The sequence below is a fragment of the Calidris pugnax genome, unplaced genomic scaffold (assembly GCF_001431845.1).
Source record: "Calidris pugnax isolate Ruff unplaced genomic scaffold, ASM143184v1 scaffold9, whole genome shotgun sequence".
NCBI lineage: Eukaryota > Metazoa > Chordata > Aves > Charadriiformes > Scolopacidae > Calidris > Calidris pugnax.
In genome coordinates, this window is record NW_015090778.1 from 6,525,489 (window position 1) to 6,592,022 (window position 66,534).

General features: G+C 40.1%; 1 protein-coding gene across 17 annotated transcripts; it reads right to left on the reverse strand.

Annotated features, from left to right (window-relative positions):
• Positions 1–3,238: 3,238 nt before the first annotated feature.
• On the reverse strand, positions 3,239–57,620 carry TNRC6C (trinucleotide repeat containing 6C). 17 transcript variants are annotated; one of them, XM_014951829.1, is made up of 21 exons: positions 57,294–57,620; positions 40,490–43,081; positions 32,818–33,027; positions 31,419–31,585; positions 30,655–30,759; positions 30,126–30,206; positions 29,427–29,484; positions 29,073–29,218; positions 22,951–23,124; positions 21,547–21,693; positions 20,961–21,083; positions 19,523–19,606; positions 18,854–19,085; positions 16,955–17,122; positions 15,526–15,717; positions 15,235–15,378; positions 12,268–12,384; positions 9,492–9,686; positions 7,911–7,981; positions 6,830–6,969; positions 3,239–5,163 (listed from the first exon to the last, which is right to left on the reverse strand). In XM_014951829.1, exons 2-21 carry the CDS (start codon positions 42,861–42,863, stop codon positions 4,803–4,805), a joined length of 5,289 nt encoding a protein of 1,762 aa, XP_014807315.1. In that variant the 5' UTR covers positions 42,864–43,081; positions 57,294–57,620; the 3' UTR covers positions 3,239–4,802. The 17 variants fall into 17 exon arrangements, with proteins under 17 accessions (XP_014807315.1, XP_014807248.1, XP_014807258.1 ...); XM_014951762.1 differs by lacking the exon at positions 57,294–57,620 and adding an exon at positions 48,232–48,358 and having other exon boundaries at positions 32,818–33,024; XM_014951772.1 differs by lacking the exon at positions 57,294–57,620 and adding an exon at positions 48,232–48,358 and having other exon boundaries at positions 22,951–23,100.
• Between the last annotated feature and the right edge of the window lie 8,914 nt (positions 57,621–66,534).

A 66,534-nucleotide genomic window follows, 5' to 3' on the forward strand; every position in this document is an offset into this window, starting at 1 on the left:
AGCAGAACAGCAAACCGATCTGCTCTGCCAGTGCCACCCACAAACTAGACAAGTAACTAAGAAGAAGTTTGACAGTTTCAGACCACTTTGGAGAGAGAAATTCTCTCGGCCTAAAGACAGGGAGCCATGCAGTGAGTGCTACGGAGGCACAGCAAACACGATCTACAGAAAAACACAAAACAATAAACATGTTTGCTTGTAAAGATTCTGGAGCCATAAGGAGAAGCCTCAGCATCAGGAGCCACCTTTACAATTTCAGAAACCTCAGACGGCATTAAAGCAGGAAAGAGCGTGACAGTGAAAATAAAAGAGCTACACAGACACTAAACAATTTTTTTTGGCCAAAAGCTACTTCTTTTCATATACCAGGGTGGATACTAGATTTTAAGACTGTGTCTGATTTACAAAAAGCTGCCTCTGCCAACCTCATGGAAGACAAATCTCTCATTAGCTAAAACATCAACTCTAATGGCCTTTGATGTCTGGGCTAACAAACCCCTGGAGACTGAAAGCCCTCCTTGCTAAGCAAAAAAAAAAACCCAAACAAAACATAAACCAACCAACCAAAAAAACCACCAAACAAGTAGGGAAAAGAAAAGGGAAGGCAACTCTAAGAGTTTCATTTCAAACACCTGGAAGAGAAAAAAACCCAAAACAACCAGGGAGGTGGGATGGGAAGCAGTTCACCATAAAACTCAACCACGGCAAGAGCCGTGCAACTTTGGGGTGGTATCGACAACAAAATGAGAAGAACAGGCTTCAGAGTGGACATTTTAGCTATTTAGATAACAGAAGTTACCCCCAAATCTAGATTTGATAATATTTGACTGTATCATATCCAGCAAACAGCAAACTCCAAGAGTCACTCGGGGTCCCCCCTGACCCACGGGCCTTTATTAACTGTACAGTTCATGGCAGAGCAGCCGATGACCCTCACGACAAATTAATTAGCAGAATGAGCTTTACCATACAAACTTGTAACCGCTGGAGACCCAGGGCCAGCCCGGCTGTAAGTCATCTCCGTGTCACCAAGAGGAGAAGAACTGGTTCCGTGGAGGTGGGAGGAGAAGGGACGTTCAGCTTTGGACAGGGGAGTTTGGGTCCCTCCACGAACCTTCTGCAAATATCTTAATTTGAAAACCTGAAAGGCCAAACGTGACAATATTTTGGTGTTTCCACCCTATTTCCAGGCTATTTGCCCACCTCATACAATTTAGTGGGTCAGAGATACCCAGGTCCAGAAACCGGGAGGCTGCGGGGTGATCGATGGAGGAGCCTTCAGCCTGGCAATGTTCAGCGTTAGAAATTCATCTATTACAATACTAGAGAATGAATAAATGAAGAAAAAAACCCCACAATTCTAACAACAACCAGACAAAATTGATCACTGCTGTTTAGGCAGCTCTCTCTGGGACACGACATGCACAAGGTTACACCATCACCAAAAGCAGAGACTCCAGACCCCCCAGGGGGATTTGCCCGGCTGCACGCTCAGTTCTCATCAGTATTGAAAAAGTTAAACTTCTTCCATCAAATACCATAACAAATTTAACAATATATATATATTTTTTTTTCTAGTATCCCCTGCATGAAAGAAAAATACACATTATTTGAACAGCCAAGAAAAAACTGCAATTTATTAAGTTTCAAAGAATCTTCGTACTCTTGAAAGCAACTTTCGGTGCATGTTCTTTAACAATCACATTCTATGAGGAGAATAAACATTAAAAGCCACAATTGTTTGTTTGTTTTTTTAATCTCAGAGTTACAGACATCTTGAATCCAAAAGGAAAGGCAAAAAAAAAAAAAAAAAAAAAACCCCTCGCCCCCTTAAAACAGAAATTTTCATTCCCAATTTTAAAATATCAGGAGTTTTTTCTACAACTCAATGCTAAACTTCAGCATGGAAAATTGTATGTAAACACGCACATACACACATACATATTTTATATAACTGTGTGTGTGTATATATATATATATAAAATATATATATGTCGGAGGCGTGTAATGGCAATGAGATGCAATTACTCTGAGGAAAGGTTATTCAGCTAAATACACTACTAGAACTTGAGAAAAAAAAACAAGTCTTGAACCCAGTTTGTGCATAGTTCATGATCCTCTATAAAACCAGCTTTTGTTAATTTGCAATCTTGCAGGACCCTTTAAATCTGATAAAACCATTAAAAAGCTAATCTTCCAAAAAAAAAAAAAAAAATAATGTAATGCACAAGTTTCCTGATCCAAGCAGGCAGGGAGCACAATGTTCATATAATTTTTTAAACATACGTGAAGTGTATGTTATTCCATTGTCTTTCTTCCTTTCAAAACAATCAAAAACATTGATCTTTTTTTTTTTTAAACATAAAGCGATTTTTTTAATATATAAAGCACTCTTCAAACATCTATTTCTTTTGAGTCCATTATTTGGTAAATATGTAACTGCTACACATTAGATTAGGTATTTTCTTCTTTCTTACTGTCTTTTTTTTATTTTCTTTTGTTTTTTAATAATATCTTCAGTGCTAGGAGTTGGGTTTTAAAAATACATGAAATGGTGTGGAGTTGCTCCTCGGGAAACCCGGCTTTCCTGAGACATCTTCCACCATGTGCAAGATAGTGATCACAAAGTTTTCGCCACTTTGACGAAGAGGAGGAAAACAACAACAAAAAATAGTACACAGCAATAGTTTCCTGATCCAAGCAGGCAGGGAGCACAATGTTCATATAATTTTTTAAACATACGTGAAGTGTATGTTATTCCATTGTCTTTCTTCCTTTCAAAACAATCAAAAACATTGATCTTTTTTTTTTTTAAACATAAAGCGATTTTTTTAATATATAAAGCACTCTTCAAACATCTATTTCTTTTGAGTCCATTATTTGGTAAATATGTAACTGCTACACATTAGATTAGGTATTTTCTTCTTTCTTACTGTCTTTTTTTTATTTTCTTTTGTTTTTTAATAATATCTTCAGTGCTAGGAGTTGGGTTTTAAAAATACATGAAATGGTGTGGAGTTGCTCCTCGGGAAACCCGGCTTTCCTGAGACATCTTCCACCATGTGCAAGATAGTGATCACAAAGTTTTCGCCACTTTGACGAAGAGGAGGAAAACAACAACAAAAAATAGTACACAGCAATGGCCAAAGAAAAGAATAATACAACAACACTGTTCAATCCCAGAGCTCTGAAGTAGCATATCTTCATTCTGAAAATAGTTTTCTTTACGATGGAAGTCTTTTTTTTTTTTTTTTCTTTTTAATTCCTTTTTTTATTTTAAAGTTTGAAGGAGAAAAAAAGGTCTGTAAACAGGTGGGAGCCAAAACTCCTGGCTCCTCCAAAAGCAGTCAAAACCTATGTCCAAGTGCTTGTTTCTGTTCCTGCTTGCAAGGGAACTATCCACTCTTTACAATTATCTATGGCCACAGTTCAACAAGAGTATTATTTTTTTTTTTAAACTTTATATTCCGAATGGAAAAATGGTGCAATACTCCGGTAATAATTTTCTTGCATTAGTCCACAATAAAAAGCCGCTAAAGGTAGATATACATATTATTCTCCAGAGATACACACTGTAATTTTTAAAATGCGATAAGAGTCCTTGAGTAAACATTTACACGTGAATTGTCGCCGGCCCCTTCTATCAGTTTCTTTCTTTTTTTTTTTTCTTTTTTTTTTTCTTTTTGACATTATAGGATTAGCTACAAGAAGGGCTGCGGACACTCAGTGCAAAGTTAGAAGCTAATAACAATTAAACATTTGACCAATGAGCAAATAAAAAGCATATACTGGATAAAAGGAAAAAGTTCACACTTTTAGTTAAACCACACGTGGGCACACACACACACGCGCGCACACACACACACACGAGCACACTCACACACGTACATCTGTTCCAACAAAAACATATAGTCCAAACTTTAAAAAAAAAATTTCTTAGAGCCTGTTTTTTTGTGTACTGATGCTGACCTGGAAGTGTAATAATTAGCCTTAGAAAGTGTTCACATTTTGTTATTGGCCTGCTGGATTCAAGTATTTGCATGTTGATATGTTGGTTTTTTTTTTCTTATTTTTTTGTTTGGTTTTTTTTTTTTTTTTTTTTTACACTTTTTCGATTTTTGGGATTTAAAAAAATGACATGAAAAAGTAATGAAACAAGGGTAATGTGCATAGGCAGATCCATGGGAGTAGTGGACACAGAGATACCCCAACCCCTGCCCTCCCTCCCCCCCGCTCAACCTGTACAGTCAATAGTTACCATTCGGATTCATTACTTTTCTGTACCAATGGTAAATATCACACTTCACCCTTTCTGATTATTGGGTCCGCCTCTGGTAATGTGCATAATAGTCACAGGCTCATTTTAAATAGGCTTTCATCTCCCCCCTTCCCCCCCCAAGTTGATAAAATAACCCTTTCCAGCCCAAATTCTGAAAAGTGCCCTTCATGATAGACCTATTCTAAGCAGCTTTTATACTTTGTTTTTTTGTTTTTTTTTTTTAAATCACCATACAAACATAAAAAGACAACATAAAACAAAAAGCCATGAAAAAAAAAATATATAACCTGTCATTAGCATGTGACACTGACCAAAAGGAGCCCATACTGTTTCATCAACAGTTCACAAGGACTCCTGCAGTTTCATATTCGATATTGGACAGAGGTACTAAAAAAAAGGGCTGCCAGTCTGATCTGTTAAAGCTGGATTCTTCATCAAGCCCGGGACTGGAAAGGGTTACAATTTTTATTTTTCCTTTTAGTGCTGATGATTGTTATTTCCATTTCGTTTTCCTCTTTGTTTCCTAGATGGACTCCCCGCTGAGAAGGTCACCAGGAAGAAGAGTATTCAAAGGTGTGGGGCTTCCGATAACTCTGCCGTCGTCGGCGCTGGGGGGTCCCCAAAGGCTGCTGGAGTACTGGGGCACCCCCCCCCAGAGCAGGTCGCTGCTGCCCTTGCCCCCCAGGCAGGGGGGGTTCCAATGGCCGGTGTCGGGGCGCACCAGGCCGTGGGAGCTGCTGGAGGAGCCCAGGCGGGTGGGGTTGGTTCCAGTGTTGGATTGCCAGCTGGAGGTGGGCGGCAGCGCCTGGCCCTGCGCTAAGAAACGGTTGACTTCTTCTTCGCCAGCGAACTCGGCCAGGATGGTAGTGTTTCCCAGGACACACCTGGGGAGAGAAGCAAAAAGTGAAACAGGGGTGCAAAGGGCACTCGGGGAAATAGCCAAGAGGGATACAAATCCGTTTCCTCACCCCACCCACCCCCAAGTTGAAACCAAATTAAGTGGAGGCCTCCCAGATCACTGATACCGTAAGGATATTGCCATGTACATATTAAATTAAGTACTTATTTTGAATCTCACACATTCCTTTTGCCTTTCACAGAATCACATTATCTTCTAGGTTGGAAGGGACCTTAAAGATCATCTTGTCCAACCGTCAACCTGACTTTGACAAAAATAGACACCCACACAACAAACAAGGAGCATCATCACTAAACCATCCCTCCCAGCACTACATCAACCCGGCTTTTGAACACCTCCAGGGATGGGGCCTCAACCACCTCCCTGGGCAGCCCATTCCAATGGCTGATGACCCTTGCAGTGAAAAATTTTTTCCTAATATCCAGCCTGAACCTCCCCTGGTGCAACTTGAGGCCATTTCCTCTCGTCCTGTCGCCTGTGACTTGGGAGAAGAGACCGACCCCCACCTCTCTACACCCTCCTTTCAGGGAGCTGTAGAGAGCAATAAGGTCTCCCCTCAGCCTCCTCTTCTCCAGGCTGAATAACCCCAGCTCCCTCAGCCTCTCCTCACAAGACCTGTGCTCCAGACCCCTCACCATCTTTGTCGCCCTTCTCTGGACCCGCTCCAGCACCAAAATGTCTTTTTTGTGGTAGGGGGCCCAAAACTGGACACAAAACTTTGGCATGACTTCTTTCCCCTGATGCCTACATCTAATGTGATGTAACTAAGATGGGTCTATTTTTCATCTCCGATTGCTCTGAATGCTACTTCATATATTTAATTAAGGAATGGTCAACAGTTAAGAGGGGAACAGGGTCATTAATATAATTATTATTACTACAATTTCTGATAATGGGAAAGTAGTTGTAACTTTACATCTGAAGTAACCATTACTCCTAAATCTCTAAGTACAGGGAAGCCCACCAAGCCAGCAGCACAGCTAGTTCCAAATGTTGTTTCAGCTACAATCAGTATTTTTCATTATATATAACCTGTTGATAAAGAAAATTCTTTCCAGCTCTAAGCACCCAAGTATTCTTTTGAAACACCCATCTTCATATTCTTAATTTTCTATAATGTCACTGATTTTATCACACAAATTCTCCAGCTCTTTTGTAGGATGCCAATTAGTCCTGGGGATTTTAAAACACCTAAAAAGCACATTTTCTTGTCATACATTTCTTTCCAAATTCCTTTTTTAAAAGGTGACCACCACGAACACATTCTTCATTTATCATCATTTTACACTTTCTGTCGAAGCTAAAACCTTGTCTGATGCTCTCTCTGAGCTTCCTTTGGAATTCTTATCACATCTTACAAATTCTTTGCAGTCTTACAGGTGACAAATCCTCACCGAGCACATTATTCACAGTGAATATCTATTATCAGGTTTTGTAATCACCTCTTATTCAGCAGTATATGAGTATTTACCCCCCCCATTACTTTTCCTCTCTCTCATTAGGTAATTTCCCAAATCAGATTAAACTAACTAGTGATCAGCTCCGAGTCCTAGCAAATAAATGCCTCTGAAAATTATTTCTGAGATAAAAAACTGGCTTGGTAACAAAAGAGAGAGTGAGCAGAAACGTACATATGCAGAGACTTTTGGGCCTTGGCTGCTTCTTCCTTGGAACTGTATCGGACCACAGCATTCCCTTGCGTCAGGTTCAAGTGGAATGTTATCAGAGGACCATGTTGCAAACACAGTGTCCGCAGTGTGGAACCATCAATCTGGCAACAGGGAAGGAGGGAAAAGTATTTTTGTGATTTTACTTAAATGTTTTGTAACTGAGTATGTTTTAAAAGCTAAAGGATAAGTAGAGGTGAAAGAAAAAAAGCTTTTTCTTCCATAAGAAGAATTTAATTAAAGATTTATCACCATCTTTTTAAGACATTTTAAGCACAGAATCTCCCAATTTAGGTGATACAAATTATATTCGTCATTATAAGTCCACAGAAGTTCAGGAATAAATCAACAGAAAAACACATGGTTCAAAAATACAACAAAATTTTCCCCCAGATTGGTTTGGATGTCTACATTCAAAGCTTGGTGACTTATGTTCTTCCTTGTGAATGACACTATGTGGAGGATTAGAGGATCTGACAGAATACAAATTATATTTATCATTAGAAGTCCACAGAAGTTCAGGAATAAATCAACAGAAAAACACATGGTTCAAAAATACAACAAAATTTTCCCCCAGATTGGTTTGGATGTCTACATTCAAGGCTTGGTGACTTATGTTCTTCCTTGTGAAAGACACTACGTGGAGGATTAGAGGATCTGACAGACTTAGGAGAGGAACAAACCAAACCCATAGGAAAAGCAGATTATATATCTATGTATCTGCTTTACAACCTCCTTCACCTCCAAACTTACATACACATAAAGGGTGTATACTGAAAAAACTAATTACAGTCTTAAAAGTTCATACTTGATTTGACAGCACCATACTGAATGACTAATTACACTCTTAAAAGTTCATACTTGATTTGACAGCACTTTGAAAATGTAACAAATTCCCTGTAGGAGACAGACACTTGTAATAAATGCAGAATAATTATTTTCCCTTCCAATGAACCAAATGACCAGGGTTGAGAAATGTTGTTCTTATCATCTCTTAAACATGACGAGTCTCTTCCCGTAACTAGTTCTCTTCAACTCCCTTTACCTGGGGGGTGAGGTTTCGAAGAACCAGCCAGCTGCTTGTTCTCCCTGAGCTGTCAGTACTCCACGCAGAACCTACGGGACAAATTCCACAAGAAAAGGCTTTATCACGGTGCGGAAAGTGTGTTACAATAAGAAAAGTTATCTGGAATCAGAGCGTGCTAGCAAGGGTTACTGCTACTGAAAACAAATCCTACAGCAGCTTCCTCACATCTTGATTTATTGTCGTCTTCGGAATGAAAGGCTGCTGAATGAAAACCTGCTTTTGGCACATTTAAAAGATCTGGGGCATTTTTCACATTCCCACAAGAACTATTAGGAAACTAGCGGATGCAGCTATGACACCGCAACAAACTGCATCTTCAGGTTACATTAGAATTAATCTGGAAGACATATTTTAAAAGCAATTCAGATGTCCCAGCTCAGATTGCTGCCTGCTATTAAAGATTTTTATAGCGCTGCAGCATTCTGCTATCTTGCCAATGATAAATTAATGTATATGACTTATTCAAAACAGGTATTTCCGCACCGACGATGTTCTGATTAAAGATACAAGGACACAACCAACAAAACCTGCTTTTCCAACTTCAGCCTGATGGTTTACAATGAGAAACTGTACGAGCTTGAAATTTATGAGTGGCATTTGAGAAACCACAGTTCTTCTGTAGTCACACGTGTGACCACACTCAGGCTCCAGAGAGAATCCTGGCACCAGCAATGTCTGCCCCCCAGGTGGGCTTTGGGTGAAGAAAACTCACAGAAAATAAATGGCAAGAAGAGGGAAGAACATTTAACTCCCAGTTTAGCAAACGTTGATTAATAAAATTGTCAGCTTTATAAAATAGGTGTGATACTTTCAGTTGATTAATAGTCAGCTTTATAAAATAGGTGTGATACTTTCAAAGCTGGCAATACTTCCCAAACAAACAAGATATATATATATCTATCTATATTTATGCAGCCACATCAGCCACATCCATGGTTTCCCATATTTGTATTTAAGCAAATTTCAAAGCTGGCAATACTTCCCAAACAAACAAGATATATATATATCTATCTATATTTATGCAGCCACATCAATGGTTTCCCATATTTGTATTTAAGCAAAACAATGACATCTTAAAAAAAATCTGCCTGAGAAAATCAAGACACTCCCTGAAGGCTCTGCAATGCCATCAGGTCCTAAAGGCTTCCCATCCATGCTCCAAAAATGCGTTCCATATTAACTTCCACAGGACTGATCTTGAAGCCTCACAGGCAGGTATAGATCATACCACAAAACAAGAAACATGTTTAAAACATATTTTTAGAAATTAAGGAAATAGAGCAAAAAATTCTAGTTGGAGTGAAATGATTTGGCAGTTTCTACATAAAATTACTAATAAGAGCACCTGAAAGATGACAGCTTCGTTTAAAACTTATCCTAACTAAACCAGCCATGAGCTTCATCCCTAAAACATACACACTCTACTCGTATTAAACCTCAAGTTTCTGGAGCCCAATACACAGCTGTGGGGTGTCTCACCATGGTGACACAGAGAAAAAGCAAAGAATTCTAAGAAGCAGAGAGAGAAGCCAGGAGTACCAGAGGAGTAAGAGCTGGTCCAACCCAGGGGACTGGCACCCCACGTAGATGATGGCTTGGTGTTGGTTAAGCCTGGAGGTGGTCTCGTAGGAGCAGTAGTGTTTCTGGGTACCTTCCAGAGTTCGTGGGAGAGAGAGGCTTGTGTGTGAGATATCGGGCCAGAGGACCACGTAGACTTGATGTCTGACAATTTACCTGCAACAGAAAAAAAAAAAAAAATACATTTGTATATTTTTAGTTAGCGACAGCTGTTAAACCAGGTGGGATGGGTAACCATCTGCATTGACTACATTCTTCCAACGTTTCAGGAGAAAAAGAAATGCCTTCTGTATAATCCAGTGATATAAATCCTGTATTACTTGAACCTACTTACACATTTTCGAAGGATTTTCTATTTAATGAATCTCACATCACCTGTTACATACACAGTTCCCTTTAAAAAATCTCCTACTATTTCACTTTTTCGTAATAGATGATACATGAAAAAAAGACCAGAAAATAGACTTAAGTATTTGAAACATAATTTCATCAAAATTATAATGAAACACCTCAAGATTGTCTCTCTCAAAGGTTTAATAGAACTTAACCATTTTTTCTCACACAACTCATTTTATCTAATAACCCATATCTAGTAACCCGTATATCCATATGTTCTTCTGATATATTATTGAAATTCCAAAGATCAAAGACCAACAAAAAATGTATTTCTCAATATTCAAAGTAACAGATACCTTTTTCCAAGTGTCTTTGAGAAAAATGAAGTCTTCAGAAGATTAGAACATGGCACAACCTGTCACGCTTTGTAACTTTTTACAGTTGTTTGTTATTTCCCTAATCAATTTTTAAACTATCTTACTAGTGTTCCTGCCAAATCAGAGTTTTATGAAATAATACAAGAAAATACAAGAAAAAAGAATAACAAATGCAGTTTAGCATTCACAGTGGCAGAGAAAATTGTTTCAAATTGTGAACGTCAAAACAAAACCCTTCATTTTATATTACAACCCTTTATTTTATATTATAACCTTTGAGACTCACACATCCCTTCCTTGTACCAACCTAAGTTGTGAAATTAAGGGTCCAATTTCCCACTGTTACTAACGTTACCAGCACGTGTGTGACTGGAAGGGACTGGAATGGTCACATCACTGCATCTTCTGCCAGAGCAAATGATATTGTGATTACGCCGCCTTAATGCTGATTGCAGACAGGAAGAAAATAGTTGGTCTGGCAAAGCCCAAGACGCAAAAAACTGCCTTAAAGCTTCAATGTTGATTGCAGACAGGAAGAAAGTAAGTTGGTCTGGCAAAGCCCAAGACGCAAAAATCTTGTGCATTTTTTAAAAACCAGATTTGAACTGGCAGATGAAGCTTAAACTCAATCAATGCTTTGTATCAGGCAGCCATTGAGGGTTTTCTGTTAGTCTTAAAGCCAAATTTACCAGTTAGCAAATCACAGCCTCAGTTATATACATACACTCCCCAAATTACCTCAATTTATTTGTATCATTAACTAAATTATTTTATACTGAATCATAGCAATTTAAGTGAAAGAGCAAGCGCTCTCTCATCTTCTTGCAAACTTTAGCAACAAAAATAATTTGATGACGATGAAGACATTAACAAGGGAAAATGGTGGGGGGAAAGGCAGAAAAATGGGAGTTTTAGAACCGAGAGCAGCTCAGGCTGCAATGTAGCACATGATACATGCACATCACCAAATGAAGACATTAACAAGAAATGGTGGGGGGAAAGGCAGAAAAATGGGAGTTTTAGAACCGAGAGCAGCTCAGGCTGCAATGTAGCACATGATACATGCACATCACCACAGATCAGATGTTACTACGTCACTACTACTCATGGGGTTAACACAAAGATTAGATGACACTGCAAAAAAAAATATAAAAAGCAAATAAAGCAGAAATGCATGGCAGATAAAAAGAAAAGCAAGCCATTCCTTTCTTCTCCTTTCATTGGAGTAAAGCATTTAAATCCACCCTTTTTGTTTTGAGTTCTGCAGTATGACCTGGAGGCTTCACCTTCATATATTCATAGAAGTAGAGGGGTTTCATTGATTAGATCTGAACATGCTAATACAATCCATACAACAGCCCCAACACATTTTCATAATGGGACAAACTGGATATTTGGTTGCCAATTTGCAAGCAAAGTTTCCATTATTTGCAGAGAGAGATGCTCCAGAATTTATAGCTCATTAAAAAGAATGAGGTAATTATTTAGACCATCTACAAGCTCAGCGATAAAGGGGAGCATCAGGCTTTGGATTGACTATTAAGAGACATTTAAGAGCCTCAAACCCAAGCCCTCCACAGCCCTGCAGAGTACCTCCCTGAGGTACTACTAAACATTTTCTTGATCTGAAGATGGTTCACTTTTAACAGTGAATTTATTAACAAAAATTTCATATCGGCTCTTAATGGAAGGGTCTAGTAGGGGTGTTTCTACTGAGGTCCTAGACAACAGAATTTTGCTCCTCAAAGTGCAATGGAAATAGTGAATAAGAGACCTCGATGCCAATACAGAGTGATGGCACGTGGCACCGAGAGGAATAAATACATTTTTCCTTAGCGCAATTCCAGGCATCCCATCCAACGCTCCCCACTGAGGAGCTGCCAGGAGAGCTGCCCACCTAGCGCAGCGCTAAAAAACATGCTTCTGTCTCCAGTAGGGCTACTGTAACAACTGGGAAAGCACTTTATGGGACCTCCCTCTCGGAATGCAGAAGGATGTGAAAGTAGAAATGCCATTTTTCGTACCTGCAATGCTAGGTGCGGATGCAATGCTGCTGAAAGAGCTACTGTAGCCGGAGGCACTAAGCGGCCAGGCACTCGATGAAGGCAGCGTGGCATTCTGAGATGATGTTGGGGATGACCCTGCAGAACCAGCAGAGAAGCAACTAAGAAAGATGGGCATAATGAGGTTTGGTGTGACATAAGCAAATCTATTACGTGCAAATACAAACCATGCAAGGCATTTTCCTTTAGTCAGCCTGGTCTCTCAAGTCTAGGAATGAAATGTTACAGAAAGCATGACAAAGTGAAGCAAAAGTCTTTAGTAGAAGAGCAAAGCAAGCTGGCACAGCAGCAAACGTACTAGCGCCTGTGCAGAAGACAAATTCTGCATTTCCTTTAAGATTTGTGACTCTTTCAAAAAATCAGTGTTAAACTGTTTAGTCTCAAGGAACAGGCTTCATTTATAAAGGTGCTCTGCCAGCTGACTTCAGCAATGGCAACTGTAGATGAGCATAGATGTATATGATAAACTAACCTCTTACCATGGGTGATTTCTCCTAAATTACTGGAGGTAAGCACTTCTACATCCTAATGCCCACAAACATCTTTAGATTTTTGCAGACTTTCAGTAACGCAAAGATGTATCTTAGCAATCTCTTCTCAAACTGATAACATTAAACAAAATAGCCTGAAACCATCTTGGCAAATCATTTACAGTCTGAGGAGCTATCTAAGCACACATACAATTTCCTTACTGGCAGCAAATGAAAGAAACTGAACATAAAATAAAATATCTTCATTATAAAGACCAGAAGAGCTGGAAGTATTCTCTCTAGCCACCAACAAAATTAGATGTGTATCCTGGGTGACTGACCATTCCTGACATACATAGGTGGACTGTGACACTGAAACATCTTTAACTGGCTAATAAAAATAGGTGACTTCTTTGGAAAACAGCCCTGTACTGAGGAGTAGAGGGAAGAAAGTAAAAAGACAATCTCATCCCTCTCAGCTCAATAAAAAACACAGGCTACTGGAACAGCAACCAACCAAACTTCACCTTATCAAGGCTCACTGCCCTCCACAGGACACACTAACAGAGACATCAGTCCTAAGCAAAGTAACTCTATATCAAGGCTTTTTCTGGAAATAATCTATTCCCCAGGCAGGAGGGAGGGAATTATATCAAATTGAAAGGCCCATATGCCCACAAAGCTGAAACCGTTCCCGATTCCACATGGCTAAGACTTTCAGCTGATAGTAGCTGATCCTGCAAAGCTTCATTAGCAAACAATGTGAAACAAAAATCAACCCAAAAGCTTAAGTTTTGTGTGTTTCTAAGTGCACGGTGCAAGAACGGTACAGGCCGCAGCCCAGCCCTCTAAAAGGATTCCAGCTCTGGTAATAAATCCATATACTTCCAGTTGCAGGATTCAAAGAGAGTCTCTTCCAAGCCCCAATCTCACATGGAGAGGGGTACTGAGAGTAACAGGTTAATTTACCTAAAACCCACCTAGTTACATGAGCATAAAGAAAAAGATTCAGCAACTAGATTTCTTATCATATTAATAACAAGCTAAAAAGCTAATGAGACAAGGAAGCATAGATGGATCCCAACAGTCACTGCTTTTCAGAGGGTTTTGGCTCTTGAGGGCCTGTTGACTCTGCAAAGATCATCTGCACTGACTCTCTCTATGTGTTATTATTTCTTCATTCCACAGACAGATTATACACCAACAGAGCTAAAGTACACTTTCCTTCTACAAGGAAGGAAATACCTACCAAAAATACTTAGAAATATCTACTACCTGTAGGAAGTGTCTAACTGACAGGTATAGCTCTGTAGGGCTTGGCTTTTGGCCTAAAGGTGGTATTTCTCGGGTGCACCGAAATCTGACTGAATTTTATACTTTCCTTTTTATAACTTGAACCCATCTGGGTTGCCATCCCCTTGAAGTACATTTGGGTCATTAAAAGCTAGTTCATCATTACTCATGCACACAAATACTTCATGTTTCAGCTCAAATAAAGATTGCTTTCTGGGAAGAGACAGCTAAAACCACCCACGGCAACGAAACCTCTGCCTCCTTTCCCTCACCATTCACATCCCTTCGCCTGAGTTAACAAGCCCAGAGCTGGAAACTTATTTCAAGCACAGATTTACAATTTAAAAACTTGTTTACAATCTACGCAGATATCACAGATGTAACTACTAAAACAAAATCCACATTTTTAACCCTGGCAGGTCCTGATTGTACTATTCCTGTGTATATTGGAGTGCTCTAATAGAGTACAGATGACTTGCCTATTTCAGCACGCTGATCACAATTAAACCCAGCCACCTTTCCCTCCATCCACATTCAGTACATCTAGTTAACAAGCAGCACAGTCCCAATGGCTTACTGTTTGAGAGAACAACTTTTTAGTTCTGGAGTAAACACTACAAGGACAAAAGGAATGGAAACGCCATTGGGAAATGCTTGTTTACTAGTCAGTTCTCTTTTTTTTCTTTTTTTTTTTTACTGTTTTGGGGATAAACAAGCTCTAATTTATTTTGCTGATTGGTCTTCTAACAAAGCTACAACTAGTTAGCAAGACAGAAGCCCACTGCCTCAGCAACAAGTGTGGAACTTTGGGATTGTCTCTTCTGAGCGTTTCAGCAAGTGTAAGGGGTTGGTCAGTACAGAGAGGGAAATCTTGTTCAAAACAAAGTGTTAGATGTTACAAAAACTTCCAGTGACCACAGAAGTTTCTGTTACATCTCACAGACTTTTCCACCATAAAAATATTTACATTCCCTTGGAAAACCAGAAACTTCTTAGTTCCGTATTTAAATCAAGTCTTTCTGGATTTTCAGTGAAAGTTCAGAGCAGAACCATTATTCGACTAGGATTACATGTGAAAATATACTACTTCCATACTATATGAAGTCAACTTTTTGGGAAAGAAAATGAAAGCATCAACAGATGTGACAGTAATTTGTGTGTTTACCTCCACTCTTGAGAAGATAGCGATTAACATCCTGTATCGTGGTGTTTATGGTAGGCCCAGTTGGAACACTTCCAGGAGTAACATCGGGGTCATTTTCAGGATCAATATTCTGCAGTCCTTTCCATGGCACTCCTGGATGAAACTCTGTTTCAAAGAGAGTAAAAATAAGAGTATATAAAAGCGTTATTCTCCAACGTTCCTGTGTATAAAACCGGATGAGGATTCAATAAATAACACCAACAACGGAGTTTAAGGACATCACTTTAACACAAACGCTTTGTGTGTTGTTACCTGGTGGCCAGTTTATGCTGGAGCCATTGGAAATTTTATCACTATCGGTTTTGGCACGTGACCAGCTGTGAGGAACAGCTACGGGTGGGCTGGCGGGAGATTCACTGTTTTGAATCAGATCATACCGGCCATAAGAGTCATCAATGGAGGACTTTCCCGGAGGACCAATACTTAAACCTCCAGGTATAGCACCTGTAACGAAGGAAATGGAAAGGCTTTGTTTAGGAGTGGGACCAATTTTGGGTATGGAATTTCATCAGTCCCTGTATTTTGTTTCTTTTTTCTTTTCTTTCTGTATTACAAATCTAAAAAAGAAAATGAAAATAATAACGAAGTAAGCAAGGCTTAAGAGCCTCTGCAGCCTTACTAGGAATTAAAGCTGTGAGATATACCACTGGTTCGATCTAGACACTGAAGTTAAAAAAATTCAGATCACATTACTGTCAAAAAGACACTAAGCAATTCATATCATTCAACTGATGGTAAACAGGAATTTGCTGAGACAGCATACTAAGGAATATCACTGTAGGCAAGCCCCCTTCTCATCCATCTCTAGACAGTGCACGATTTGAAATTTGGCCTTTCTCATGTTCCTACAAACTCTCAAACAACACTTTTGGCATAAGCAGTACAGCTACTCGAAGAATGAAAAACTATTGTAAAAGAAATAATTCATGCTGCTCAAAATAAAATCCCGGATACAATAAAGTTAATGGAGCACCATGTTCTAACAGAATAAACTTGGTACAGGAAATAAAGGGAGAAACGGCTCAGGATACTGGAGGCATTAGGGATAAAGGTGTTCAAACAGATTAGCAATCACTTCTGGAAAAATATGAAGTTTGTGCTCCGAACTCCCAGGGTGGGTAATTAGGTAATCCATCACGTCTTTGTACGGGACTGGCTGCGAAAGGTTGATGATATCGGGAAAATTGTGGGAGAAAGTCAATGTAAAGTTTTTTTGGATTGAAGGAATGCAGATGTGGAGCAAGGGGAAGCTTTGTGGGACTTGTTTTGCCAACACTAACGACTTGCTTTACCTGAACTCCATGTTCTGAGCAACAAAATTCAGAAAATGAAAAAAACATTCCTACGTTGCATGTAGGAAGCGGGAGAACTTCAATGCATTGCTGAAAGTGACTACAGAAATCATCTTACTTGCTTTACCTGAACTCCATGTTCTGAGCAACAAAATTCAGAAAATGAAAAAAACATTCCTATGTTGCATGTAGGAAGCAGAAAAACTTCAATACATTGCTGAAAGTGACTACAGAAATCATCTTTAAAATGCCAGAGTCTCAAGGGCACTCGGTACCACCCATTCCTGAGCACTCACCAAAAATAGTAACACAAGGGAAAAAAAATTACAATTGCAATATGACTCCAGTGCCAAAAAGCCGGCCTGACACAGAGATTAAAGGCAACATACCGTGCTTGCTGGAGTTCTGGTCAAGTGAAGAAGCAGCACTAGACAGATTATCCATTGAGTTGGGGTGTGTCCACTGAGGAAGGCGAGACTGGGACTGAGAAGTGTCCTTCACTGACAAACCACCAGTAATGTCCATGTTATTTACATTCATGTTCGGGTTCAGTCCAGCTAAGGGGAAACAGGCCATTAGAGATCTGCAATGTACTGGAGGATAGAAAGATGTGTTTAAAAAATTCCAGCTAAAGCAATTATTAAACATTGATTTTCAGACATCTGTACGTATGTAGTAATTTACTGTGCACATTTTCAGTCTGCTGTCAAGAACTTTCGCTTTTACAGGAACATCAATATAACTCCCAAGAATTCAGAAAATGTTAAAACTTTGCTAAAAGGAAAAAAGGAAAAATATGTGTGGGTAATATTTTAAAGCTGTCAGTATTTCTACTTGCAGTCTCTTCCCTTGGCTTGGAAAAGGTATTCTGGAAGAAAGCGCTGGAATGCTACGTTTAAACCAGTGAAGAATTTCTGGCATTCCATTGCTAAGCCAAAAATATTCTTTATATCTCTTCAGCACACCTCCCCATGATGTCTGCCATTTTATTTTGCTAACAATATTTTTTAAATCTCACACAAAGCAACTAATTAAAAGGTCATACAAACAGCTGCTACCCATCAGAGCAGGTACTGAACTGTTTGGGCACATATTTAGTACACACAGAACAAAATCACTCAGACTACATTTAGGGAATAATTTTGACATGCCTCTGTGACACGAATCTGGGTCCTTTTGATATATGATCCTGAATGTTCGCAGATCACAGGAAGCTGAGATATGATAAGAACCTCTTAAGACTTTTAATTCATAAATTCTTTTGCCTTCTGATGCTCCCTGCTCTAACAGCTCAGCACAGCAGTCAGAATTCCCGTCTTAACTGCTGCATGGCAGATAAAGCTGGCAATTCTATCGTACACAGTATAAGGAGAGTCACAAAGAGATTAAATTAATTCCTTTGTGTCATAAATGAAGTCTGTAGCATACATCAATCACACAGAAAACAGGTCTGAAAGGTTGTTCTGTTCACCCTGTCTCAAGGCCAAATCGATGATTTTGACATCAATCATATTTGACAGATCTATGTCTAACCTCCCACAAAATGACCAGTGAAGAAGATTTCAGAAACTTCCTGCATAATTTATTCCACTACTCTACTCTGCTTAAAGCAAGTACGTGATCTTGAAAGTTTATAGATCTCCTTCTGTGCAGCTAAAGTTTATTACCTCTCGCATTAGCCATATGCAAGAAAACTTTTCATTGTGATCTTTTACATTTTTTGAAGATTCCTGCATGTCTCTCAAGTCTTCTCTTTAGACTGAAGTGAGCAGAGAGATTTCATTTTTTCCTTAGCAGTCATGTTTTTGAAACTTCTAATTGTCTGCACAACACTCTTCTCTGCAGTCCTTCAAACTGATCCAGACCTTTCCTTAAATACACTGATCAAAGCTGATACCTTACCAGTTCTGGTCAGAGTGGAAAGATGACTTGGCATGACTTCCAGATGATATTCCTGTTTATCAACATGACGTTTGTGTGTTTTGCAGAATGGCGCTGTTAGTTTATATTTCGTTTATAAATAGTGCCATACGCAGAGAGTTAATTTAGTGCATCTTCTGGTTTAGTATTTGTAGGCAGAGCACAGGTGAGGAAATACAGCCCACCCGAGCAGCTACCCGACAGGCATGCAGTACCATGATTTTGTTTTGGCAATTCAACATTATTTAATAAACACAGCTTTTCTATTTCTGTATTATAGTGCAGAGCAAAATATTTCGATGCTGAATTAATGAACTATACTCCCTCTGTCTGTTTCCTATGGAACTGCTTTAATAGAGGGCACTCACCAAGAGGGTAAGGAGCAAAGGTGTTCGGTGAAGACTGTTGCTCTTTGGTCTGCAGGTCAGGAAGGCCGGGAGCCTGGGGATGGGGTGAAAAGCTATCCATGGCTGATTTGCCTGCAGAGGGGTGCAAAGAGAGATGCGGAGGGGGAGGCTGCTGCTTCATAAGCAGGGCCTGGGCCAGCTGGCGCTGGTGCTGCTGGATCTGCTGCTGCATGTTATTGATTGTACGTGCAACCTGGCAAGGAAGAGAATCAATAAATGCTCAATTGAACCAAAAGACACCAGACTTCTTATGCCTTTCTCTACAGCGAAATAACACAATAGGTCTCTTTACAAATAACAACTGACTGTATTAAGGGTTGAAGAGCTTTCCTCCAGTAACAGAATGCTGTGAAATAGCAGTTTTACTCCAGCACTCTTTCCTTTTCAATACTCAAGCTATGCGCTATATTATTGTTTCTAAGGATGCTTTAGCTGCTTTGCTATAACGTAGTACAACCCCTTTAAGCTATTAATATCAAACTCTAATTGGAGAGATTGAACTGCTCAAGCTATGCACTCTATTATTGTTTCTACGGATGCTTTAGCTGCTTTGCTATAACGTAGTACAGCCCCTTTAAGCTATTAATATCAAACTCTAATTGGAGAGATTGAACTGGCAGGAAAACCTACTTGCTGCTCCTGTTGTCTCATGGGTCCGGAAACATTACGCTGAGCCTGTAACATCTGCTGCTGGATTTGTAAACGTTGGTACGCCTACGGGACAGAAAGGAGAGGTCAGAGGTCCTCACACACACAATAAGCCCAACGAGCCTGCTTGAACTGCTCTGGTAATTATAAAATCAAAGACAGAAACATTGGAGTTTTCTGAAAACAGTCAATGAAGCAAAAGTAACAATCTTGTTACACGAGTGTTTTATAATACCTTTGTTTAAAACCAGTGTTGGTTGTTTTTTTTTAAACCAAACACATCAATAAAAAAATCTGATGAGTAAGTTTGTGAGCAGTAAGTGGTCATTAAAGATAGGAACCTTCAGGTTTTAATCTGAAAAAACTGTAACACAAAGCAAAAATTAAAATAGAAGTTTATAATACTATACAAATAGGACAAATACCAATAGTTATTTTTGCTTTGGCCCCTCTGAATTTTGACAACACTGGATTTAATCAGTTGTGCTGTTTTATTCCAGAAAAATCCCACGATTTTCATGTGGTTAACTGGTCAGATTTGGGTTTTTTCCCAAGGTGTTTCTCTGAAACACGTGAATTTAAAATGTATAGGATTTCTGTACAGATATGTTTCAAGTAGCTGGGTACTGCTCAAGTATTACCACGACATGTGATCAATGCTGCGCTCCTCAAAGCTAGGAAACATATCCAGAAATAAGTAATAGTATCAAATACTGTTACTAATAGAAGAGTTTGACCATCACATTGAGATCAGCAATTAAGCTTATTTGTCATCCTCCATTTCACGTTTAACCCTAGCAAATACTGACTTACTGTTAGCATGTTTTAAAAATACTCTTAAAATCCAATGAAATCTCTTCACACACACACATACATAAATGTAAAATTTCCAAATATAGCAAAAGTACACAACTTTTAAAAGACAAGCAGCTCTTATCACATGATGTGCTTAATATACATTCAATTAACTGAAGGAAATTTACTGTACACTTTATTGTTTAGTGAGGCAACTGAAGGAAGTTGTCCAGGTAACTCAGGTAACCAGCTCTGCCAAGATTTCTCCCTTGTTCTTTGTGACACAAATCTCCCAGTTGGTCAATGAGTTCCATACGTTGCCATGTAATACCCAGATTACTGTTCTTTGAGAATATACTGTTACTCATACCAGTACAAGACAACTGACTTTTTACTTCTACTGATCAGCTGTAAAGAATAATTATTCCACAAATGACTATTTATAAAGCCTGAGGCAAAAAACATGATTTTGTTTCTTTGAAAAGAAACTCTACTAAAGAAATCAGCATCTGATTGTTTTAAAGATCTGTCATGTTCATTTAAAAATTTAGTTAGCCATTCTCTTATTTTATCTCCATGCCTTCAATTCTGATTAAGAGCTTATTTGCCATGTCTTTTAACTTACCAGCTGCAGCTGATAGAGCTGGTTCAACATCGTCATATGCTGAGGATTATTAATTGGCGAGGTTAACTGTGCAGGGCTGAGACCAATGTTTTTTGCTGCAAACTGCAAAAGCTGTGCTTGAACCTAAGAAAGAGCAGTGTATTAAACATTGTACATTTACTTTTACCGCTGGCAACCGTGTAAGCCATTAATAAGAGTCATAAGGCATCAGCTGGAAAATATTATTATTACCAGAAGTAGTACCATGAACTATAACTATCAAAAAATTAACAAGAGGCTATAATACAAGTCTTAATAAGCATACCCAAACCTCCATTTATAGAAAAAGAGCTGAGAACAAACTTCTCAGCTCTCTAGAAACGCTACATTTTGCAAAAAGGAACAAGAGAATGTGCTCACACAGATAACAGAGAATATACACGTGAGAACAACTTACCCATGTAACAAGCTTAGTGGCTAGTAAATACATCAACACAGAGCCAAGCAACAGAAGCTGCTAAGCCTCAGGAGCATGACAGAACGCATACGGAGAGGAGAGTGAATATGGAAGAGGTCCAGGGAAAGAGAAAACTCAAGGCTGTCTAACCTGAGGGGATAGAAACTGAGGCACTTGAGCACGAAGACTAGGCTGGGATGAATTAAGAGGTTGCACTGGCGGTTGCTGCGGCTGTTGCATGGTCCTGGCTTGTGCTGCTCCGCTATTGCCAAACATACCCAGATTGCCACTCGGTATCTGCAGCAGGGCAAGACAGACATGGGCATTTCAAGGCATCACTCAACACAAAACCTGGAAGTTACTTATCTGTGCAGTCCTTTCCTTATACCCAGTGATGATGACAGGCAGGGATAAAGTCACCAGTACACACAGACTGCACTGACAGCCAGGTTTACCATGGGGCATGGCAAAGATCGCCATGTACCCAATATCCCAAACTTCCAAAACTTTATACAGATGTCTGAAGAAAAGTTGAAGATCACTTTTATAAGGATGCATTACCCCAGAGGGTCACAAGATGAACAATGAAAAGTACTCGCCAAAAATGTTTGTATTTGGGTAGCAAGGAACAGGAGAACGGAGTCATTAAACTCACAGCATCCCAATCCTTAAATCACCTAGGCAGTTTTTATACTTAGACATTTTACAAAGCTCCTGATAATGGACATGCTATTAGTGCAGCCTCTGCTTCTGAAAGATATGCTTAATGGACAAGTACTGCCTATTGAAAACTAACTTTAAAAGAGTATCTGTAATAAAAGCCACCATAGAATGATACATAGAGTTTTTCTGCGTTGTTATTTCTTATCTTTGCTGGAACTTCAATTCATATGGCAAAAATAACCTCTTCATAATCAACAGTAGCTTATGAGCTCTCACTCTTGTGGTGTTCATGAATCTTCCCCTCCCTCTCCCTTCTTTGCTTTTCTTTCCCTTTCAGCATGTTCTACCCAGGGGCCACAGCATCCCTCTGCCACAGAGCTCAATCTGACCAGAGGTGCAAGAAGCGCAGTTTCTTTCTTGCCAGCTGTCAAAGCCATGAGCTGTCTTGACACTTCCAGCAAGAATAAAAAAGCCCCCATCACTTCTCACCCATCTCATCACTGAATAATTACGCCAGCCAGGAAAGACGAATTAGAACAATGTCTCTGCTTTAGAGTCTGTGACAATTAGCAACGCCTCAAAAAAAAGAAACCGCACATCAATCACGGCGGAGCTATACCAGGGTTCAGCGGTATAAATCCATAACACTAGTCTCTTCTCAATGGATGCGTGTAATTAGCAGGCTAATTACAACTAAGCAGTTGTTTTATGTCCTATAAAGTGAAACGTTTACACAGCAGGTAGTTTCTCCACTGGTATTTCACGTGAACAAAGACGTTGCACGTGCTTTCTGTTTAAAGCACCGTTTTCCCCAGGGGAAGCGATGGGCACGAGCAGCGAGTCCAAGCGAGCTGAAATTCAACTGGGGATCTCCCCCTCCTCCAGCCTTACCTGTCTAGAAGAATTCAAGTTTTGCATGCCCAGCCCTGAGGCAATCCCGCCCAGGGTCTGATTAGGGAGTGCACTGTTTGAAAGGGGGAGCTTCAGGCTTGGTGAAGGCAAAAATGGTGAAGTAGTGGGTTCTTCCACTAGGCCGCCATCCTGATTGGAGAAAGAAAGGGTGAGCTGCGTGCGGTGCCCAGGAGCAGACAGCGCACAAAACAGTGGCCCATGGAAATATTAAAGGGCATGGATGGATAAAAATATTTAAAAAAAAAAAAAAAAAAAAAAAAATTTGTAAGGCAGATGAGGAAAGTGAGGAGATCCCCATGCTATTGCCTCTGCAGCTCTCACCTCAGCCAGCAGCAGATAAGATCATGCCAACAACAATGAAAAAAAAAATTAAAAAAAAAAAAAAAAAAAAAGCAAGCATGAATAACAGGGAATGAAAAGTATGGAGTGAAGGGAGAAGAAAGAGAGAAATAGGATTAAGGTACTGTTTTTCTTTACTTTGTCGCACTTAATCCACAAATGCCCCATCACCCTCACCCGCCTCTCCAGCAGGAAAGCAGGGATTCCAGCAGCTGATGGCAGAGCTATCATGCGGCCAGTGCCACCCACCCCCTTAGATTTTCTCCTTTTTTCTCCAGCAGACTGAAATGTGGAAAGGGAGGAGACCCCAGCACATTTCAGGGAAGTCTTCTGTGAGTTTGCTGAACTCTCAGCAGCGGAGCACAGACGTACACACACCGCTTGTGTCAACCCAGAAGTTGGGAAAGGCCAGATCAGTTTATTTGGCATCAATCTGCGTTTAGTTCCACATCACAGCTCTGCTCTTAAACAAACATTTTTGCATTGATCCCCCTTCCTGACTGAGACACACGAGCCTCTTTAAATATTCACATAGCACTGAGTTATTATTATCCACTATGAAACATTGCACTCTTAACACACCCAATGAACATAAAAATACTTAAAACCAATAATGATAATGCTGTCTGAGCAGCCTGCCTGGGAAAGTGATTAAGGCACTGCCTGCACGTCCCCCAGGAGGAGGCAGGTTTTAGCAAGACATAAGGAGCCCCCTCTTACGGGGCTGTAAGGAACCGTGGTTGAACACGGATACGATGCACAGAAGGCAGCCCCCACGGGGGGCAAACAGCAAGTCAGAAAATAAAATAAATCATATAATCCCCAATCAAACAGGTAGATATCTAGCTGGTATTACAGTGGGGTACCGAGTTCTATCTCAAACTGTGCTTTGATGTCTGGGAAGCCTGCGGCAAGCATGATCAAATAACACTGTGTACAAAGTAGAGCTCCAAAAACAGGCAGAGTGAAAAATCTTTAATTTGCAATGTGCTGGACTGGTGTTTTTCAGGCAATATATTCATTGCAAAGAAAGGCTTTTAAAGAGGTGAGGAGCTGGGTTATTTCAACCAATAAATTCAATGCCCCAAAAGATTGTGAGATACTGACAGACCTCCTTTGTTAAAAAAGCAGCCCAGTTCCCTAACCAGATACCCAAACAAATGACCTAATGCTGCAAGCACGCTCCGTAAATTTTATGTTCTAAGTTAATCCTGAAAAATGCATTTTCAACAGCTCTCCTTTGATGCAAAGCAAAAGTTTCTTTACTATCAGGCAGAGTGACACTTGACATGCTATCTGACTATCCTGAGGGGGACACTGACATTTTCTAATGATATCCCCAAGGCCTTTCAGCTCAAGATATTTTACATTCTGCTGGACATCAGTCACACTCCACAAACAACTGCAGCTTGCATGACAGTAACAGGTTCAAGGATTTCTCCTTAGATCACAGACATATGTTTACAATTCTACCCTTCCCCCTTTAAAGTGAAAATAATTTCAAGCCTGGTGCCTGCTCTCTCCTTCAGATGCCATTGTTTCCTACACGAACAGACCTACTGACCATGAAAGACCAACGCAATCCCTCCCTGCTCCCAAAATTTATTCAAGTCTTGTCTCATCCACGTTACTTGTCCTCATTTTGGAAGCAGGCAGTGCCAGGGCCGGTGGAGGACAAGCCACACAGGAGATTCAGGCATCTCATTTCCAGGACAGGCAGGCCCTTGCTGCAAGGCCACCTTCCCAAGAGCATTCCTTGGCTGGACTGCACCAAACGTCTTTGTGGCGAGTTTATAACACACGGTTCACTTTCACTTTGTCCTTTTTTTTTTTTATTTGAACTTATCCTAAGGTGCAAATGTGCTGGGCAAACCTGTGCTTTTTAAGTGAAGCTGAAATCAATTCATTTCACATAAAGCATTTGAGTCGGTCAACATAAAGTCAGTCATTCTCGACCTAGACTGGGGGACACCTTTACCGCTGACGATGGTTTGTGGCCCATTATTTTTCAGGCTCCTTTATGTAATAATTGCATCCCGCCTCACTTTCTGCCTGACCTTTCCTCTTCAGTGATTTTCTTACAATTTTATGTTATGTTTCTCCCTCAGGGTAATCAGTTAAACAAATCCCCTACATCTGAATCGTCAAAATATGCTCCATCCAGCACTGGATTGAACTTTTTTGAAGGGACTTGAGACAACTGTAAAATCCTGCTGGCAGCAGTATGTCCTTCTGCAGTTATCCAACACAAAGCCACACACTGGTGCTCGACAATACATTACTTTTAGGACTTTGGAAAGTCTCTCACAAGAGTCTCACGTACCCAATATGACAAAATTCAAGTGGCATTACTTAAAGATTTTTTAGCCCTGTGAGATATGGACAATTTAGCAGAGGATTCTTGGAATCTTTGGCAGTCACCTGCCAACAACTGCCACTTCATGAATCAAAGTGTCCCAGCAGACAGATGCGAGACTGATGAATTTGCCAGAGGTCTTTATACCAAGTCAGTAACAGAAGTAGTTAGCAGAAAAAAGACATTAATAACTTCTTAGAACAGAAAAAAACCTTTACCAAAAAACAAGGTTAACGTAATAGAAACTCGCCTCAAAATAAGTTTTCTTCAAATCTGACAGGAGCTAGTACAGGCAAAAGCAACTTGCCAAAAATGCAATACCCAAAAAAGTTCTCATCACTGGTATTTTTAATTTTGAAAATATGGGAATATGAAAGAGGTTTCCATATTTAAAAGTTCAAAAAAGAAACAATCACTGGGATCGTAGGAAGCAGAGATGGATGAAAGAAGAATTTAAGTCAACCTTAAAATTCTAGTGATCTAGATTCTTTTGTAGACAAGGGCCTACAAGAGTGTTTGTGCATAATGATAAAATATCCCATTCATTATGCCGAAGACAAAGCGCAATCACACTCACCAGAGACCAACGGGATCAGAATGTGAAGGACAAGGTTGAAAAAACCCAACAAACACTATGCTCGAATTAGAAGAAGGAAAAAGCCTAGTCAGGGTATTACTGGAAGAACATGATTGCAGTCAACAGGCATCAAGACTTGGAGACCTGGATTTCTCAACAGCAGAGAAGAGCAGCTGATCAGTGAATAAGACAGTAGTGGAAAGGAGACCTAATTTGTAAGGTGAGAGTTTCAGTGTCTCCTCTATGCTCAAGAACTTGGGAGAAAGTCTGGAAGCTGCATCAGGGAAAAGGAAGAGAGAACTCTGCCATCAGTATGGGAGAAAGCATAAAAAAACCAAAGACAGAGAAAAGCAGCAGAGAAAACGAGTCTGCCATGGAACCAAAAGAAGCCTCCCAGAAGGCAATCTTGAGCTGCTGCCAAAGCAGGGCGGTGGTACTTCTCCTCAGAGACTTCACCTGACTTTTGATCACACATGTCTAATACAATGGTCCAGAGTTCAACCCTCACATCTGATTGTGTTAAACAATTATGTGACATCTCTGTATGGTTCAAGATTTTCAGTGATGGGGTGGTCAGCACAGATCAGCAAACCAGCACATTTTTCTTCTGTGCTTAGAAGAACACTCGACAGGTGGAGCGAGAAGACACACCTGAGAAGACAGGATGACCTGAGCAGGAAGTGAGACAGCTCCAGGCTCATCCTCCAAAATCCTACCTTAAAGGGGAAAAAGGTTTTGGAGAAGAGGAGTTGCTCTAGTGGCACGAGCTGTAAATCTGGAAATAATTTCTTTGGAAAGAATATCTATTCTTGTAAGAATAGAGTAGAAACTATATTTGTTTAAATCACTTAGCAAGTTGCCCAACACTCTGATAGCTAACAAATATAGCTTGGGATTATTTCCTTTGTTATAGTAAAGTCACTGTGACAGATTATGCCTAGACTGACAGATTTTACTTGCATATGAATATTAATGATTTTAGTACTCCCTTCTCAATAGTTGTGTTTAACATATGTTTCCATAATTATGCATCATGCTGCACATAATGCACCTCTCTCTCTGGCAATAATTTTACTGCTCAATATTGTTACTCTAGCAAAGGAAAGGTTAACTGGCATGCATGCATGCATTTTGTGAGCTTCATCAGGAGAGAGATCTTTCAATTAACATATTCATTAAAGTTTGCCATCAGCAAGTAGATTTGCCATAGTTAAGAATGAACTTTTCATGGCAGGAAGAGGAAAAGAAGGAAGAGGAGCCAGGTTGAGCCTTACATTATAGGAAACACACAATTGGTTTAGTCTGGTTTGGGGAACAACAACGCAATGGACACCACACCATTCTGACAGAATTGGAGAGCCCAGAAAAAAACAAATGTTATTATTCCCTAAAAGCAGAAAAGCAGCTTTCTAATATATATAATCTTTATAAACTGCCATGAACTACATTACACAGCACCATGGCAGCATTTGAATTACCACAAAACCTTTTGGTATGTAAGGACCCTTCAAAGCAAATTAGATAGAGATGCTAATTTTTCCTTATTAATATAAATAACTCATAATTACGCAGGACGCATTTGTGTTTAATCAAACTAACTTGTTTACAGTTTGCAGCGTCCCAGCACTAAAACAGCATACTGTTTAGACTGTGGTGACAGCAGCAATAGTACTAGTTGTCATTGAAAGGTCAGTATTTATCAGATGTCCCAGCATAGCACCACACTTAATTCTCTTAGCGCAACACCTGGGAACCTGTCACAACACAAACCAGAACTTTAAGGATTGTGCTACAGTTAAGACTACAAGAAAACACAGGGTGAAGGACCGGAAAGACAATTGTTATTCAGGGTCAGTGAAGTTTTTAATACAGTCTGTGTTAACAAGACCAGATATCGTTACTGTCTCACAGCCTGTAAACAGCTTATGTAAAATGAATTGGTTTCAGCACAGTTTGTGAAATGCACAGATTTCTGCATTCAGAAACCACTACCACTTATCTTTATGAACATTTCAAATAACCTGTCAAATACAGAATGGCACCCACCAGACATTGTTCTTTCCTTATTAATAATTTTCAGGGTGACCCTGATGTGTTTTGGTGGGTCTCTCTGTAGGACTTTCTGTCAGGTTGTAAATCTCATTTCCTACTGAAGATCTGGCTGCACTTTTTCCTACATCCTTTCCTTTAGGCACTTTGAATCTTGGACACCAGGAACTTCTGGAGCCTTCTCCTCAGTCATTAAATGGTCCAGGAAAATTTGTCATACATGATCAGAGAAAAGGGAGCTCATCCGAGAGGCTATTTATGACTGTGTGTGTCTGCTCTTTGACTTAACAGAAATACCTCAGCTCCCCATTCCTATTTAAGTACTGAACTTTTACTGAAATCTATCAGGAGCGCAAAATTAAAACAGGAATTAGAAGCTCAATTTTTGAAGATTTTGGCCTTGGTCCTGCCTGATCACTAATTTGGGAAGGGTTACTGATTCTCTGGACTCCTACAGAGCAAAAGGGCTTTCTCTGCTCCATTCCTTTGTTTTTCCTGTTTCTAGTTCCATTGCACTACTGATTCCTTAGCAAGTTTTCTTTTCAAGTGTAACACTGGGGATGACCATTGTTTATTTCTATGTGGGAATCAAATCGTTGGTCCTCTCCACAAGGACTAAATTCCCCACAAGATTACAAAAGAGAAGAAAAAGAATAAAGCAATATGTAATTATCTATCACATTTCTCTCTACAGCTTTCTAAACAAAAAGCGGAAATCATCAATATTTCTATACTGTTTAAGTTTTGACTTGTAAATCCCATTCGTATTTCTGAATTTACCTTGTCAAGGAAGGTGGGGCGGTCCATGGAAGACTCTTTGGAGATTGGTGGTGGGCGGCAGCCAAGGGGTTTGGTGACCATTCCATTATAGTCGGTCACTCCCATTCCACGCTTGTCCATTTCCACCTTCTTTTCCAGCAGAGCACCTTCACAGAAAAGGGGAAACACACTGAAAAAGGTGATGCAAAGACTGCAGATTTGCCAACAGTAGTTCAGAGAAGTAGGCATTACTTACAAAAGCAAAACAAGAAAATAAATATTATCAAATATATTTGGATGAGATCAAACTCTCAGAATCATGAATGGCTTCTGTGTTGTTTCAAAGAAAAATAAATTAGTTACACAGATACTTACTCATGGCCTGATCGAGATTCATATTGTTGCTCTTCAAGGCCTCTTCCGCTGGCTCTCTCTGTCAAAAACACAGATCATGTTAAGAGAAAAGGTGATCTTGCTTATATGGTTTCAAAGCAAGCTGAGAAAACAGATATGTCTCAAACACTGGGTTTAATATTTACTCAACAGCACAAATAATATCTGCGCACATTTTTTTTTCCTGCTTTTACCAATTCCCACAACAATTCAGTTTGTTGCAGTTTGTCAAGTAAGTACTGGTTCTACAAGGTCAAATCATACTGTTCTATTTGAACTTCTTCCTGTTTTCTATGAACAACTTAAATATCACTATGATACGCCTTTCTCTAAAAAAACCAGCTATACTTTAATCTCACCTGTTTGATAAGAAAAGGGGAACAGGAGTGGAATTCTTGCTGAAATTAGAGTAACACCTATTGTTATAAACGCTGAACTTCAAAAGGCCTATAAATGTCATCACACAAAGTATATCACCAAGTAACCTCAGAAAGCACTCTAATAGCTCATGGTAGATTTCTGAAATTAGAGTAAATGTCTAAATGCAGGTAACAGAACTACTTCCCAGCCTGAAGAAGAGACTGGAGACCTTTGTTGTAGCTCCAGTCTGAAACATCCAGAGTCAGAACCAGAAGCTACACAAGCTGAGCCCCAGGGGTGGCAGCTGTGAACACTACTCACAGGGAAGCCCATGTCTGTGAGCTGTTTTATCAGACGGTTCATGATCCAGGCCTCATCTTGCTTGCTAGATGTCTTCATGCCCTTGGTAAATAAATGGGAGATTCCATTAACGGTCTGGTTGCCACATTCATACTTGTGAGATGTACATAAAAGACGTGGTAAGTTTTTCTTATTAATAACACATGCTACTGAAAGATGTATTAGTACATTAATTTAGAAAGGATTGAAGAACCCTCCGAACAACGAAACTACGATTTTCTTCCCCCAGAAAGTGTAAAAATTTTATCTCAGCTGAATAGGTGTTCAGTGTACTATTTAGTATTTGATTTGCCGACCACTGAATTAAAGCCACCTTTGAATTAAAGTATTTCATTTTAATCCTTGGCAGGAAAACATAATGAAATCAAAGATTCTGAAATAGTACAACACTTCCTGAAAAACATTCCCAAAAATGAGTTTGCAACCTTGAAGTTAAGAATGTTACTCAGTGTATTTTCTTAAAAACAAACAAGAGCGTCTAGATAAACACCTTTAAAAGATCTCTGTGCAGCTTTTCTATCACAAAATCCTTAAGAAGTCTCTTCCTTTCAGTTCTCCAGAAAGTACCAAGGGACAAGCGTGGATTTGTTTTGGGCTGCGGACAGTACAAGAAACAACCATACTTGATCAAATCACCGGCCTAACTGTTGGCTAATGGAATAACAAACAAAGCGGCTAAATGCATTCCCAATTCCTTTAAGTAACAGCCTGGCCTTGTCCTGAAACAAAGACTGTGCAATGGAAAACTTCATAACATAATTAATTGCCTGTATTATCGGTTGAGTGAGGCATTAATACAAATTTGCTTTGTTCTCATACCAGTACAGACCTTAACATTATCTATTTGTTCCTCACAAATAGGAAATAGGTATTTTTTGCTGAACCGCTTCATCACAAACTACTGATTGCTTTTCTACCATGACAGAAAGTGTACAAAAGCCCCCTTAATACTTTTTCTGTTTCTGTTAATAAATTATCATTTCTTCAGAATACATGGAAGCTTACAAAACTCAGAGAAAACAAAAGCAACAACAACAAAACCTCCCGAAGCATCTGAAATGCTTAAAATCAAGGATCTCCCACTTTCCCCTGTGAGCAGGTAGGCTGTACTTGCACCACTGTAGTGGCAACCTGTGTTTGTGTTCAGGCATCAGAGGTTCAGGCATAATGCAACACAAATCTTGTGACAACTTATTCTAGAAATGTTACACTAATTCCACTCTTTTCTAGAGAGTACCTTTATTTTTGTCTTACCTTTTGAAGTCCTTTCTTCGGGGCGTTCCCCCAGGAATTACAGGAGGAGCTGCTCTCTTGTGAAGCAGTATTATTCCACATATCTCCTTCTTCATCTTCCCACTGACTAGTACTGAGATTCACTTCATCCCCACCACTGCCCCAGCCTTCTTGCATAGATTTTGAAGCTGGAGGGAAAGGCAAGAGGGAAAATTAAAATCAGATTCAATTTCCTTTTAAGCCAGTAGGCTAACATTTGAGTGTTTTCAACCAATACAGAAGTTCAACAACGAGCTTAAATGCCATTAAATGATAAGGAGTCCTCCTTTGAAGCTAGCAAAAAAGAAGAGTTCTCTAAATACTTTCCAGAAGAAAAAGTCCAGCAACAGCAAGTCTTGCTTTTTCCTAACAAGTAAGATCTGTGGTCATGGTCATTCCAGTCTCCTAGGAACAAGGAACCAAAAGTGTGACCACACACTTGTTAAGTGCTATTTTGCTTTCAATGAATCTCACCATTTTAGCTGCCACATTCTTCCGCTGAAGAAAACCAAAAACAAACTAATGGTCAGAAACTCATTCCCATCTCAGAAGAACGGGATCTAAAAGGAGCACATGGGATGCAGGGAACACTTTGCATGAAGTGATGAGGTTGTGTCACCTCGTTCCTTTTTTTCTTGTTTACTCTGTTGAAAGCCAAGATGACTCATTTTAAGATCTCTCACTCCCGTGGTTTAGGTTTTCTGGGCTTTCTATGTAGCTCTCAGTAGGGCATTTTGTGGGAGTGAAGCTTAAAGACTACAACAGCCAAAGCAGAAGTCTAACACAAGCCCTGTAGGCATCACAGCATTTAGAGATGGAGGATTTTTATCAAATAACATTAGTTAGGAATTGTGAAACAGTGAATAGCTGAGGATGTTCTGAACCTGTGAACAGTCTGAATAGCTAAAGAAGGTGTGCACTCCCTCAGTTTAACAGAATAGAGAAGTTATGACAGTTAATCTCAAGTGTTTCTGTTACCAAAATCAATCCTATCCTGACTGAGCTCAGTTGCTTTTCATCCCAATACAGGTTTCCTTTCGGCAGTGAGGGATAAGTACTGTTTCACTTTCTTCTGCAGTTTTATAGTTTCCTGCATCTCTACATCTACAGATCTCTATCTATATGATATCAAAGTAAACAAAAATGCTCTAAGGAATACCTTTAAATTTACTGGATCAATGCACTACATTCATATTTTTGTATTAATTTTGTACCTGGAATATCAGTGTTTGGAGAGAGCTAATGGGGTTTTACAAAGGAAATTATTAAGATTTAAATGCCCAGAAACCCAGACAACGTGCTTTTAAAAATACCAGCAGGAGCAAACACACTTTGCCTTTTTCCCCTCAACCTTTTACGACAGGGACACCCCCACACGTACCTGGTTTGCACAGTGCTGGGGCAGCAGCTGGAGCGTTTGTTCTTCCATATGTCCCTGCCGCCTCGGCAGGATTCTCTCCCCACCCTGTACCACTGCTGGGGGGCTTCCCCCACGCCGAAGTGCCATTATCAACTGCAGCAGAAGGGGACGACGGCTCTCCCCAAGAAGCTTCGGTCTTTGTGTGGACAGTAGGCATTTCTCCCCAGCCTGCTGGAGCGAGGGGAAGGAGAGAGGAAGCGATGAGAGAAAAGCTTACTTTTGTTGATAATTAAGTAGACACAGTGACCCTAATAAAGCATATTTTTAAAATCCCTTTGATTTTTTTCTCAAAAGTCTTTTTCTTAATTGAATACTACTGCCAAGTTGTCAAGACAGAAAGAGTATTGCCCCGAGAGCACCAGTCCTGGTCCCACAGGAGCAGTTCCTTCCGATGCCACCTCTCAGAGCAGAGCAAACAGGGGAGCACCTGCAGCAGTGTGGTGTGAGCATCCAGGGGACCGCGACCCAAATCTGAGCCGAGCCTTGCTTCACCCACACATTTCCAGCTATTTTAATTCCTTTGAACCATTTACAAATTATCAAATCTCTTTTCTCATGCCCTATGGGTAAGACAGCATTTGTTTGTTCCCACTTTGAACATAGATTATATATGTTGTTGTGTGCATTCCTTAAAGCTCTTATTACAGCTCATGGTTGACTGTGCTCTCTATGTACCCCTTCATCACCAAGTCTCTACATTAGTCTACGTACCCCTTCATCACCAAGTCTCTACATTAGAATAAATGTGATTTTTAAAGAGAACTAAACAAGGCTACAATTAGAATCTATAGTCAAAACATAAGGAACTGTAGGCAGAAGTCACTGTTTTCCTTCAGAGCATGTTTTTAACTCAAGGTAAAACATGAGCTACTATGAAGATACTGACTTAGTCTGGCTTGGCTTGAATGTAATGCGCTTAAATCCATTTGACACTGATTTTAGCACTGAAGTCAAATGCACCAGGAACAGCCATAGAGCTTCTAAGTCCAAAGGAGCAACACTGACCAACACGGCAAAAGCCTTGATGGAATTTAAAATTACCATACCCTCCTAAATTATTTTTTTTTTTGGATCATAGATGAAGTTCAAAGTACTTTTTAAAAGTATACAAAAGAGCCAGGCACACAACAGGCAAGAAAACAGTTTTTACACATACCTGGTATTAACAGTTTTTCTACAATTATCACAAAAAACGTTATATTACACGACAACCGAGATCTCAGAAAGTATTGCCGAATTCAGTGTGCTTATAGCTTCCACTGTTCATTAGGATGCTAATTCAAGAACCTGCCCTCTTTTCATTGGAGATTAATAATATTAAGCATAGGTATTTTACTCTCATCAACCATTGCACTGACAAATCTGTAACCTCTATCAGCTCACAACATGGAAACAGATCTGGTAAGAAAGAAACCTGGGTTTGCTACTACCCAAAAAAGTCTATCATTACTGTTTCTAACAGATGTTCATGATTTAAAGACTAGATGCCTACTTTACAGCTGCACTATTCCGGTTTTTTTTGTTCTCCTGTGCTATCTGTAAAAATACTCTGGAAAGGTTTCAAAAGGCATAAACATAATGTTTTCTGCACAAACGGACACCTACAGAAGGTAGAAAAGGCAAGGGAGTTGCCACAAAATAACTTTATTTAAGAGTATCCTGAAATACATTAAATTAAGTAGGCAATAGTGTTAACACTGAACAAATCTAGCAGACTTCTTGCTAGACATCTCTGCAGAACTTACTGATTTCAACAGAATTTTGGTTACTAGAGACTGCAGGCAACAGACACGGCTGATAGTGACTCCAACACTGGCTACCAGTGAAAAAAATTCCTTTCAAATACACGGGCTCCTATCTGTCCCCCACTCCAGTGTTACTGTATTACATATTTATTTTAGGCTCTATTTCTTAAAGCAACTGCAGTTCTCTCAGATACTGATTAAAGAGTATATAAACATTTTAGACGTAAAACATAACCAAACAAAGCCTACATGGTTCAGGAACTCGTAACTTAATAAAGCTCCTTCACTACCAGCAAAATTCATTGTGTTTTAAAATGTACAGCTGAAACAACCACAAATTTCTGTTTTATTAAACTGACTTCCATTTTAAACAAAAGTACTGTGTTTTAAGCTCAATCAATTAATCTTAAATTTCTGGGTATTTATATTCTATACAGAATATATACACAGAAGACAAACTCACACATGTATGTAAAGAAACAAACCTCTACTCAACATGAAAACTTCCTTGGTGTTGGACCTAAAATATTTATTCAAGCTTTCTGCTTGGATCTTTAAGCCAACTTTACTGAAGGAATTGCTTTACTTGAATTTCTGCCTCACTACTAAGGAGGAACCTCGTAAGCCAACTGCATGTATTTAATCACATCGGCATCTGAAAAAGATTAACTGCAGGCAAATGAAAAAGAAAACAAAAATTCTCTAAAGCACCAACTAGAATACAAATACAGCTTGAGAGAGTGTGGAATACTAATATTGCCCTGAGCTCATGCGACCTATACTGAAGACTAAATAATTTCATTTATGAAATCAACCTTAAAACACAATTCATATATCGAAGAGGCAAAGTGTGGTAGGTTGTAGAAGAAAAACTCCAAAGAGCTGGTCCTTCTGTTTCTCTTTGCTATAAATTCAACATTGATTAAAGACCACAGATGTGTCCAAAGTTATTTTGAGTTAAGTGCTTTAAATGCGCTGAGCAGTAAATAATACGGGATTACAAATAATGAGGGAGCCGGCCTTTACTAGAAGATAATACTTACAAGCACATAGAAACAAACAAAATGCATCAACTGAAAGTTTTCAAAACTATCTTAACAGATCAAATTAAGTGCAGGAAATCTGTAAATAAAACCTGATGGCTGCTGGAAAAATAACTAGTGCAGTGCAAAAATTAACCTCTATGCAAATTACAGAGTACTTCTCAATTATAAACCTGTTTCCCCCTCTGTCTTTGGTATTATCTCTGTGCTACCTTTTTATGACTCCGCAAGATTCTATTTTACAAACCTAAAAGGTTAATGAAGTTATATTTTTGAATGAACAATGCAACATTCTACAGGTGAAAGATGACATTGACTTTGTGTTCTCCAAAGAACTTTCTTTTTTTAAACAAGGCTTTTCCTCAATTTTTAAAATAACCTGGCATGCTTCATATTTGAAACAGACCCAGGTGGGATGATGCCCTCCAGTACTACCATTTACCTCCCAGTAAAGGCAGCTCACAAACAGCGTTACAGTGGGTTGAATGAAAGCAAGAAGCTACCTTTAAGTTCCTTCACACAGAGGTTTGGAAGAAAAAAACCTTCACAGTGGTCTCAAAATCTGAACCTGCCTAAAATTTAAAAAAAATTGTGTTCAGAGGGAACTTACTGTTTTCTTTATGAAAATAATATGCATATAGGCTTCCCTGAAAAAAAGCTCTGTGCCTTAAAAGCACCCAGATCTGCAAGAACATTGTTTTGCAACAGAATAAGCTCCGTTACAGGGTCCTTTGGCAAGAAAGTGAGGTTTTAATACTGGAGTTTTAAAACACTCTTAGAATTGCAAGAAACAAAAAGATCACAGTGAGTAATAAACACGGACACATTGGCAGAGCTTTGTTTTAGAGAAATAAAAACATAATTAACATTGGGCCTCAGCCAACAGGAAATCCTCAAGGGAAAGTGAAATGTTAACTAAGCTATGGCAGGACGCAGTTGTTTTCCCTCAAAATAACCCTATAGCCATTTGGATGGCAGAAACTGTTTGCCTTGAAGTTGTTTGGTCTGTGATAAATACCAGAGCATACGACTACAATACGGGCAAACCAAAGTATTAGGACTTTATGTAGATAAAAAAGGAAGAAATTAGGTAGAAAAGAGATTGTTTACTAAATAGTCACTAGTGAGTCTGCTAATAATAGAAAATAAATAAACTGGGAGGGGGTAGGGGGTGGTGCGTAAAAGGGAAGGGGTTTTATATACAAATATATATATAAAAAAAATAATTTTTATGTATATTTAAAGAGTCACCTGTAACCCTTAACCTTTCAACTCTCTGTTTTCTGAGAGGTTTCCAGTTCACGCAGTGGAGTTCCGTGCCTTCTTATACCACTCAGCATTAGGGAAGCTCTAATTTATTTGACTTTCCGCAGTTTTCTGAGAGGTTTCCAGTTCACACAGTGGAGTTCTGTGTCTTCTTATACCACTCAGCATTAGGGAAGCTCTAATTTATTTGACTTTCCGCAATGAGATCCCCCCTTGTGTGGAAACCAAAGGCAGGTTTCTCAGTGTCACCGGGCTGTCCCCAGGGCTGAGCACCCACAACAGGTTTTTGGGTTTTTATCTGAGCATCCTAAAGGAGCTCAAAACTGATCTGGTTTCAAATCCATTCTGGTGAATGCTCAAAGTGAGGAAAACTCATGATTTACACACTCTGAGTCTCATAAATTACATGCTACAAATGAACAGAAGCCACCACTGAGACAATGGCACTGGATTATAAAAGGAACAGAGATGTTCAGAGCTTTCAGAATTTAGACCCGGTTCAGACTTTTTAAGCTTCTTATTCTCTACAAACCACGAAGACCTTAATTTTCAACTTAAAATCTCCATAGGGAAGCCTGCATTTTCTTTTGTAGTTGCTTTTCTCAGCTGGGTGATGGGCGGTTGGAACCCCACCAGTCCCCACCTACCCACTGGGAACTGGAAAGCACCGAGCCCACTCCTCAGCACTTGGAGAAGGATCTGGTGCTGGTTGGGATCCAGAGATCCCTCTTTTCATCATCCCTGTCTGAAAAACCTTTTCTCACTTTTTATTCCCCTTGTATCAAAGTTGCAAAAGTGCTAGTAAGAATAATGCACAAGTAATTTAAATAAAAATTTAATCTAAATCAAACCCACTAGGTTTCTGCTCCTCTTTCTAAAAAACTCACCGGTGGTTTGGGAGCAAGCTCCTACAACCAGGAAGGACCACATTTATCACTTTATCCCTTTTTTTCCCCCCAATAGAAAAAGAAACTCCTTGGACCTCTATGCATTTTCATCAAGCATGTACCAACATCTGCTTCCCATCAATAGTTTGAAGTTCTGAAGTCAGAGAACTTTGAGAACTTCTGGGGATGGGTGACAACTTGAATAACTTGAATAACAAGCCTGTAACTTGGCCTCCATTTCTAAACTGATATACTATAAACTTAAAAATTTCTTTCTCCTCCTGCTCCTTTGAGAACTGTCAGCTAGTGCTGGACAGCAAAATTCAAATCTATTTCTTTGCTCTCAGGATGCCTGACCGTGCCATTTTGCAGCTATGTCAGACTTCCCGCTAGTAAAGGAACAGAATCCAGGGCTCCTTATTCATAATATTCCCTGAATAACCAGGAATGATAAATCCCACTGGCAGAGCACGTAATGACCTGTGACGGGGACAAAATGCCAGTGGTAACTACTTAGTTCAAGCGTTGGAAGATTTGAGACGAGCACTTAACCTGGGCCCCATGGCACAACCTTTAATTACAAAATCATGTTTTGCATGGAAATATTGTACATGGAAAACGGTTGTTGGACGACAGAAGTCCCCTGGCTACAGGATTCTTGTCTCCCTTAGCGCAGAGGTTGGAAATGCAGAGCCAATGGGATGGGGAATTGGAAGAGGAAAAAATAAGGATAAAGAGCACAATAAACGGCATGTCTGTGTGGTAGGAAAGCTGCTCATTCCCCGCTTCTCGTCTTTTAGCTGTCCCAGATGGGACATGATTTGTTGATGTTAAAATGATGTGCAATTTCCACAAAGACCAAGAGGATCTGGCTGTACAGCGCTACGTGCTATAGGCAATGTTAAAAACAGGTCTCCTGCAAAAATACAAACAAAAGACCTAACTTACGCCCTCCATAAATTGATCAGAATTTTAACATCAGAACTGGACTTTAAATCATCTTCACTATTACTCAATTTATCCTCTTTCTCACAGGCTGTCTTCTATTCTGAGAGTTGGTTTTGCTTTAGTATCTTAGAATCTTTCTAATGAATGTTTTTGTGAGATGCACAATCCCGTCATTTTAACCTGGTCATGCCATAGCTTGAGAGGATGGTCACAAATAAATAAGCAGTTGTTCTTACTTCAAAGAAACCCTTCCTTTGCTACCATCTGTTCTCCAGAGGAATCACTGTAGGTTCACACCATTTTTAAAATTCCATTTTCAAAGGCAAAAACTTACTAAACCAGTAATTTCTCCTCTGCAAGGTGTTAGATTATTTGAATAGCATTAACCATACACTGCTGTATATGAACAGCACCGATGCAATCACCCAAAAATCAGCTTAATGAAAAAAAACCCACCCCACAACCCAAAACCCCATCCCAAAACCAAACAAAACCACTTCCATGCTATCTCCACTACAATTCAGAAATTTGAGTTGTCAGGTTCATGGATAAAGTTTTAAACATGAAGTAAGTTTAAGGTAAACACGTTGGACTGATCAAGTACAAACCTATTTAAAGATTTCTCCTTCTGAAGCACGTGCTATTTTATTAAAATAAATACTCTCAACTGTTAAAATATTAGACCAGAGTAGGGAACAAGAGACTATTTTTACACAGATGTTACAGTAAGTTTGAATTATTTCACAACGTCAAAGAGAAAAACGATGGAAATAGGAGAAGTAGAACAAACCCCACTTGGAGAAAAACATGGTTAAAATGTCAATATTTAGTCATGGCCAAGACGAAACAAAAACTTGGAGAGAAAAATCAGAAGAAGAAATTCAAAGAGCACTGCAAGATTAGATTTATTTTGGGAAGTCTCTGGTCACAATACAGAGCAGGGCTGCTGGTAAGTTTTGTTTAAATACCTCCCCTCTAAGCATTTTTCTCATTTTTCCCCGATTTTTATTCCTTGCTGCTTGTCTAAAACAGTACCTCAGCTTTGATTTGAAAAATTCCTAGATGCCTAAAACCTTGTCTTTGGAACACAGCTGAAGTTAAAATAACTTTTCCCAGCCACTCTGAATATTAACATCTTTAACCAATCCAGCTTTATGAGAATCCCATAAAAGGCCAGGATAGTCCCCGTGCTGCAGACCTGAAGTACGGAGGAGAAAGAACCATTTCTTTGTAAAAGACAACAACCAGAAGACAGAGAAACAGCAACAGCCGAGCTTCATGCAACCCTTAAAAAAACATCTGTTGCCAAGAGATACGGTTTCCAGAAAAGAAACAGATGTACAATGTCTAAACAAGAGCAAAGCCTGAGCAATGGTAACAGAAGACGAAGTAAGAGGGGGAAAAAGGGTTAGCAAAACCTCTCCAAACTCTCCAAATGGTTGAATTAGAAGTTAATTAAACTGTGGAAGAGCTAACAAAAGAAATACCAATCAACAATCTGCACACTTATTGCCCAGGTGTTGTTTCAAACCCTTCTTACGTTCAGTTGGACTATGGAAGTTCATGCCAGGTTCCATGGGTTCTGTCCTCAAGACAAAAAGTTAACGCTGCTTCAGAGTAAATGAATAAACTTATTCTATGACATAAATACAGGGCTTCTGTCTTTAACTACACACTGGTCAGGCCAGACAGCATTCAGTAATCAGTACCGGTATAAATTTGTCTTAGAAAACTATTTTCATACCTGGACCAAGCAGCGGGGACCGGTTCGGCTGGGCACTTGACTGGTGCGATGGCTGAGGTTCAACCATATTCGTGTTGATAATGGTGCTAGTGGTGGTGGTATTGGTTGTGGTACTGCTCTGAATGATAGGATTATTTCTATCCCACATGTTTACAGTCTTGTTGTTGTTGTAATTTGGGTCGCCCCAAGCTGAGGTACCATCATCGATTTCCATCTTGCGGCGAATGGACGGGGGAGATGGCTCTTCCCAGCCAGTTGCCTCACAGTTCTCTTTTTGTTTGGCTGGCACTGGCCCACCAACCCACCCTGACCCCGTCTGTTTTACAGAAGCAGCTCCTCCCCAGTTACTCACATTGTTGTCCTGGGGTTTATTAGCCCAATTTTGCTGGGGGTTTGGCTTTAAAGATTCCCCCCAACTTGTACCTGTATTAGCCTTGCTGTTTGTGCCATTTCCCCAACCACTGGTCCCAGACCTCGTGGAATCGTTCCAACCGGACCCTGATCTATTGTCAGAATCCCATCCAGATCCATTCTTCTTCCCATCACCCAAGTGTCCAGGAACAGATGATGAATCTGTCCAATCTCCACCTCCTGAAGTCCAGCTTGGATTTGATTTCTGTCCATCTCCCCAGTTTTGAGATTTGGGTTTCTGAGGTTCACCCCAGGTAGGTGATTTGTCCTCCTGATTTGCGGTCCCACTCCAAGCGTGGCCGCTTTTGGCAGCAGCAGCATTAGTAACAGTAGTAGAGCTTGCTGACTCTCCCCACCCCCCTGGGCCATTTGGTGCTTTGTTGCTATTGTCTCCCCAACCTGTATTTGTTGGAACAGCTGCCGGTGGAGAGTTGACCCACCCAGATACTGAAGAGGTATTTGTACTGTTCATGATGGACCCATCGTTCTTCCCCCCTGAGTTTGAAGATTGAGTAGCTGCACAACCCCAGGCCTCTGTTCCATTGTCATTCTTTCGTTCGGACCTTGGGGACTCTTCAAATTCCCAGGCAGTGTTTTGCTTTACAGGGGTCTGTCCCCACCCCGTATTGGACAGGACCCTGGGGTCAAGGTCATTTCTTGGCAACTGAACTTGCCCTTGGTCTATCATCCCTTTGTCTCTCCTCCTGCCCTCTCCAGCCCCCTCCCTCCCGGTACTGCCTTCGTTTTGGCTGCCACCGCTGTCGTTACTCCCTTCGCTGGCTGTGGTGCCGGACGCTGCAGCTTTGGCCCAAGAGTTCATTTGTTCGTTGCCCGGCTGCATGGCAGGGTTCGGACTGGTAACGCTAGAGCTCTCCCACCCTGTTGATCCTTTCCCATTGATGTCGCTATTGGAATGCTGGTTTGGGGACTTGCCCCATTCACCGTTCACACCGTTACTGGTGTTGCGGTTGGGGTGGCCCCAAGCTCCAGAATGCATACCACCAACGCCGCCGGTGCCACCGCCCCTGCCCCACGCCAGTACCCCAGGACCAGAGGGAGGCCCCGAATCCCACGCGCTCGCTCCGTTTCCTTCCTTTTGCACAGCACTGCTGGATCCATTTTGTTTAGCACTTAATGCTGAGTTCACAGTGTCTCCATTCCCCTGACTGAACCCAGAATTGCTGTTTCCTGTGGCAGGATTACCTGGGGACATCCCCCACACTGAACTGCCCATTCCTTCACCACTGCCCCCGCTGACTTGAGAAACCGATGTTCCGTTAGCACCAGGAAGGCCTTGCAGGTGGGGCGGGATGATGGCCCCCATACCAACAGCCATCCCCCAGTTCGGCAGTCCATTTGTCTGCATTGCATTGATAGGGTTTGGTGAAGAGTTCATGGGGTTAGTGTTATTTGGTCCATCAGTGTTAAGGTTCTGAGGTTGTACGCTGAAAGACACATTCTGAGAAGTGGACGTTTGTGGTTCTGTGCTCTCTTGCGGCAGCAAGTTTCCCCAAGCACCTAAGGTGCCTGTTGGGTTCCCATTCTGGTTGCCCATGTTCTGACCTATGGCACTGACCGGACTGCAAATACTGGAAGGGTTGCCTGCTCCCACAGTTCCTTCATGTCCAAGTACAGGCCAGGCAGCTGGATTGGCATTAGGGTTAAGGTTAAGATTAATGCCAGCATTCGAGTTGGAAGCACCCCAGCAGTTCTGACTTCTACCATCTCCCATCATGTTGTCCATCTTTCCATCCCCACCGCTGGCAGAGCAGTGGGCTAGGCCAGAGCTGGAGCCCGCAGCCACCCCCCACACTCTGGCCGAGTTGCCGTTACCGTTTGCTCCACCAGCTCCAAGGGCACTCTGGTTAGAAGTGCTTTGGACGAGTGCTCCGTTGGCGCCATTATTGCCATTAGTTTTCTTTGTATGTCCAGTGAAGTTGCCTTGGGCACTCCCTGTAGCCATGCTACTGTTCTCTGAGCCACAGTTGGAGGCAGAGTCAGTGTCTGTAGTACATTCTGAGGCAGACTCAGTCTCGGCTCCGGTAATGGAAGGCCACGCTTCCTTGTCAGTCCTGTCTATTATCACTTTATCCCAGCTGCAGTTGCCTTCACTCCTGAAAGCGGGCTGCTGTCCCCAGTGGGAATTCTCATAATGGTCTCCCAATCCACTGTGGCTGAGATCTGGAAGGATGCAACAAGGTTAAAAATGAGTCCACTGTTCAAGCACCGCAAAAGCCCTCCATTAAGTACTGTTTTACATTGCTAGTAACAACATTGCGTTCTGCTAAAATTTAGAGTACATTCTCTAACATAATACAGTAATTTTCCTCACTACAATAAAGCATGATGCTCATATTTAGTTGGTGGGGTTTTTTTAATCTGGCAAAACTCTGCATTAAAATAATAGAACAATTCAGTTTTAGAAGAGAGCAACAAAAGTGTTTTGTATCCCTTAGTATACTAGTAAAAATAAGCAGCAGGCAACAAATAAGGATAGCAATTACACTAATCTATGTGAAAAAATCTAAAAAGCAAACTTGGAAAAAACACAGAAGAATATCTAGCAGACTCTTACCATTGATTTTGACTCAATTCTCATTCTTCAGAGAAACACAAAGAAAGAGCATCCAATAAAAAATGTAAAATGTCTGTTTGCCATTAGATATTACATACACACCCACACCACACTCAACACACTAAATTCATACTGCATTTAGGTTTTCAACCCTTCCTGTAAATAAAGGAACAAATACGGACAGTCACCTACACTGCTCAGAGTCAATTGTACATTTAAATACCACTTACAGAGAATTTGGGCATTTCTAAATAACAGACAGTTTTGTCAATAAATTTATCTCTTAAAGGGCTTACAGGTGGTTTAAACATTCTTTTGTACTTGCACATACGGCCTGATTTCCCCCCCAAAACCAACGAAAATCAATGTTACAACATACAGGTACTCAGAAGACAGACTCTTCAGAGCACCTCCCACACCCTCAACCATAGACATTAATCCAAAAAATTAAACAAAAGCTCCTGAGCATCTAATTGCTTGCTAGGGTACAAGGTAAAGCTGGAAGACACAACTCTTCTCATGCTAAGAACTCATGCTTAGGTAAAGTTTTTGCATTTACTTTCTACCTTGATTGCTCTCTACAAAACTTCTAGGACAGATCACTCCTTTTAGTTTCTTTTGATGGGAATTTTATAGCAAGTAATTCAATCTGATCCTAGGAATATGTACTGGAGACCATCTGCAGAACAGTTCCTTTTAACTGCTTTTCAAAATAAGGGAGAAAAGTGCATATACATAAGTTAGAAATTTTGGATGTCTGTTATTTTTACTTGCTGTAAATCTGCAGAAGCCTGACTTTATTTTTTTTTATGGTTTGAATAGGAAGAATATTTTGTGGGGAAGATGGATGCAACAAACCTCCCAGATAAGCTGTTAACAGTGGCTGTCCCATATGCATTTATTTAAATCACAAATATTTTGGTGTGATTAGCTCCTCTAACTGCCTCCAATTAGAGGGGTTCTAATACTGCAAAGAAGAATTGTTCCAAGAATAAAAAAAACAAAGTCATTTTATTCATACATTTCACCTGTAGCTTTTCAAGAAAGGAGGCTGATTACTTGGTTGCCTCCTGAAGATTTCTCAAAATGAAGAAAGAACACACTAAAACCAGGACATCTTTCCTCCCAGTCTGTCCCCCCCCCTTTTTTTTTAAACAAACCAACTGAAGCAAGAGTACAAACACTAGAGAAAGGAAGAGAAAATGGTCTTAGCTCATCCCTGTCTTCTCATGACGCCAGGAAAAGCCAGGCATTTCACAGAAAGAGCTAAATAATGGTCATTGTGTATGACAAATCCAAAAGAGAATGTGCTAAGAGCCACTTGGATTTACCTGGATTCTCTCCCCTACATGCAATGGCTAGAAAGGAGGAAAGCATCATGTTATTCCCAGATAAAGCTGACCGGATACATTACAGAGCTAAGGAAGAAGGTTGAAAATTTACCTGATAATCTAGGTTTGCTACACAGGTGTTAAATAAAGATCAGAATCCCAGATAAGACATGGAAGGGGAAAGGACGCCTGTGAAATGAGTTTAAAAGGGTCAACAAGGTCAGAAAAATGAGGCAAGCAGCATTCTTAGCAGGGTAGGAATGAACAAAGGCAAAAAGCAGCAGCAGTCCAGGCCAGAAGATAAGAAGTTGAGGCAACCAAGGAATCAGATAAGAGGAGTTACACGAGATTTTTTTCAACACTGTGGGTGGTGAGATTCAGTGCCACATTTCAGACACGACAGAAAGATTTAAAAGTGGCTTGAAATACATTGTTCCAATAAAAAGGTCTTGTCAAAGCCAAAACCTAAGCTACGTATGCAAGTGCCTGGGAGAACGGTGGTGCTGCCTAAGGCAAGTGAGAGCAGAAGCTTTGTGAAGAAGGATCAAGACTACAGGGCAAGACGTCTCAATACTCATAAAAAACGGCACTAGGACCTGACAAGATGAAAAAAAAGGCAACTGCTTGTTTAATAATTTCTATTTCTTTCTCCTCTCCCCCAAAGATGATGGTTAAAGCAATGCTCAAGTCTGAGAGAACTTTAGGAGACAGAAAGATGGGCAAGAACTTTTTCATAGTGTGCAAATAGTTACTGGAACAATTGGTTCTACCACCAAAGGCTGCTGCTATGAAACTTGTAAGAAACGGGACAGATGAAATAAAGAGAATGAAAAAAAATTTCATAACAAACAGAAAACTGCAAAAACTATGACTTTGCTGCTGGACAAACGTAACAGAGTTTGAGCACAGAAGTGATCCCAAAGAGAGGACTTTTCACATTATTGTCTTTAGAAGCAAATAATCAAAATATATTTTTCCATTTTCAAAAGGAGTTCATTCCTATAAATTAAATAACTAGTAACACACTCCTAATTAATCCATAAGGTCTTTAAACATTTGAGAGAAATTATTAAAGCAAAATATTTTATATGATTAAACCTAGAGATTTTTTTGTTAGTTTGAGGGGTTTTTTTTGAACACATAGATTTCCTCCAATCCTAATTAATCCATAAGGACTTTAAACATTTGAGAGAAATGATGAAAGCAAAATATTTTATATGATTAAATCTAAAGAATTTTTTGTTAGTTTGAGGGTTTTTTTTGAACACATAGATTTCCTCCAACTTTCTAGGAAACCAACTCTTCATAGAAATTTTGAATACTTTCTTTTATTTTTACAGATTGAAATGGGAAACCAATTTTAAAAATTCAAGAATCAGTTCTTCTTTCTTTAGGCAAAAATCAGAAATAAAGGCACTGCAGCCCACCAGAGGCATTTCTGTCCTTCCTCTGTGAACTGAGCAAAGATTTTGAACAAATCACCAGGAACAGGACCCCCCAGGTATTTTGTGTTACCAAATCCTAGGGCTGGGACACTGCAAAGTGAAAGTCATTTTTAAATTAATACCTTGTGTTTGAAAATCTTAATGGGGCATCTTATATAAAATATGATTCCTTTATTCACAATGTTTCTTCAGGAATTAGGCCAAGAATAACAGCTCAGATTTGTTTTAAACATAACTTCTGTCAAATTCCCATCATAGATGTTAACTCAAAAATGCATCGCTTCAATCTGCGTTACCAAGAAACATGAGGGTTTGGTTTGGTTTTTAAATAATATCCATAATGGGATGGGAAGAGCTTGCTAGTGTTGTTCTTACTCTACCCAACATACTTTCCCCACTTTAATTTAGTACTTATTAAAAATAGAAAACATTTTTGGTTGTGTTTGATAATGAATATGATTAATTAGTTGCAAAAATCAGTTTAATGTTTACACAGATTACAAATCTAAGGTACGAGTAGAGTGAAATGGGAGAAGCTGTTGCATGCATGCCTTAGAAAAGCAAAATACTTTGTCTGCACAAGCAGTTTACCCAAAATCTCAATCCTCCTCTGAAAATTTTATCTGCAGTAGTATTTCTTTTCATTTTTACTTGCGTTAAAAGTAACTGTATCTTCATAACACATCCTGAACTATAACACAACATTCAACTGACTTAGGAACCGAAGCCTGGAGAGGGTGCGAAATAGCAAACTTGGGATAAACTTTTAATGAGAACCACATTATTAACAAGTTTTGCTCATCCAATTTTCAATCAGATCTAACCGTGACTCCCTCGTTTCTAGCTTTATTTTTCAGTTCATGTTAGTCGGCAGAACAACAACAACAACAACCACAACCACCAGATTCATTGGCTCGTCCTGCCCTGCCCAAAGGACAGGTTACAGATGACGATGTTCTTTGCTTTAACACACTGAAGAGAAAAATCCCAAAGGGCAGTGACAGCCCCACTGGGGATTTTACCTGTCACACAAAGGTTAGTGATTCTGAGTAGGAAGTCAGGAAAAATTACAAATTGCTTTCTTGCCCCCCCCACCAAAAGAAACAATTTTCAATTCAACATGAACAGATCTTTAAAAGACTATACATGATTTTTTCTAAATCCGAATTCAATAGGAATTGCCAGAAACATTGTAAGTGCTAGATCAAATGTAGCCTAATTTCATAAAAGAAAAAGATGACATAAGATTCTATTCTGAAGAATGAAATATAATAAAGTAGAAAATCTGGGAACTATATGGTGCTAATATTTCAGGTTTCCTCTACATCCAGCTCTGTGTTTACCCTGTCTAAAGCCGAGGATAAATTTGAAAACTGTCATCTACGAAGCTGACTTACAACAAGTCTCACAGATGTCAGGGAGCTGAAATCTTGAATAGCGTACGTAATGTGCAACCACAGAAAAGGGATGGAAGCATTGAATAAAGCAGCTTTATTTATTTTAAAACTAACCCATAGTTAAGTACACAAGTGGGAAAGCCTGTTCTCCTGTTGTAATTTGCTGCACTACGACATTAAAATGTAGTTCTTTTCCCCTGATGCTGAAAGCTTTTATAACGCATTAAGAAAACAAGCAAAAACAAACACCGCTTTTCATTATTAGTAGAGATTCCACTAAACGCCACCTCTCCAAAACAAAAGCAGCAGCAGCAGCAAACACTGAATAATCGCATTTTTTTTTCTGCTCGGTGCAACATATCTTTAGCAAAAGCAGCTCCCTGCGAAGACGCCATTTTATCAAATCTGAAACGCAGCCAAAAGCCGAGGACGCGGCGCTGCTGAAATGTTATGTAATAAATTGATTTAACAGGCGCAGATGCTATTTTCTCAGGGTTAGGGTTTCTCTCTCTTTTTCTTTTTCTTTTTTTTTGCCTTTTTGGCTCTTAAAAAAAAAAAAAAGGGCTGACGGGTAATAAAATACCTGAAGAAAGGAGCCGCCCAACCATCCTAGGAGACGCTACATTGTGTGCAGAGCTGTTTCTGCTCCTGCATCTACGCTCGCCGGGGCTCTCGGCTTCAATATGTCGGCTGGGTACAGCGTGAGCCTCATCCTGTAGAGCTGCCAAGAAAATCTCTCGCCGCAAGCGTGCGCCCAGACGACCTGCGAGCTCGGCCGGGCCTCGGCGGTGCCGGCGATGGAAACACAGCCCTCCTCCTCCCCCCTTCCCCTGGCGCCGCGACTCGAGGTGAAGGTATCGACACAGGGGGATTTTTAAGCTTTGATTATCTAATTGCAGCTGACACTAAACCGGATCTTCCTTCCTCTTTAAATTCTTTCAACTGTCACAAAACATTTTCACTTCAGGACCCAGCTACAATTAGCACCCGGGCTGCTTTTGAAAGTCAGCCAAGACGAGAGGCGGGCGATGCCGACCGCCTGCCCGGGCAGCAGCTCCTGCCTCCTCCTGCCTCCTCCAGCCACCGCTCCTGCCTGCCCCAGCTCCTGCCTGCAGCTCCTACCTGCCCCAGCTCCTTCCTCCTCCTCCCTGCCCCACCAACAGCTCCTGCCCCAGCTCCTGCCTGCCCCACCAACAGCTCCTGCCCCAGCTCCTTCCTGCCCCACCAACAGCTCCCGCCATGGGGCCAGCAGCAGCCCCCAGTCCCAGCTGTATACTGGGGCGCTGCCAAGCCCTTAATGACTTCCCTGCCTCTATCTAACAAAGATCTCCGTGGCAAACACGAGAGCGCATTCATCAAAGGCGCTGGTGTTTACCAGCACAGAGAACGAGTGCTCCAGAGAACCCAGCGTGGATCAGGGAGGTTCTGCCTCCTACAAAAGGGACCAACCATCTTGCAGGGCTATTTAAGACACATCAACACACAGAGTGAACAGAACAGGGGACAGCTTCACAGCACCTAAATATTGTCACAAATTCATGAACCTTTCTTCATATAAACAAATCTCCAAGGATAATTTACACACAAACTTCCAGTGTGTCTAATACACCCCTTTACAATTATATCTCCTTCTCACCTCCTTACTCTTCCTCCTCCCCCTGTCTGCCCCAAATACATATTAATTACACAATAAATGAGCAGGTTTTAAATTTGCTGTTTCAATTCTTGTCAGGTGTGTTGATTTGAACAGTTTCACCCTTCTGCCCTGGCTCACACACAACTGATGTCCCTTTAAAGGTCTGGCTGCGTTCTCAGAATTGCTGCCACTTTGCGACCAGAGCACAATCGCTGCTGCTATTCTTGGCTCGAGAACCGCTCCACTAAAGTACTCCCCAAAATAGTCGGTTTCCTTCTGAAGACATTTATTCTCCGTTTCTTTGCAGTAGCCTCTGAATACTGCATGGGTTTAACCTCACAATGAATGAAAAAATCAAATCTGTCTGGGTATGTTTCCGTTCAGAAAGCTATTTCAAATGCAACCTCAAACTAAGCATGAGAGTCAATTTTGCAATATCTTTAAAGTGAAGATATTGTTGTGGTTTATTATGTTCCTTTAATACCAGCTACACACGATTGAAATTTCCATTAGTTAAAATGGTATGTCAAAACTAGAAGAGAACGTAAGTGCCCATGTTCCTTGTATTTCTCTTATTAATAAACATAAATTTCCTGCAATCAACTTCAATTTAGGGAGGCAGGTGCTTATAAAGGGCACCAAACCAAGGGGACACATTTTCCAGCGAGGAGCACGGAGGAAGGCAGCGCAGAACCCCAGGGAAGAGTACTCTAAAACTCACTGCAGCCTTAGTTCCAAGTCAATCGCTAGTTTAACAAATGAAGGGAAAAGGCATTTAAAGTATTCCTGATGCCATCTATCAATGGTTCTCCCTCTTGAACATCAGGCCAGTTCCTTTACTAGTGATGGATTTCCAAAAGTGTTCTCCTTTTGTTCTTTGGGATTTTCTCTAATACCAAGAAACTTCCTTGTTCTTTACTTATTTCTTGTAGTATTTTACCTGAGCTTTATAAATTCAGCTTTCTGGTAATTTTCACATGATGTTACTCCTCTTCTGCTCTTCCCAAGAACCCAATTCTTATTTTCTGGTCATTTGACCTTAGCTAGTTGCTTTCTGCCTTTTAGTTCTCCACCGTCAGAGACAGATCCTGCTGCTTGGTCTCTTCACACGCTTTGTCAGGAAACTGCCATCTGCACATTTTAACAACTTGCCAGACTCTTTGTCTCCTGAGCGTGTTTCCCCTGACACCCGGGCAGATCACGTACCTGGCTCTCACTAGAGCAAAGCCCTCTGCAGTGAAGCCACAGGCAGGACCCAGATCTACTGATTCCAGAGCAAAAGCAGTGGCCTTTTGAGTCACGACGTTTTTGCAGAGCCCCACTCTTTGGAAGTGAGGCAGCAAAACTACACGGGCATCTCAGTTAGTTATCCTTTTACAGTTTCCTATTTTTCCTTCTCCCGGTGAAAAATTCTAATCACTGTCAAATAGATTTGAAGCAGCAGATTTATTTTTCACGCTCTGCTGCCTGATGTCAGATAACATACACAATACAGAAAAATTCATTCCAAAGATTAGTTTACTGATGAGTTTTTACCATCATTTCTCATTCATAATGCCCGTATTTGTGCTACACAGCGGTTGCTACTTCTCCATCTATATTCCAAGCATTATATGGAATTTTTTAAAATTTACATGGGAGACAAAACCCTTTAGTGGCTGAGAGCTTCTCAAAGGCTTTCCCATTACTGCGTTTCAGAAGATGTTCATCCCTCAGGAGTAGACCCAGACAGTACCTAGTGGCTAGATCCCATCTCCATTTTAACTGCGACATTTTCATCCTTCTACAATGTTGGGTTTTTTTAATTTCCTTTTGTCTAAACATATACCTGTCACTAGCGACCTTTGGTAACGCTCATGCAACACCTGGTGGTACCTGAACATCCCTTTACAACACTAATTTGATGAGACTATTGGCAAAATTTGATCCCACTAGTAGGAAAACCTTCCATAGCCACGTTGGAGAACTGTTGTGTACAAGTGATGAGCTGTACAGAGAACTGTTCTGCAAACAGCGGACACCACCTGGTCAAGTGATGTTAAGAATTGAAAACTGTTAGGAGGGTTTTTGCAGATAAGCATTATGTGTTTGCTATATACAGTCATCTTCTACAAAATAATAGAGATAGCCAATTCTTGTCTTTACAAAGAAACTTCACCATGCTAGTTCCTTCATTCAAGATCAACATCCACGATACAAAAATTAACACCTTCCTAGTATTATGTAGCACACTTTTTAAAAGTGTATTTGCTACCGAAAGTGTGAAATTATAGACAATGTGCAAATGAAGTGAATAAATATACTATCTAATCCTTCATTTCTACTGTATAGCATTTAGTGGTTTAACTACTACATATGGAAAACACTGCTTATGGAAGATCCAGAATAAATCAATTTCTAAAAGTTTCTGGTTTGAATTCTGTAACTTTCCAACTAAAAGCAAAATCATAGTAATGTTTTGCCAGCAACGATATTCTGCCTCGTGGAATTACAGAATATGGGCCCAAAAAGATGAAGTTTGGCAAATCATTTCCATAAAGGCAGTTTTCACATGCGCTTTGTCAAAAATGGGCCTGTTGGCCATGCCTCCAGGAAATCCAGCTAAACCTTACTTCAAACTTTTGAAATGAGACTTTATTCACATGCTACAGAACTACTTTCGGTTATATATGCCTTTCCTACAGTCATCCTTAAGTACAATAAGCTAAACTGGGCAATTGTTCAAACCTGCATGAAGGTCACTACTACTTTGCTAGGTCTCGTGGAACAACTGTCTGTCAAAGCTTATCTGTGTTTTCCAACTATATTGACTAGTTTTAGAAAAAATATTATCTCTTCCTAAAACTTTTCTCCGGATTTTACTTTACAACCATATAAAATTGCATCATCAGAAGGAATTCTATAGTAACTCTCAGTTAAAGGACTGGATGGTTGAAACGAGCGTTGTCACAATGTTAACAGGAAACAAAGTTAATACAAACAGATTTATAAGGAGAGTTAACCTGCCACACAATGGCACTCAGCAACTTCCAACTGCCCACAACACTTACTCCAACATGCCCATACCATGCCACAAGCGTGAATATGCAAACTGCAACTAAAGAAACCTCGAAATATTAAATAAAGCTTCCAGCTTCATAGAAAAGAAAAGTTCAGCACAGAATCTGGCATCAGCCCACACTAGGAAAATAAATCCCTGTAACTGCTGTCAAATTCTCACTTCCCAGAAAACAACAGATAAAACAAATTAAAAGCGTAACACTTCAGTTTCCACAACACTGGTGTCTTCTCCCATTTTGACTGCTGCATGAATTACTTGCTTTTATTTTTTTTTTAGACTTTGGAAACATATGTTACGGATCCGTTCCACAAAATACTCTGCTCGCCAATACAAAAGATGTGCAGAAGTTTCCTCGTGACTCCTGCAGGACATGGTACATTTCTTTGGAGTTGATGGATGTTGGTTTCGTGTTGCTGAATTGCAGAAAAGTGAAAGGCATCTTCAAAAAAACCTGATTACTTCTTTTGATCTTTGTTCTTATAATCATCAAACACACAGCGGTTGCCTGGAGACTCCTATACAAACTTCATAATTTGTAAAGAAACAAAGAAGGATATATTACTTGTTATTTTTAATCTCCCCTGGTAGTTTGCAGAAATTACCCTGACTCTTTTAGATCACATGGCAAAAGGATCATTCCCTTAATGCCTCACACTTTAATGAGGGAGTTAACTATTCACCACATTTATCGGAGTTAGTCGACAAAGTGGGGAGGGAAAACATAAAAAGCTCCATCTTTTAAGTAAAAATAACAAACAAGACTAGATGTTAGAATACTGCTCATAAATTACAAGGACAGCTTTCCTTCAGTGTAATCCTGCAAAGGATTAGAGAGGGGCCACGTCAAGAACAAGCTCTGTAGCTCAAGAGACAAGTTCCAGACAAGTAACTGCTTTACAGAAACCGCTATTCAGTACTAGGGAAGATAGTTTCATAACAGTTAACAATGAATAAGAGACTGTTTTCAGGGGACAGGATTTCTAAAATATTCTAAGCAATTTGAAATGTTTTCATTTCTTCTCTTAACAGTTTGTCTAGTTAATGTTTTATAGATTACTTCAAGAGAGAAACAAAAAATCACTGCTCTCATCCACTTCACTGATATTTCCAGATGATAAACCTGACAAAGAATATATTAGTGGTCATTAATTCCCACTTCCCTTACACTGGCAGAACAGCCTTTTCAATTCATGACATTGCAGTTAAGAGTTTTGAGAAGTGTTTTGGAGAGGCCAAGGCAGTAGATAACACAGACTGCTGATAAGAGAATAAAGATATAAAACAGTGTGATTTTTACCCTGAAGAGGCTGGCAATGCCTCTCTAACAGCCTTCCTTGTATCCAGGTAGTTATAAATAGGGCTTGGAAGGAACGTGGTTGCATAATTTCAAGTTAACGATGAAGGAATATGAACCTATAAAAAGAAAAGCTAGAGACATGAATTTACATTAGGCATCTTCTGGATACAAGATGCTCGTTTACGATGATCCCGGCTCCTTGATTAATACCAGGTCATCCATCAAAAGAAGGTTACTATTGTTCTTTGTGAGTCTAAAGAAGCCACGTATGGAGATTGGCTTGGGCAGAAGCCAGCACAGATCTGACAAGCTCTGGCTGGGGAACAGCTCACCAGAGAGGGACAGAGCCCCAAGCACTGGTGTGTCACTGGCTGCCTCTAGACTTTGAAGACACCTAATAATGTCCATGAAATGGTCAATGCAAGTGCTGTTCAGACAGATAAAATCCCTGTTTAACGTGGATCAGGTACATACAATTCTCTGCTGAACACCTCTGATTATTTCGTTCCTTCACTTCCCCAGATAACTTTTATTTGCAAAGATTCTAGTATATTAAATACCCAGTGAAACAGAAACAGACATTTAAAGGAGTACAGTTCCTGCTGATGATAAAAGGAGGAAAGCAAAAAGTTTCCTTCTGACAATGCATTGCTCGGTCAGGATCCTCTTTTTTTTAAATTGTTTATTTTCAAATTCACAAAAATATGACCTAGTTTGAACTAAATTCCATGGAAATTTCATAAGTTATGTGCCGGAGTTTTCAGGATATTGAATCCCAACAAGGCTAACAGTTACTCAAATCCTAACAGCCAAGATGAAAAGGCTTTGGCCTTCCTTGAATACTCTTCTTACTTCTTTGCTCTTTATTCTCATCAAGGTAAAGACAAAGCCAGGATGAGAGAACAAGTAAGACCATCAACACACCTATTTCTTGGCTACAATGACCTCTCAGGGGTGAGATATGCTCTGTCCCCCCTTGGCCTCACAGAGCAGCCAGGCACACAGCTGTCCTGCTTAGAAAATGAGCTAGACAGAATTATTTTTTTTTTTCTCCTGTAACTGTTTGTAGTTAGGAAATGAACTGATGCTCCACCTGCTGGAAAGAGACCTAACTGAGCTCTAATACTCAGCATGTTCTTTCTATGCATTTCTTAAATGCAACCATTTAAGTCTCAAAACACAACCTCCTGCTGTCAGCAGACAAAAAAGTAGCCAAGGATTTATTTACCTTGTCTAAGATTCTCTTCCCTGCCCCAAGAACTGTGCACAGATTTTCAGGTGCCTTCAAAAGCTTTTTTTTTTGACTTTACCTAAACAACAACCTGACAATTGTGACTCTGTGCACTAATTGCTTTCAAGTAATACTTTTGCTAAGAATTTGTTATGGGTTAACTTCTTTTGTGCAATATGGAATATAATATGGAGCAGAAAAGCCGCTGCACCCCTCCTCCCATCTGTACTAGCTTTTACTGTATTCTGAACTTTCCCAGCAGTGACAGTAAAAAAGCAAACTAATTCAACAGCATAAAACATCTGCTGATAGTTGCCAGGCTGACAAACTACAGAAACAAGTGCTTATTTTATGCAGCAAGTTAAAATAAGAATCAGGAAAAGAAGTCTGAACCCTCAAGGTACAAATGCATCTGGCAAGATCAAAGTCAGACAGCTCGTACTCTGCTCTTACAAGCTGAGTTCTTTTATGGATTATGTTATGATTTACAGTGGACTTTGTTTCATGATTTACAGTATGTTTCTGAAAGACTAAACAAATATGTTTCAGATACGTCTATAATGATGCTTGGGAGAAATCTGATACTGACCCTCAGCCAGCCTGAGCCACTTGGGTTGTTCAATCTGTCTCTGCCATATAAATAATTAATAGATTTCTGAAAATAAAAAATACCTCTCTCTATATATATTTATACACATTTATATATAAAAATATATCTAACACAGAACATTAATCTGTTTATATAAAAAAATATATCTAACACAGAACATTAATCTGACAATTAACAAACACCACAAAAACAAAAAGAAGCCATAAATGGCGGCCTCCATCCCTGCTGAACTGCAAAGCTGAGAATGCCACTCTAACTGGGAGCTCATTACTTTCCACCTCACCAAAGCCAAATACTCAAGAATACAGAGGCAGAACCTCCTCCCCTCCCTAAAGAAAAAAAAAAACCAAACATTTTAAGTAAATAAGCAATTGTTTTATTTTGCCTTTTTAGATTTGTGTTTCTGGGGAGTAGCTGAGTAATATTTTCAAATGCAACTTGATAGCCATAAAAGCGATAATTTCTGAGAGAGATGATTTTCTTATCTAACTAAAACTTCTAAGGACAACAGCAAATAATGTTCTCTGCTGGAGTTCACTATCACAGCAGCAAGTACAGCAAAAATAGTGAAAGATTCACTAATGCCCAAAGGGAAAAACTGCAGACGGTTCAGATTCAGCTGTGATGTCTGACAGTACGAGTGATAATGAGCAGCACTTGAGATCATACAGAAATTACAAATATTCAAGATATCAAATCCCCCCTTGTGACTTAGTCCAGATAAGTTTCTCTAAGCCATAGATAACTGTACCTTAGAACACTCCCTGCTTTACCCAACCACAGCAGCAATGAAAAAGGATATTTATACCAATTACTGACTAAGCTCATCTCCGCTGTAAAAATAAAAGTTACATGATCTTTAGCATAGAAAGGCAATTAAGAGGAGAGCTGCTTATTTTTTCAGCAGCAGCTTTCGGAAATAAAGGTATCTGAGAGACCTACTCCTCAATATGTTGTTTCCAGCAGCCAAATGAAAGTCGGTGTGTCTATCTGCAAAGGATGGAATGAAGTGGTAGAAAGGCCTAAGATGTCAAACTACTTTTCCCAAAGTATTTTGCTAGTGTGAAAGTAATGAGTGAGAGCATATGGAAATAAAGGCATAAAAGTGTCACGACACAACATAAGCAAAGTTCCTATTTTTGATATTTTGCTAGTATGAAATTATCAAGTGAGAGCATATGCAAATAAAGGCATAAAAGTGTCACAACACAACATAAGCAAAGTTCCTATTTTTGATTTACACACACATGCAAAACTCGCTTTTTTAAAGAACATTAAGATTGCCAAAATGATGGTCAAAAACTTGGAATTAACAATTCAAATTAATAATTCTCCTGTGAGAATGATCACTAAAGAAATATCTGAATGTCCTGAAGATCATCTATTATAACTATCAAAGAAACAGAAAAAAACTGGAGAAAGACCCCACGATGCAAAACTCACATTAAGATTGCCAAAATGATGGTCAAAAACTTGGAATTAACAATTCAAATTAATAATTCTCCTGTGAGAATGATCACTAAAGAAATATCTGAATGTCCTGAAGATCATCTATTACAACTATCAAAGAAACAGAAAAAAACTGGAGAAAGACCCCACAGGTCTGAGCCCTAAATAAATAAGAAAACCTTTTCGAACTGGATCCAAGAAACGACATAATATACTCTGGAAGAAAAAGAGCAACAGCACAGGCTTCTCACTTTAAATCCTGTTATTCAAGACAATTCTTAACATTCCTTAAGTTTTTGCAACACCCATGCCAACAGCGGAGGGCAGAGCTACACAAAGAACCAGTCGACGCAGTCCTTACCGGTTTGGGTCTTACTGGGATGATGCTGTCCACCTGCTCCTTGCTGCGGAGGAGGACTGGCCCCTGCTTGTCCAGTACCTTGGGCTGGGCTGGTGCCGCTCAGAGTCCCAGTGGGCAGTGGCTGACCCCGCTTTAGGAGCTGCTTCTGTTCTTGCTGGCGGAAGCGGGGAGGCACCTCGCGAGGCAGGTAGCGGGACGCGGCTGGCTGCTGCCCGTTGGCAGACGCACGTTTGCCATTGCTGCTGTTGGTAATAGTGCTGGTGGAAGTACTGGTACCGGTACCGGCAGGTTGGGGCTGGCTTAAACTGGTCTTAATAGGTTCTGGCACTATAATAAAAACAAATAAAAAAAAGATTGCTTTAATACCAGAAGAGTTGGGTTTGGGGTTTTTTTCTGGAACTGAGCAAAAGAATAATGTTTTTCTCTCTCTCAAACAACAGTTGGCAAAACGCGAACTATAAAATACATAAAATATATTCGAAATGGAAAAGTGTTATGACCAGAACTCAGAGCTAGTTTACTACGTATGTAGCCTCCTGAAACATTTTGTATAGTAGAAATCTATGTCTAAAACCACTGATTTTGTACAGCTGTAAACTTTAGGTGCCAGAATACAGCTGATAAAGGCTGCTGTGCGAGCCCACAGGCTGGTTTCCACTTTGCAGCCTCCCGGCCGCATCTCACCCACTTCCCACGTCCCGGGCTCAGCGGGAGCCAGCACCACACAACTGAGAAATTGTTTACTATAAATATCTGGTACCCACTGTGGGAGGAGAGGAGAGGGCATACAGGCTGAAGGCTGTACAATCCAAATATACACAACCAAGTTCACGGCAGTACTCAGCTGGCTCCCCTACACACACACGTGTATGTGTCTGGGGGTTTACATTAAATATGATTTAGGGAAGGCCAACACTAAGAAGAAAAACACTGATTTCCTATCAACTCTGCAACACAGCAAGCAAAAAAACTTCTCAGGTTTTTTCACTTCCAGCTTTTCTAAGACAGCTCACATTCTTCTCAAAACAAGATGTCCGAGAACATTTACCCTAAAACAGTAAATAAAAGCCCAATACATAAAAGGCTGGCTGGAAAAAAAGTTGTTATGCTCAAATAATGTGCAGGAAAAAAAAATATTAAATAAGAAATAGTGGCACAAAGTAACTTTTTTTTTTTTAACGGGAAGAGTTATTAGGACAGAGAAAGTAGCATGCTATGAAATCTGAATTTCAGAAAATTAACTCGATTGAAAAGGAGTGTGTATTCGAGGAGAGAAGTTTCCAAATAACAAAAAGCTGTTTTGTCTTTCAGAGAAGGGTACTAACTCCCCAGTATATGCAGAGCGGTACCAAAACCAGTCAACCAGTTCTCATCAGGACAAAAAGAACACCTCAGTGTATCTCACCTCCTCTCTGATTTAATAAATGCATTGAACCAGTCTGTAGGACAGGCTGAAGACATAAATTTGTGACTAAAGTTTACATTGCAGAAAAATAAATTTTTACGGTTATTTGTACATCAGTATTTCCACACAAGAGTAACACAAGCTTTTATTGAATCTTTCAAGTCTATAAACCTTTAAACATATTGAGTAGTGTATCGGCTATTCCTTCTCCATAGTTTTAGCCTCTTCTTTAATACCAGGACAAAATACAATGCCCTATAAACTCTACTGGAATTAAAACAGCATTAAGTTTTAAAAATAAGGGTAAACTCTGGTTATTCTCTACATAGGGGAAATGCATTTCCTGTTACAGTATTTGAACCTTCTACTCCTGACTGTAACAAATCTTCCATATGGTTTAAAACAGGAGGGAGGAGAAGAGAGAGGAGATGTGACAATTTAGCATTGAACAGAATGTTCATTTAAACTGCACAGTAACGGACTGCACCCATCTAGAGCATCCACCACCTTTCTAGTTCAGCAGTTTTTCAGTTTGGGATGTGAGATTGCTAATATTAACATCAAATCCCACTGCCTATAGTTGTGAAAGCACGCATTTTCAGGCTTTTATGATCTTTTTAAAAACAAGTTAAAACAACTGCTCTTACTCGGCACTCACAAAGTTTTTGTTTTTCCTGGAGTCTTTATCTAAACCTTGTGTGAAGCATTTCAGGACACCCCAGTCTCCTCCATGCGCACTCCAGGCATACACTGGATGTGCCTCACACTAACCTTGCCCGAAACAGGCAGGCCAGACCCACACTGGTCTGTAGTGGGCTCTGCTGGCACAGCTTGGCACGGGGAGGTCAGCAGTGCCAGGGATCTTTGGGAATGAGGGAGCCAGGATGGGGGTGCTGGGAGGGGAGCAGCACGGAGCCGGCCGGGGACGGCAGTGCCTGGTGGGGGTTTGCTCAGTGCACTTGGCAGCCTCTGCCAGAGCTGCCCAGAAGAAAGAAACCCTTTGGGCTTCCCAGACGCACACAACCCAGTGTTCCTCCAGCTCATCACAAACATAGAATCATTGAATGGTTTGGGTTGGAAGGGATCTTTAAAGACCATCCAGTGCCACCCCCTGCCCTGGGCAGGGACACCTCCCACCAGACCAGGTTGCTCAAAACCCCATCCAACCTGGCCTTGAACCCCTCCAGGGATGGGGCAGCCACAGCTTCTCTGGAAAATCCAAGCATGTCCAAGGAGTACAAAATCCCCTCTCCTGTCGTTATACCTACGCTATAGACCAGCGCTCTCACCCTCTCTCCAGGCTCTGGCACACCTGGAAAACTGACTTAATTCCCCAGCAGAAATGGTGACCAGGCACCAAGGTTGTGTCGAGGCTGGTTTCAAAGCGAGCAGGGACTTGGACAAGTGAATATATACTAAATTTGACAGCAACCATAACTTTGCTTCTCCAACACTTTGATTGTGGAATTCTAAACAATTTCTGTATTTATTTCTACTAAAAAAAAATAGCTTTGAATATAACAAAAGTACCAGTAACACCCAAAGAGCAGAAAAAACCCAAAACCTTCTTTGCCTTTTCAAAATACACCACCAGATTTGGAAATGAACAGTTTATCCTTAACTCTGACAATTAAAAAACTAGATGAAAAATGCCACAAAATGTAGAAGAATAATTTCAAGTGTCAAATTTGCATATTCAACATGCGTGTGAAAACTGTGTCGTTTCCACAATACAAAAAACTGCAGTATGACCTCTGGATAAAGCTGATCCTGTCACCAAACAGCAGCTCCCCTGGAGATAAATCTCTCTGGAGAGCCTGCCGTGGGGGAAGGCACAGCTTCTGTGGGTCACTGCCACCACCACCCCATCGGCAGGTACCAAACCTGCTGGGAAAACACAGGCTCAGGCTCCCACCACCCACCCTCCTGGCTTTGGGAGGCTGCACCACGTACACATCTGAGTGCCTGTTATCTAAGCTTGAAATGGTATCAAAACCCAACTTTGGCTTAGTATTGCCTGCTTTGACAAAATGAAAGGATAATTAATTTAGTATCATACTTTGTTTTGGAACAAAGTGAATATTTGTATTTCATTTGGGAGATGGAGAGCAGAAAACAGAAAATTGGAGATTTTGGAGTATTTAATTTACTACTACTATTACTACTCATACCATTATTCCAGAGATGTAAGCATTTACCAACACTGACATTTCAAGTACTCAGTACTTGTGCAAAGGATGAAGCTGTACGAGATGTGCCCACAGCCACGAGATTGAGGAAGAGCACTCCAACAGAGTCTGACCTACCAAAAATACTCAACCATTTCAGCCAGGAAGTTTCCCCAGCTGGGATACAGACAATACAGATGATACAGCCACACAAACCCTGGGCCAGCAGAGGAGAGGGAAGAGCAGGGAAGAGGAGGGAAGGGGCTGGGGACGAGGACTGGTCCCCCCCTCACTGCCTTTGGATGTGCCACCCAGCCAGCTCACCCCTGGCCACCCAACACTGACTTAACTCCAAGGTCCTGGTCAGTTGGGAAAAAAGGCTGGAAGGGCCAATCGCACGGCAAAGCAAGAAAATAGAGCCTGCCTTCCATCTGCTTATTTTTTTTTTAAGGTAAGAAACAATTTTTCCACGGAATTAAAAAAGGGCACAAGAGCATTAGAACCACTAACTGGCACAATGCCAGCAGAGTCACTATTTGTCTAGCCTTAAGATTTTCTTAAGGAACATTAATTCATTTGAAACATATTTCACAGAGCAAGGCAGGAGGCTTTTTAAAAAAAGCACTCTATCCTCAGTCCTGTATGGATATAAATCACAGCTGATACTTACAAATAGGGGTGCACGTATACAAACCATCACTAATGCAAGTCATAGAATACACGACACTTCTTGCTTTAATGCAAATTAACAAAGCTGTTTCATCACAAAGGTATGGCCAGAAAAAGCCAGTTTCAGTGTTAGAAACAATGTTTCCTTCTGCATATCTGAATCACGGATGAGACAAGAACAAAGAAAATCAAAGTATCAGGAACACTGTACTTCAGAAAAATATTTCTGCATATTAATAGTACTGGTTTTTTCCTCTAATTAACACAGCAAGGTGTGTTTTATTTTGTACATCAAAATCTCTTTAAGGCCAGCTAAGTGGAAGTTCTTGCAAGAATACTGTGTATACAAATCATGGTAGCTGGAAAATAACGTTTAGTTACACCATTGACAGGAAATAAAGCAAAGAGAGTGAACTACATCATAGGAATGGGCTCAATTCCCAAATTCCAGCTTCATATCAGGCTAGAATTTAGCCTTCAAATTTAGACTTCAAATACAGCAATAATATTTGGTGAATATACGTTACAAAGACAATACAACTATATTCTTTGAAAAAGCTCAACACCTATTTATTAAGTCATCTTCAATGATGTTTAAGCAGCAATTTTCATTTGATATGCACCGTGAGAAACACCTACCCTTCAAAATGTCTACATTAGATTTCCTAATTATTAATTGTCATACGTTATTTGCTCTAAGAGCTTCTTTATAACCCACGTAGACGTTTTCCTTTCCTGCGAGGGATGTATTTTGAGAGGCTGGCTATCCCTCGCAGAACACACCATGTACAAAGACACCATATTTTAGCCAAGTGCCGGCTAAAAGCGAAGCAGACGGCAGGCTCTGCCCGGAGCCGGGGGGGCCGGTGGGAACACGGGTGCTCTGGGCTCTATACGTTTAATCAACCCCAAGGGCCAAGCTGTCCATCTATAGAGACCCTGTCGGTCCCCCAAGGAGCAGCCTGTCCCCTCTTTCACCTGAAAGCAATACACTGTCACGGGTAGCATTCTCCGGGCAGCTGTTTGAAACCCAAGAATTAAAATGTAGTGTTTATGGCTAAATTTGCCGTAACGCCAAAAATATTATTTAAAATATATGGGGGAAAGGGTTTAATACAAAGTGATTTTTATAACTAGCACATGATTAAAGAGCTAAAGCAAAAACATTTCAGTAGAAAGGCTCTTGCAAAAATACAATTAAAGGCGTAAAATAAAAGCCTTGAGATTGCTTGCTCTTAAGATGTTTGTGATGGGTATCTGCTTATTCCACATTCTGAGAGCTGTACATACACTAAACAATGAGCTTGCTTGTAATAATTATCAGTACTTAATGGTATCTAAACTTCTTAATCCAATTTTACCCAAACAAATCCAATAATTACTCCATATGCTTTTTGATGATTACAATCTCGGGAATCCCAACTGCATAAAAAAGTGTTACGAGCAATTGTAGGTGGATTTTATTAATATAATGAATAGGATCAGTCTAACAGATTTCAATTACAACAATAGCTTTTAAGTACATTTCTATGACATAAGGAAAGAACATGCATAAATGAAAGAAACTGGTTAAGCCACATAATACTGATTTATGGCAGCTTTTTCCTTTCATTCACCTCATTAACATTTCTCTGTATTTCAGAATCCCCCACTCCAGCTCTATAAAACTTGCATTTCTAAAGCCTTCAAGGACCAGACATTCCAGAAGAGAAACAGTTAAACCCAGAAATGCATTCTTGGCTGCTACTGTGACAGGATTTATTTACAGCTTCTATTAAACACAGCAGCTCCATTACAAAGTGCTGGATGTGAGAAGAATTTTTGATTATACAATGCCAATGCCTCACTGTGTTAAACATATCATGCCAGTGTATTATTTTTTTTTCCTTCACAATTCGTTCAGGTCATTGTTTGATGGGTTTATGAATTCATTACAGGAAACAGATGGATCCCATAATTCAGAGCTATTCTCCCAGCCAATCATATGGGCATTTTTTTTTCCTCATCTCGCTCCCCCCTCCAAATCAACCTTAATGAAGCCACTTCCTCCATGTCCAATTCCCCGCACATACACACTGGAGCGACAACTGGTGCTTATTAAAGCAACCTCCAAACACTAAGTGCTTTCAGAATAAAGCTGAACGGGAGCACGCTCAGACACAGACCCCCCCAGGAAGTCAGACAGAAAGCCAGGAACTTACCCAAGTCGGGAGAAGATAACCCAAAAAACCGGGACGGTAGTGAGCAAAAATAGATGTTCTGATTAGTAAGAAATCCATTTTTTATAAGCTGAAAAAAAGTCTTTCTTTAGGAAAACACTGTTCACCCCTAATCTACTTTCAAAGGATGAATTTTCATTTAGCAAATTACCTCCTTTGTCTACTAAGCACTGGTATTTTTTATCCACAGTGACATCTACTGGCAAAACTAAAGGTATTTCAGTAAACTATTGCATAAAATCTACTTCCTAATTATTTCTAATCAAAAGTGGATAATTTTCTGTCTGGATCTTCCCTCCCCCCAAGAACACAAACTTCTCCTGAGAAAAAAAAAAAAGAAAAAACGAACCAGAAAAGTTACAGCCTAAAGCCAAGAGAAGTCCCAAAATTACTTCTGAATAGTACTCATAATGGCTTTAAAAACATAACCAGAAGCTGCAGTTTGCCATCAACGCCCACATTCAGGGTTAAAAGTAAAAATATATGCATTCTTATGGCCTTCGAACTTTTACACCATTTATTTAAAGAAATGCTTGAATTTTGCACTAATTCCTGAACTTATAATTTATTTAATACTAAAACCAAGTGAAGTCTTTTCCTGGTTTAACTTTATTTGCCCCCTCCACGTAACCTCCCAGCTGACCACCACACATCTTCTCCTGCTTCCTCTTCCACACATTTCCTCTCCACCTCCTTCTCTTGAACTTTGCAACATTTCCTGCCTCCTTCCTTAGTCTTTCAACATCCCACATCACGGAAAACCTGTAAATCAAGTGGTAGGATTTCTCTACCATCTTCAATAACTCAATTTTGTGTAGTTTGTGTAGGAGATAACCAAGATCTAATCCCTCACCCCTGCTCCAGTCTGCTTTACAAGGAGCGATGGTATATGGTGTGGTCCTAGAGACAGTCTCAGCCTCACGCTGCCAGAAATCAGCTTTAGTTCGGAATAATTGCTATTCCTTATATATTACCTAAACTGCAACTGATTAAAACTAGTATTTTAATGTATTACTATACATTGCATAATTAATTATAACAGCCATAAAAGGAAATCGAAGCTCTGAATACACATCTACTCATCTAGACCTGCACCAGCTCATATCCAAATCACATTTGAAAAATCTTTCCATGACAACAAGAGAAAGAATTTAAAAAAAAAATAAATTAATGGATTCTGCACAAGACAGACATTTTATTCAGAAAACACCTACAGGTGAGGGCTTTCTTCTTTGCCTTGGAGTAGCTTTTAAAGTCCTGTTTACAATATGTTCTTTGGTTAATGGAGCTCTCAAACCACAAATGAATGTTTCTGGTTTTGTGTGAGAAGGTCTCTACGCTGGGATGAATTCAAACCCAACTCTGCAGCTCCCAGTCTGATCTGCTCATCTGAACACATTTCACAGGATTCAAGATATGAGCATAATTTATTCCAAAACTATATTCATATGATCATTGCACAAAGTTAGCAGATAACTACCCACCATAAATTGATATGTACTAAGCATTGAAATGTATTTGTTATCTATTCAGTGGATTGCAGTTCAGTCAAAAAATAATTCCTAATTTTGATGCTGGGAAACCTCCTTTGAAAATATGTCATCCAGAAAGATTTTACAACCATCTGTGGGAAACCGATATTTTATGAGGAAATCATAATAACTTATAGGGCCCACAGTGACAAGGCAGTCACAAATCAGCTTCCCAAGAGTGAGACTTCCATATTACCTCTTAGAAATTAAAGGATTTTATCTTAATCTTCATTCCTGGATCTGCTAGAACCATATAAATATTAAAGTAAGCTGGAAAGTGCATTCCATTTGGTTGTATTTCACAATTTTTGAAGCACTAAACATTCTTAACCAGCCATTGGTGTCAGCAGTACTGTGGCTTGTTCAGAGCTCTCCCTGGTTGACTGGCCAGCTGGCAGACTAACCAAAATAGAGAACCATTAAATTCAGATTAAAGGCTTTCCTCAAGACCTCAGCAGAGAGGTGGGAAGGGGAAGTAATGGCACTAAGGTCCTGCACCCACCTGCACATCTCAAAGAAACACTGTGGATCCCTGACCAAGTCAGGGTCTGCCAGGAATTTCAGAAGCTGGATGGGGAGACCGAGACAGGGAGACAACCCAATCTCATTAGAAAACAATGTATTTATTAGAGCATCTTTCCAAAGTTTATATAAAAGTGTCTCTAGAACTATGAAGCTGCACTATTTTTACAAAAGTTAATATTGATAAATTTGTATCAACAAAGAAAACAGTAGAAATCTTTTGGGGAAAATTAACAGGAAAAATTAAACAATTTGTAACTTCATAAATCAGGGAATAATGGAGGAATTTAAGTGTTTAAATTAATACATTTTAAACACATACCACCTCAGTTACAGATGGAAAAAATATCCATACAATGGATGGCCTCCTCTCTATCTGAATGCAAACAAAACCTCTCTAAATCATTAACCCAAGAATTTGTGACCTGCTTTCTTTTAGTCCTTGCGCCTCCTCAAGTAATTCCACATTCTTTCCACATACTTCCCTACCCACACTCACACTCTTTACTCTCTCACCCCTCTTTTTCTCCCACCTCTGCATCCCGGGATCCTGACAGCAGATGCATCATGGTTCAAGCTTGTCTTAATAAACCCACCACTTTCCCTGTGTGTCGTCAGACCTCTGTCCCCACCACAGCATCTCTCAGCCCAGCCTCTGTCTGTAACCTGAGCTGGCAGAATATCTCAGGTTTCCAATGGCATTTCCTTAGCTAGAACTTGCTGCCT

What these genes read in the sequence shown, in the direction of transcription:
- TNRC6C (XM_014951755.1), bottom strand. Translation starts at nt 48,256, where the DNA reads ATGGTTGGGCGGCTCCTTTCTTCAG. An exon ending in GCCCCACCTTCCTTGACAAG is followed by an intron (nt 23,125 to 29,072) that starts GTAAATTCAGAA and finishes CACCGCACGCAG; the next exon opens with CTCACCCTTTCTTTCTCCAA. An exon ending in CTCAGTTTCTATCCCCTCAG is followed by an intron (nt 21,084 to 21,546) that starts GTTAGACAGCCT and finishes GCTCTTTCTTAG; the next exon opens with GTTCAAGCACAGCTTTTGCA.